The 71,003-nt window shown below is 40.4% G+C and overlaps 1 protein-coding gene and 1 pseudogene across 1 annotated transcript in view; one reads left to right on the top strand and one right to left on the bottom strand.

The window, feature by feature from the left end:
- Positions 1–26,490: 26,490 nt before the first annotated feature.
- On the top strand, positions 26,491–28,314 carry LOC141281491 (uncharacterized; annotated as a pseudogene).
- Positions 28,315–63,951: 35,637 nt separating this feature from the next.
- LOC135788148 (uncharacterized) overlaps positions 63,952–71,003 on the bottom strand; it is a 16,742-nt gene continuing 9,690 nt past the window's right edge. Inside the window, exons 11-12 of the mRNA XM_073813372.1 lie at positions 65,393–65,565; positions 63,952–65,225 (exon numbers count right to left, since the gene is read on the bottom strand). Coding sequence (XP_073669473.1) covers positions 65,177–65,225; positions 65,393–65,565 — 222 coding nt within the window. The 3' untranslated portion in view covers positions 63,952–65,176. The remainder of the gene's footprint in view (positions 65,226–65,392; positions 65,566–71,003) is intronic.

Genomic DNA, 71,003 nt, shown 5'->3' with positions numbered 1-71,003 from the left:
AGACCAATCTCAAATCTCCCTTTTCTTTCGAAAATATTAGAAAAGGTAGTGGCAAGCCAGTTACGCACATTCTTGACAAATAATAGTACATATGAAAAGTTCCAATCAGGATTCAGGCCCCACCATAGCACAGAGACAGCGTTGCTTAGAGTTACAAATGACCTCCTATTAACATCCGATCGTGGTGAAATCTCAATTCTTATATTACTAGACCTTAGTGCAGCATTTGACACAATAGACCACAGAATCCTACTCAATAGACTAGAAAACTATGTTGGTATCAGTGGTCAGGCGCTAGCCTGGTTTAGGTCATATCTAACCAATCGTTATCACTTTGTTTATGTAAATGAGGAAGAGTCATATCACTCCCTGGTTAAATACGGTGTACCGCAGGGATCAGTTTTAGGTCCTATCCTGTTCTCGTTATACATGTTACCCCTAGGAGACATTATCAGGAAACATAACATAAGTTTTCACTGCTATGCGGATGATACCCAGCTTTACATCTCCTCGCATCCCAGCGAAACACACATGTTTTCTAAGCTAAAAGACTGCATTAGCGATGTTAGTGACTGGATGGCACATAACTTTCTTAAGCTCAACTCCAATAAGACAGAGGTACTTATTATTGAACCAAATCGCTACAAACATAATATGTCAGATTACAAATTGCACATAGATGGCTGTACTGTGGTGCCATCTTCCACGGTTAGGAACTTAGGTGTGATGTTCGACAGCAACTTATCCTTTGATAGTCATATCGCCAACGTCTGCCGCACAGCATTCTTCCATCTTAGAAATATCTCAAAAATACGCCATATACTGTCTACATCTGACGCAGAGAAGCTTATTCATGCTTTTATGACCTCTAGAATAGACTATTGTAACTCGCTACTCGGGGGATGCCATTCAAATCAGGTCAACAAGCTTCAGCTAGTTCAAAACGCTTCTGCAAGGGTACTTACTCGATCTAAGAAGTATGACCACATAAGCCCAATTCTGGCATCTTTACACTGGCTACCAGTTAAATATCGCATCCAATTTAAAATATCACTAATCACCTACAAAGCTTTAAATGGCTTAGCACCCTCATATCTTAGAGAATTACTATCAGAATACAATCCATCACGCACACTACGGTCGCAAAATTCTGGCCTATTGATTATCCCTAGACTATCAAAAGTGTCTAAAAGTGGAAGATCCTTTTCCTACTTAGCCCCTAAGCTCTGGAATGATTTACCAACCGATGTCCGAGAATCAGACACAGTCGATCATTTTAAATCTAGACTTAAAACTTTTCTCTTCAACAAAGCATTCGCATAATTTGTCTAGTAAAGGTTCTTAACTCGCAATAGTTATTTTTACGGAACAAAGCACTCACGGTCATAACACAGACCAACCAAATAAATAAATAAAAACCTTTTCTGCATGAACACTTAAAATGAATTGCATTAAATAGTTTGCCACCGTTTGCCACTGAACCTGCATTAACGACGACAGTGGGGCTTCCGGCCTTAGTCAAACGGTTTGGCACGTATGGTCGGGTTGCGATTTTGGTGCTTTCGTGTGTCTTGTGAATAGTATGCCATACAGACCCGTTTGCCACTGAACCTGCATTAACGACGACAGTGGGGCCTCCTGCCTTAGTCAAACGGGTTGGTATGTATGGTCGGGTTGCGTTTTTCGCGCTTTCGTGTGTCTTGTGAATAGTATGCCATACAGACCCGTTTGCCACTGAACCTGCATTAACGACGACAGTGGGGCCTCCAGCCTTAGTCAAACGGGTTGGCACGTATGGTCGGGTTGCGATTTTGGCGCTATCGTAAGTCTTATGAATAGTATGCCATACAGACCCGTTTGCCACTGAACCTGCATTAACGACGACAGTGGGGCCTCCAGCCTTAGTCAAACGGGTTGGTATGTATGGTCGGGTTGCGTTTTTCACGCTTTCGTGTGTCTTATGAATAGTATGCCATACAGACCCGTTTGCCACTGAACCTGCATTAACGACGACAGTGGGGCTTCCGGCCTTAGTCAAACGGGTTAACACGTATGGTCGGGTTGCGATGTTTTTGGCGTTTTCTCCTGGTCCTGTAAATGGTATACAATACAGACCCGTTTGCCACTGAACCTGCATTAACGACGACAGTGGGGCCTCCAGCCTTAGTCAAACGGGTTGGTATGTATGGTCGGGTTGCGTTTTTCGCGCTTTCGTGTGTCTTGTGAATAGTATGCCATACAGACCCGTTTGCCACTGAACCTGCATTAACGACGACAGTGGGGCCTCCAGCCTTAGTCAAACGGGTTGGCACGTATGGTCGGGTTGCGATTTTGGCGCTATCGTAAGTCTTATGAATAGTATGCCATACAGACCCGTTTGCCACTGAACCTGCATTAACGACGACAGTGGGGCTTCCGGCCTTAGTCAAACGGGTTAACACGTATGGTCGGGTTGCGATGTTTTTGGCGTTTTCTCCTGGTCCTGTAAATGGTATACAATATAGACCCGTTTGCCACTGAACCTGCATTAACGACGACAGTGGGGCTTTAGGCCTTAGTCAAACGGGTCGTCAGGTTTCATTTTCTCTTAAAGATCGGAAGGTGACCCTTATTTACCATATATACCCTCGCATTGGGCCCGCCAATTTGCTAAATCCTCAACTGTGGATAACATAATTATGCCGCAATATTTAGTCTGTCTGGAACTAAGCTGAGTTAAACCACATCACTGTGTGACACTTCAATACATATGAACGGCCGCTACGCTAATACGATTTTGTTTTTCTCTCCCTGTCTCGTCCTCGACCCGAGGACGAGACAAACAGACCCAGTCCCGGTAGATGTGAAAGTCGGCACACCTCTGATCTACTGGCTGTCCTTCAACGTTATGCCCAGCTGTTACCTGACCAACGATCACCGGCAGAACCGCTTAATCTCCGCTAAATCTCCATTTCCGTTCTCCCAAGGGTTTTTCCCTCCTAGGACTTATTTTTCCTCGGATAAAAGCCCGGGGTTTTTTTTTTCCTAGGGGGTTTTTCACCCCGGGGAGGCAGCCTTTTTGGGCTTTACCTAGCTTCCTCTTCTATACGTTGCTTTAGTAATACGTGCAATTATAATATTGAGTCATAGCCGCAGCAAATTTAACTGCTCATGCTATCATGTATTTTGTTGTGCTATCTGTCGTTTGCTGTGCTTTCCACTGCTTCTATTTATGTAAAGCTGCTTTGAAACAATTGACTTTTGTGAAAAGCGCTATATAAATAAAATTGAATTGAATTGAATTGAATGGTACTGAGCTAAAAAGCAAATATATATGGCAGAGAACAGCTATGGCAGAAAGGAAATTAAAATAGATAAAAGAAATAAATTGAAAAAGAAAAAAAGAACACCATAGAACACTATATAAGGTAAACAAGAAAAGCTGTGAGAATAGAAAAATAACTGATTATTGTAACAAACTTTGTATTTAAGGAAATTGCCAGCCCAGACATCATATATGTGCATGAAGGTGTTCAAATGGCAGATCTAATCACTGAGGGTGAGCCACATGACTGCATACCATTGACTGATATAAAAATTGTTATTATTGTAATTAATTGTAATTGTTATACCATTGACTGAAAAAACAAACAAATTGAGAGATGGTTTGTTTGCGGTACCACTGACAACTCCCCCACCGGTAATCTCAATGTTTACAGATGGTTGTTGTTTTAGAGCATCAGATGGTTCGCTACAGGCAGGCTTTGCTGTGGTTGAGCAAGTTGAGGGTGATTTTGTGACTAGAGTGAGTGGTAAATTGGAGGGTAAGCAGTCAGCACAGAGAGCTGAAATGGTAGCTGTTATCAAAGCCTTGCACTACACTGGTGAAGAGAGGGTGATTGTTTATAGTGACTCTGCATATGTGATTGGTGCAGTATATATGGAACTGCCATATGGCAGATAGGTGGGTTTGAAACCAGGAAAGGCCGGCCTACAATAAATGCTAGCAAAGCCTGACACATACTACAGGCTGTGAAGATACCTAATGAAGTGGCTGTTGTCAACTGCCTAATACACCACTTATATCCCCAACCATGGTTTCCCAAGACAAAGTTAGATCTGACAAACTGACAAACACGCAATGGAATTGACATATAGTTTCGGGGCTGCTTATCACCCCAATGTTAGAGCAAAGATGAATGAACCTGACTTTGACATTAAAACTTGACTTGACAAAATCTGTGCACAGACAAAAATAACATGGCTTGAGGCATTACCAATTGCATTAATGTCTATTCGCTCTTCTGTTAACAGGATTTCTGGTTTCACAACCTTTGAATTGCTTACAGGTCGTCAGTTTCCGGGTCCGAGGAATGCCCTGGTGAAGGACCCTATCCTGCCACTAACTAATGATGTTTATTTCTACACACTAACTGCTCTGATTAAACATTTTTCTTGCCAGGCTACCACACAACGAAATTGTGAGAACGACCCAGCTGTTATAGATGATGTTTGGGTTTCTAACAGACGCAGGTGTGGACCTGAGGACTCAGGTTCAAGAGAGGGAGAGTGTTGAAAGTGAAAGTGAATCAGCTGGAATACAGAGAGAACAAACAGGAAGTGAAACATCAGTGGTAACACTCACACAACACTAACAACAAAGTCAACAAACACACTGTAAAATTGTGCATAAAAAAGGTGACATTTTTTCCAGCCCAGTAACAGAACCCCTAGCACACTGTGTGAGCACAGATTGTGCCTACGGAGCAGGTATAGCCGTACAGTTCAAAGCGAAGTACGGTACACAAAAGGTTGTAAGACAGAACAAACACACAGGTGAATGTGCAGTTACCCATGAGGACGACGGCAGATTGATTTTTCTTTTAATAACAAAACAAAATTGTACTGATTTACCAACATATGAGAATTTTACCTACAGCCTCAGATGTATGAGAGAGTGGTGTGAAAAAGAAAACATAACAAGTGTATCCACTCCCCGGCTGGGGTGTGGCCTGGATAAATTGGATTTCCACAAAGTGCTGGAAATCCTGACAGAAGTCCTTAGCTCTGCCAGAATGCTAAACGAAGACGAAAATGTGTTGCAAAGACATCCAAAAGGTAATTGTAACGTACTACATTACTTTGCAAACTATATGGAAACATCAAATGTAGCACATAGAAAGTATTTGTTGAAATGATTATAAAACGATTTCACTTGGTAATTTCTACATTATTTTACTATAGTAAACTTTATTATAAAAGACTGCTTACATACTATATTACTGTGCAAACTATATGGAAACACCAAATGTAGCACAAATAAAGTATTAATTGAAATGAATGTTAGTTATACATTATTTTACTATGGTAAACTTTATTATGAAAGACTGCTTACTTATAAGTGCTATGTTTTTACTTATTAGCTTTTAACTCTGCATTCACACCAGCCGCGGAAGAGGCGGCAAGCGCGAATGATTTACATGTTAAGTCAATGCAAACACGCGATTAGGCATCCTGCGGCGCGGTACACGCGGTAGCCGCGGCGCGGATGGCGCGGAACGCCCCGCGGCTTACGCGCGAATTGAGCGTTGCCTCGGGAAACGCGCGAGTTCAAAAATCTGAACTTTGGCGGAATTCCGCGCCGCGTTAACCAATCAGGAGCTTGCTGTAGTAGTGACGTGATTACAGGAAGCGAGCGGAGTGGTGTAGTCTCCGCGGAGTCGCAGAAGCCCCTTCCATGAATTTCTCGATGACTAGAATTTTACGCGCGGATTAAGCGAGTAAACTCAAAATGTTCAAGCGGCAAACTGGACGCGGTTCACGCGTTTTTGCCGCCTCTTCCACGGCTGGTGTGAACCCACAGTAAGGAGAATGCAACAGGTTCCAGGGCCTCTTACCTGCGTGATTCATCATCCAGGTTTTGCACAAATTGTCTAAATCCCTACACACAGAACATTTATTGTACCAACTATAAACCTTTGAGGCGCAGGACTAGAGTAAGTTTTATTACATTTTTAAACCAATAACACTAAAGTATCATTATAGTAACAAAGTACCCAAAAGAACAAAAGATGTAACTTTAAAGAAAATATAGTAGTCAGTCAAATTTTTATTTATTTATTACAAATATATATTTAAATGTTAAACAATATACAAATAAACATACTTTAGTAACCATATTGTGCTCTTCTTTCAAAAATTGTTCAATTCACTTCTTACAGCTATCTATTCAGATAAATGGCATATCAAAGCTTTGTCAGCTGGTGCTATTTAAGACGACACTATAAGGTTATCATCCTGTCATGTGTTGTTCTCCAGATATGCTTGGAGCTTCCTGATCAGATCGGTCACAATGTTGGCTTTCAACGACCCCTGCACTGAAGATGGCATGCAATCACGTCCTCCTTTGAAGGTGTCTCTAACTGTGATGCCAGGTCCATTGGAATCGGGGTTTCCTTTAGCTTATCTTCAAATACCTCATCAAACACAAGCCTGATCACGTCATCCACATAACTGTAAAAATATTGCAGTCAATAAATCTTTTGTTTTGATCATTTATTTCCCTGCTTCATACATTAAGTTTTTAATTATGAATGTATTTGAAATAAAACATTACTGCTTACGGTATGTCACTTGTGTGTTTTGGGAACATAGCCTTGTACTTTCCCTCTCCTGCTTTTGTTATGGCTTGGTGACATTGTAATGGATGGCTGCAAGGTACAACCTGTAAAAATATAAACAAGCAATACATTTATTGTAAAAGTAAATACTACTTTATTTAACACAGTTACTAAAATACTTAAATACCTGCACAGCATTCCAATAAAGGGGAAAATCAAGTTTTTTGCTGCAAATCTGAAATCTCAGGCTACGGACGGCAAAGGCATCCACTGATGATGGAAACATTGTGAAACGATGCTACTGCCTGGGTTCCTATGATTATGCAGAGAAAAAAACTTTGTCATCATCAGTTATACATTTAAGACTGGTAGTGGTATCACTAGCTAAATACATCATGGGCTCTATTTTAACGATCTGAAACGCAAGTGCGAAGCGCAACGCGCAAGTGAGTTTGTGGGCGGATCTTGGGCGCTGTTGCTATTTTCCCGGCGTGAGAAATAACTCTTGCGCCGGGCGCAAATCAATAAGAGGTTGGTCTGAAGTAGGTTCATTATTCATAGGTGTGGTTTGGGCGTAACGTCAAATAAACCAATCAGAACGCTATCCAACATTCCCTTTAAACGCAAGGGCGCAAGTTCCATGGCGGGTTGCTATTATTATGACGGATTTACCAGGGGTACGCCAGGAGCGGTTTACAGCTGAGGAGACCCACGTCAAAGACAGAGAAGTTGTTTTGTATGGGGATAGGAGAAACCCGACCAAATCAGCGTAGGTTAAACAGGCGTGAGAGGAAATATCCACAATTGTCTCATCAGCTGGCATCCCCATCGTTGCGACAGCATAAATCGGGCACGCCGTGTAACGGGAGGTGGATCTGCCTCTACACAGACGCCGGCAGAGGACATCGCTGCGTCCACCCTCACCACTGAAAGGGTTTGGGGGCTTTGAAATCGGACCCAAGAAACGCAAGCAAGGTCCAACCACAAAGTACTCTTACAAATCAAGTTCATATACATTAAGGTTTCTTATGAAAACATTTTAATTATTATTTACATAAAATAAACGTAATACAGCCACACAACAAACTTATGAAAATATTTTAATCGTTATTTGCATGAGAATAAATAAAAACTATCACCACAATGCTCACCACTATGATTCCCCTTATCTCGTGTATTAATATTTTTAAGTGTAACAATTTATGATTTGCAAAAATAACAGTTGCATCTGTGTAGATTAGATAAGCAAAGTGTATGCGCGTTGTGCACGCTATACATTATGGTCAAGCATGCGCCCTTAAAATAGCATAATGAACAACGCGCAACGCGCCACTGACTTTAAACTTTTTTTTTCTGGTCAGTGGCGCAATTGTTTTTTGAAACTGCAAAATAGCATCAGTGATGGTTTGCGCCGCAACACGCCTTTTTTTTGCGCTGAACCGCCCAGGGAGCGCAAGTTCATTCCCTAGTTTGCCGACGTGCTTCTGTGGAGGGAAAAACCCACTGTGCGCCGGCGCAAAATACGAATGATACATGCGTCACTGACAAAGTCAATTGCGCTGGGTGCAAGATAGGGCCCCATATGTGTTACATACCTTTGCTCCTCAAATGCCAGTCTGACTCCTTGTACTGTGTGTAATGATGCTGCATGTTTGCATACAGTGTAGAAGGATGTGTCCAGCTGCGAATCTAGGATATAGACAAATAAAACAAACATGTATTCAGTCAAAAAGACATATTATAATAATAGAGTACAACGACTATAAATCGTTAGACTATTCATGAAAACGTTAATGTATTATGGCCCAACATTAGCAGCACACATGACGTGTTTACTTCGTTTCAAAATCTAAGAAAGCTTTAAGTAAATACAACAGTAAAATACATATAACGTTAAACAAATCATCTGTACTTAGAGTTTCTTGAGTTTGATCATGAGAAACAAACTTTACCGGTAACAGTTTAGCTGGAACAGCTTAGCAAGTTTGTAAACACGTCTAAATAAACATCGATAAAAAACGATAGTCTGCATAATTCAACATACACGTCTGTAAATATGGTACGTTGTTTATGAAATACATTATTACAACACAAAACAATTAGCTTGCAAGCTTAGCTCTACACGCACATAATGTTAAGCTCCGGTTACCGGTAACGTAACTTACAGTAAAAGGCAAATAATAAACATGAATACTTACAGCCTGTGATCCAGAAGTGCACGATAATCCAACTTTCAGGAGGAGACGTTGCCCAAATCCAGCTTCGGTTCATGAGAAGCAGTTATTGTGAAAACTCCGTGAACAACTTCTGACTGGATTTTTCCGGAACCGTATTAAACATGATGTCCTCTGTGGAAGTCCATAAAGTGCTATTTTGCCCTCGCATCTAAAGAGACAGCGTCTACTCGAGAGATTTAATCGCTTAAACGATGAAACAAGAGTTTGCAAACAGAGTCAAAGCAGTGACTCCCAACCTCCGCCATTTTAGCTCTCTCCTGACTCAGCGCTCTCCACCCCCGTCTTTGAGGGCGTACCCAAGCAAAGCAGAGAGGGCTGAACTATGATAATGTTGGTCTTCTCTACGTCACTAATCCCAGGAAGTAAACTGTTGCCTACAATCCGAGTGTTTTTTGTAGTCCTCAAACGTTAGAGACGATAACTCACGTCATCCTTTTCTTTGAGGTATGTACTTTTTGAATATCGTTAGCATGTACTAATACACACTTACACACAAAAGGATGTTTAAAAACGTGTATCTCATAATAGGTGCTCTTTAATGTTTGTTACTATTGTTTTATTGTATGTTTCTTGTTTTATGTATAATGCTTTGGCAATATTGTAAGTGACACAATAATGCCAATAAAGTTCTTTAAATTGAAAATTGAAATTGAGATACAAGTAATAGTGACAGGGTCAGTCCTGAGGCTGGACAGTGCCACCACCCCTACACCTTATAGGTGTAGTTGTACTTTTCCTTTGTCAGCCTCTTCTGTGCCGGTTCCCCCTTGACACTATAGCTCCTCATCAGAAATTGCTATGAATTTATTAAATATGGCTTATAAACATATACAAATAGGATTGGTATGAATAATAATGCTTTGTTATGATAATTATGAGTGCGGGTACATCTAGTAATAATAATGAGCAAAGGCGAAAATGCAGATTAAATGATGTCATAAATTATTTTTTTATTAAATACTGATTGGGCCAACAGTTGCATACTCTTGCCAGGATTTGCACCTGGAGTCTCCCACCCAAAGGATGGACGTATTACTATTACACCACAAGAGTTGTGTTTTTTTTTATAGTTGCATCAGCCACTAATATATTTTTCCATAATTGTTTTTCCCATTTGCAACAGCAAATGATTTGAACAGTAAATGTGAAATATTTTCTTAAAATAAATAAAAATATTATTTATAAAAGTATAAATAAAGAAGAATGAATTTGGTATATTTATACTTACAAAGAGCTTCTCCACTCCTCAAGGGCAGAGGCGATTCTAGGGTTAGAGCTTTAGGGGTGCTGAGCACCCAATGAGCTCTGCTGCCATCATCCACTCTTTTTTCCAACAGAAACCAATAATATGTTTATTGTAAAATAACTATCATTTTAACATTGGTTCAACTAAATCCAAAATCCAGATTTTTTTGGAGACCTTTCAGGCATGAAAACGGGTCAGGGGTGAAAAAGATGAGAAGAAAATTACCCCTCTAGGGTCTGGGAGCATGCTCCCCCTTGGAACTTTTTTTAAAATTACATATTTTAAAGCATCAATCTGATGAGTTTTGAGATGCATTTTTTTGCCAACCTTTTTATTTCTAATTAGTGGCGAGCTAGCACTTTTTTGCCATTAATGCCATATTAAAGTATCAGGACAAAAGGTGGGCTACAGCAGCAGTGTGGGTATGGTTTTATGTGCATATACAGTGTGTCGTTTTAAGCCTTTGTCAAAATTACAAATCTCCTAATTTATAACTTTTATGCCTACAACATATGGTAGGTTTATTAATAGTTTGTTAACCCTAAGAGCCCTAAGGTCATTTTTACAATGTATTGTCCGTCTGGTTTTATTTTCTTAAAAAGCTTGTAAAACATCAACCCTGTAGTGCACAGACAATCTACAAACATCTTTTTTTTCAGGACAAGTTGGACTGTCAGAATATGTGTGTTGTATTGATGTCACATGAATGTAAAATAAGTTATGGGACCATAAAGACAAATAAAAAAATAAAACAGAAATTGAATCAATTATATATTTATTGTAATCACACACAAAATAATAAAAGCTAAGCATTTTTCCTCTGTAAAACAGTTGTCTCATGTCTTTGGAGTCCTTGAGCACAGAAATGAACATTATAAATTATACAGATCAAAAATTATTAAAATTTTTACAAAAAAAGTCCAGGCGCTTTCATTACATTTATTGATGCAAAGCCTCAAGCCACATGCGTGATGACGCACACATGCGTCATGGCGCACACATGCGTGATGACGTACACAAACAAAAAGCATCAGTGGACATTGTAGCATTTAGCTAGCGGTAAACCCGATAGAAAAATCGATAAATTATGGACATCAAGTGGATACATCTAGGATGTAAGAGTTTGGATGCATTGCTGAACAACTCCGAAAAGAGGGACAAGTTTCAGGCTGGATAAAAAACTTTCTGTAAAAGCTAGAAAGACACCAAATATATCCCCGTGATGGCTAACTCCTCAGCTATTAGCAGAAAAAACAGTAAGAAGCTACGTTTTACGGTTATTAAGTTATTTAAATATGAATCAGAGGTGCCGTTTTCAATCGTCGACGATTGATTAGGTTTCTGAGGGTTAATTTGCAGCTTTTCTTTTAACAGTCCTTTAATTGAACTAGGGATGGGCATAATTAATCGACGATCGATAATTGATTGTTAAGAATTTCGATGATCACGTTAATTTGTTATCAATTAATTGAATGCATTTTTTTATCTAACTCCTGTTTCACAAATACTGCGTATGCAGTGCGTTTGCGTATGTGTGCGGCGAATCCGTCAAGCACCCGTTGCAGTGCGCTGCTGACCGCTTATTCTGCATATAAAACGTTCATGTGATTGACACTTTCGGTGAACACTTTTCCGCATAAACAATAGAACAAAGCATCATTTTTTTTCACAAAAACAATATATGTTAGATATTATTTGACAGACTAGTAAATGAGGATTAAGGATGTTTAAAATCTCTAGCCTGGTGGTCAGTCCCGCCGCTCCCATAACGCGCATCACGCGCTGTGCGTAGGGCACCAGGTGCTGAGAGGGCACCAAAATTGTAGCCTAATGAAAAAAAATTATAATGCTGATAGAATTTCATTAGCCTATAGAAATATTATTAGGCAGTTTTTATCCATGTATATGTTACAAAAAAGGGGGAACTAGATAATTGAATTGCTCTAGTTTAGAAAGTATGCCCCCCAGCCTTTGATGGTCCGTGCAGGTTGATCGCGCGGGCACCTGACGAAATTTGACAGAGACCGTTTCTCAATCCGAAGGCTGCAGCCTCCAGAGGTCGCATTTCCGTCATCAAAACGTTCTTATTTCGTAATATTAACGATGATAAAATTGACAATTATTCTTAGTTCATCGTAAATTGTTGTAATATGCTTATGACTTGCTAATGTAATGTTCAGTTAACTGAAATAAACCAGGCTTGATGACGTATGCAGGCTGCATATGCGACCTCGCGTAGGCTGCAGGCAGCCTTCGGATTGAGAAACGGCCAGACAGTAAACTATTGGAAATTGCCCCGAAAAGACAGCAGAAGTCATGATCGGAAAAAAGAAAAAAGATGAAACTGCGGGATGATGCCCGTGCATCACTTGCAGGTAAGTCCATCATGTTTAATCATTCCTTAATAGAGGGTTTTCACCGACGTCACGATCTGGGCGGTAACCCGGATGCGCGGTCATTGTGGAGGCACTCGGTGTAAAGAACTGAACGGAGTACAATAGATTATTGTGCGCTTTGGAAACTTGAAGTGAATGTAGACATGTCTAAACAACAGAAAATGCGTCCAAGATACAAAGGCATATAGGGAAGGACTTGGGGCACAAGAAAAGGCACGATATTTCGAGAAATTACAATTTATAGGCGGTGCAGATACGAGTTAGCTCCCTCTTCTTGGATCCGTGACAACCCGGCGATTCTTTCTTCAGTTGTATATCCCGATATAAGTTAGTCAACTACCTGTTTTTCATGCCGAGCCCATATGTGATAAATATATCATATTTATTTATTTATATAAATATGTCAGCTTTATTTATATAGCAAATTTAAAATAGCCAGTGTCCTACCAAAGTGCTTTACAGTAAAATAAGGACACAGTAAAACAATAAAAGCATTGTTTTTACCATTTACTATTAAAAATATTATTTTCATTACAATAGAAAATGAGCAATTAAGCACACTGGCACTAAGGCATTGCAGCACAAATTTACGTTGTGTTTAAGTACATTTTGGGCAAACAGTAAAAGTACATATTAAATACTCTTTAAATAAGGCACAACAAGTAGAATACTTGTTTTATACTTTATGTACTTCAATCATATATCTAATACAATACTACTCTTTTTCTTGAGCTTTGCCAACCACAAGCGAGGCGCTTTTATAATTTTTTTGCATCCCTTTCCCTGGTTTTTAATAACTTTTAGAAGTCGATAATATTCCAAACGTTTTTCTCAAACTGTCCTAATGGTACAATCTCAAACACGGCAATAATTAGCCATTTTCCTTAACGACGTTCAGGATATACATCAGGGCCTGTGCTCTGTTGTAATGCGGAGTGCCTCCAACATGGCGACTACCGCTCTGATGACGCGTCGTGAAAACCCTCTATAAAGGGAAATGTGCATGGGCTGCAGCTGCTGCTAATCGTAATGCGCCTCGAACTTGCTGTGCTGGCATTAATGTTAGCAGACTATGTTGTTATAATTTATAACTTCAGTGCAAGCTAAATTGAGATTTTACTGTAAAACATTATCTATGCATATGCATTTTACAAATAACTGACGGCAGCTGTTACTTTCTTTACTACGTTTCTTTAGATATTGAGCAGTAGTTTATTTTGTGGTTTATTTTGACGTGACGGTGGTTAAGACTTTCTCAGTAAAAGTTAATGTTAGCAGTCAGTGCACATGGTAGGCTAACAATTCCTGACTGTTAAATATATAAAAATATAAAATGTCACCATGTATGATAGGAAGCAAACATTACTGTGACACTTAGTTCTCTAAATCTTCGTTTTATTTAAGAATATTGAGCATTCTTGTTTACTTATTGATGTTTATTTAATGTAATTTATTTAAATTGACATTGTACTTGGGAAAAACATGTCTGGATTATATTGATATTTTTTTTATTTTGCTATTCTATTTAAGTTTGGTAATTTTTTTCTATTTTGCTATTCTATAAAAGTTTCCACTTTCAAATGTGTAGTGTTTGTTGACTAAAGCTGTGAAGATTTTACTTTCTGCTATTAAGTTATATGTTTGGTAATAAAAAGTTAAACTGGGGGCATTTTAAAGGAATTATGCTTAGGGCACCAAAATGGCTAGCAGCGGCACTGCTGGTGGTCAGGATCTGAATGGATCAAATCAGCAGTTTTGTAATGCTTTATTTATCTCCACATATATCATAAATAAAAATAAGCAGAGTAACTTTGCAAGTCTAACCTTCCACATTATATATTTCCTATGTATATGATTTCCAAATAATAAACGAGAGTATTCAACGACAAAAAGCGTCTCAGATGGAAATAAATCCTCACAATATTATTATTTCTTAAAACTTTATGACAAAAATAAGCAACTGTATGAATTCAAAGACGCACACATTATTCCGCATATATTTGAATATTATACAAAAGTATTCATATAACGGCACGTTTCATATGGCAAATAAATATCCTCACATTAACATAACAGCATAATGAAATGAATAAACAGACAATGAAACAGGATTGAAATATAAATTGTATTATTATTACCGGAAAAAAGCAATATTGCTAAAATAATCTCTGAGGTAAATGCGTCAAAAACGCTGTTACCCGCACAATAAGTCTAAATGAGCGTTATTAGGCCATGTCTCAAAACTTTATATGACAAAATATATTTAAAAGAAATGTATACAGATGTGGCCTTTAAAAATGCGCGTCTCTGAGAGCAGAATGCCGCGGAGACTTCCGAAATTCTGCGAGATCCCGCAGAAGGGGGGTCGGTGGGGGACGCAGGAAATATAAAAACCTGTAGAGGGCAGGCGTGTTTCATGTAGGCCATACTGACGACAATGTGTGTGCTCGACTTCATGCTGAGCGTATACTGTATGATATTGAAGTAACATGACACGGATTATCGATGTATAGGCGATAGACTTTGATGTCTTACAAATGCATGCTTTTTGGCAAACATTTTGTTGGCGAAGTTTTCTTTTGCCAGTTACATAAACAGTCACATATTCTTCATAAAAATCCGACTCAAACGCGCATCATTTGTCTTATTTTTTCCGTGTACTTACAGTAGAAGAGACGTGATGTATGATAATCGAGTCTTATAACAAAATAATTCGCGAAGACCTTTTAAGAGACCGAGCGCATTTACGCAATATCATTAACTAGTTTATCTAATTTTACATTTAGTTCATTTTTGCATCTGAACGTTTTAATAGCTTTAACATGTTGCGCTTTTCTGCATTACTGAACAGTAGGCTACTTTTTATATTATCATGTTTCCCTTTACATGGTATGAAACACGATAAAAAGTATGCAATGGTGTTTAATACATTTCACTGAGAATTTTTATAATATGTTATACTTTTGTACTAAGGAAATAAAATCATATTGTGAGTGTAAATATTCATAAATTCGAGGAGTTCCTGAGGTGTTTGTCATCGGCAAAATGCGCAGTTTCTTCGTTGCTAATTAAAAACCGTTGGCTATGTGATTGTTTAAAATTGACATTTTTTCTACTTATTATTAATTTATTTTTTGCCTACATTTACTCAAATAATATCAATGTGAAAATATAAGTAAATCATACTTCAAGTTAGGCGTAAAACTTACACATTTTTGATGTCAAATAGAAATAATAATAATTTGAAATATGCAATTATTACAGTTTTAAAAACTTAAATATATTACTCTGACCTTTTTAAATATATTGACTAAAATAATCTGTAAATGTTATACTTATATACATCAAATAATATATGTACATTTTACACAAAATATCTGTTCTATTTTTAGTAATTTATTTTCCAACTAAAAAAATCGCATAACTGCATTAAGAGATTTCATTAAGTTACTTTAATCATTTATTTTAGAGATATTTACAAAGCCACTGAATAATTTTTAACAGTGTGTACATTATGACCTTACGGTAGACTATTATTAAATGCATATAAATAAAAATATGTAAAACTAAATAAAAAAGATATCATACACGGACTGTATGTAAGCATACGTTTTCTTGTTCGGTGCACGTGGGTTTAAACGCCATTTTTCTAAAGAAGAATTTTAAAACTTTATTGGTGGTAGTTGAGAAGAATTCCTTTTTCCATTTTTAAATAATTTTGAGCGCAATATAAATATATCATATTGTTATTCTTATTATATAAGAATACGCAATTTTTACAACATTTTTAACATATAGAAAATATACGTTAAGCATGTTGTGTGTATTTCTTAATTACAAGCTTTTGATGAAATTGCACCAAAACTAAACGTGCATAAAAACATAAAAAGTCATTTAAATAAGCGAAAAATCTTTTTAATGAGCTCAAAATTTTGAATATAATGTGCTATTGCTGAAAATTGCCCATCTCTAAAGGAGAATATTAATCTTTAAAGTTTAAGAAACAAAAAAGTACTGATAAGCATTCTCAAATATATATATATATTCTGCAAGCACTCATTTATCCATAATGATGTAATTTATTTTTTAATAACATATTGTCGCTGTCGGGCAAAGATACTCTCTGGACACCAAGACCATGTCTATGGGTTCAAGAATAACAAAATATTGGCCATTTGAAACTCGAAAGTCATCACTTTATTTTGTCCCATTGTTTTCCATTTTGCGGGTGATAAAACTCCTGTGCGCGTCGTTCAAATTCATTGAAATTACGTTCACTTGTAGTTTAGCAAGTATGTATAATACATTTTCAATAATGTTTTTACACTGCACATCGTCTGAGGAAATCCGAAGTTGCGTTCTGGACTGGTACGCTAACAGTACGTTCTGGGCGCAGGGAGAGATGGTGGTACGCTCAAGAGCTATATTTGGAAGTGGCGGTACTGAGTACTGGCGCCTACCGGCCCACATTAAAGCACTGGCGGTAGCAAAGGTAGACGGCCCTTTGAAAAGCAAAAGAAAGCTGATAAAAATGAAAAACGTACACTGAAATAAATTGGAGTAGGATTTAGGCTACTTGACAAAATCTAAACATTTTTCACTCAGAAAAGGCTAGTAAATATAAACAAAATTATCAGCAGCTTTAACTTTATTACTTTTTCAATTTTAATTCACTCTTTGTTTCAGCGATGTTTATAAATATACTATATTTCTGCATTTTGATTACAAACTGTTCACAGAAAAGAAACTAATGTAATCTTCCTGATTTAATCACGTAAAACACAAGTCTAAACACAAGCACCACTTTTCTGAATCATGATAATCACAAACATCCCAGAGTTTGTAAACCAATTGTTTGTAAAACATATTTAATGCTAACTTTACTTAAAAATATTTTTTACAGTGTATAAATAAAAAGACATGAAGGAAGTTAATTCCAAAATGTAATTAATTGTACATGGTTTAGCTGCTTGTTTTAGCAGCTACCAGTGACACAGAGTCAAGAAATTAAAAACCACCCACCCCTAGGTCTGCCAATTCTTTGCCAACCCCCAATGCTAATCGATCACCTCATCATCAGGGAATCAAAAGAAAACCGGTTAATCCAGTTTTCACCAGCGTGTTGGGTTTTAATTCCAACCCTTGCAGTTTCTTTGTTAAAATGCAATTTAAGCAAATAGGCCTAATACATACGCTGTATATTATTTTAAATGAATGTTTATAACTTATAAAATTAAGTGGATATCAGGTAACTTAATTTGACATATGTTGATATAACCTAGGCTCTCAAGTCCCACCATGAGACACACGCATTTCTGTCAGTTCACACGCTCACACACCAAACCTTGTAAGCTATTTATCACGCTGAGAAGTAAAATAGAACTTTTCCTGCTATACAAATTAATAAAGGAGGTGCTGGTATACAGAGCATTTCTGTCGAGTTTAGCAGTACATTTTTTAGGTGTGGTCAACTTTACGCAGCGCCACAAGAACCGACAAGCAGATGACATCAGAGTACCGCGAGAAATAAAGCGGAGGAGGTTGGTTTTAAATCGCTCTCGCTGTACTCTGATGTCATCTACTCATGTTTGAGTCTGTATCAGATGAAAATACAGATTTTGAGGAGCAACTTATTGTTTGGAGATTGTCAATGGACGTTTCTGAGTGGTATGTTTGTTTTTTCAGTGTGGACCTGCAAAACGCCAAATGCATAAAAATTAATTAATATTGTAATGTCTTAGCATGATATGTTTTCTAAAATGTTTAAAAATGAACAAATCAGTTGTGCGAAACTACACAGATTTTTTTTTTTTATGAAACATATTCAATGGTTACAGTGCCTCATGGTGGGGTTGAACCCCTGGTTCAGTTTACCCCATCTGGTTCACTTTGCCCCACAGCCACCGTTCTGGGAAACTGCCTAGCTTAGTAATTCAGGCTAATCTTTAGCTAAATCATTCACATGGTTTTATACATTAGCCTATCACCAATATTTATGGTATGAATATTTAGACCTGGATAAATCTACTTTAACATAACAGCCTTTATACCTGGTATGTATAAATTTTACAAACTGTTTTTTTTTTTTTTTTTTTTTATCATACTTTAATCATAACTCTTTTTATTTGTCCTTCTCTTTAACATAGCCAAATATAAATTATGGTTGCTACCTGTATTTGTGGTCACACGGCTACAAATCTGTATGGTTGCCTAGATAAAGGGGGTGGGTCAACTTACCCACTGGCTCACTTTGCCCCACTCTCCCCTACTTGGTATTGAGAAACGGGCATTGTTTATCGAAGCCAGAGCGCGAGCTACAAACTACAGAGCGAGTGCGCGGGTGCACAATGGTGAAAGAGCAACTCACGATGTAAATAACTAAACCAGTGCTCGCAGTACAGACACTTTATATTTTAGCGTACTGTGTACCTTCACTTTCTTTTGCGTGCCACCACTTCTCATGTTGCTGGTACTTTGCCTTAAAGAGTCAAAGGGCGTTTCTATGTGGCGCTGCGAAGACAGTTCGGCTACGAAGACATCAAAGTACCGCGAGAGCAAGTCGAAATGTTGCAAATGGTCCGACTTTACCTTTGCTCTCGCGGTACTCTGATGTCATACGCCGACCAGTCAGCGCCGCACCATTTAAAGTCGAACACACAAAGCGTCAAGGCAGGGCCGCTGGAAGTCATTTTGAACAGGGGGTGCTGTGAATTTTTTTAACCAAAAAACCTATGAGCCTATAGGCCTATTTAAAATACAATAATAAAAATAAATACATTGAGATTTACTACTTTATTGTCATATACACTTCAGGGCACACAGCCAGGGTCTGAAACACACAGACATCATCAGTTCTGAGATGAATATGCGCTATTAATCAGAAGCAAAAATACTTATACCAGGGGGAATAACTTTCGTTACAATTTACATACAACATATAATGTTATAACAACATATAATATTAATTAAACTTCACAATTTTCAATGTCCATGCGGACGAACATATTTTACTTTCGTTTTTAAGTTAGGATCACACGTCGATTAACAGTTGTAAAATATTCTCACATTAACATACCTAGTATATTTTTATATAGATCTTTTTTTACTAAATAGTACTATTACTGTCTTTTTTAAACTTATTAATAATTCATAATTTGAACAAAAATAATGATGGGTTTAGTTCTGATATTGTATACTTTTATAAAGAAATACATGGTGTATAATTACATTTTTAGAATAGGCTTTATATAAGGTTTGTACTGTAAAAATACTTTATTTGTTACAAACAAAAGATAAAGAATTTACAAACGTGTGGAGAGCCATTTCAGCACTTGGACAGCAAAATGTTTTTTTTTTAAAGCATTACTTAAAATGTTTTCTCATCTCACCATATCTACAGGTGCAGAGTCATTATATACAATAAATCCGTTGGGTAGCATTAAAAAAAAAAAACATTTAAAAGTAGATGCATTTGTTTAAAGCAAAGCATTTATTTACTTAGCTACAGATGAAGCAGCTCTTTAAGCCTTCTAACGTCTCATAATTGGTCATCATTTATGTCCAAGAGACTCAATAATAATCTGTTACATTTTAATCCTTTTTTCATATTAAAAAGCGTTTTTGTGCTGCTGCGCATCCATGTATGTAATAAACAAACCCGCGTTGTCATTCCGTTAATACGCATATTATCAACACGCTCTTTACTCGAGCAGAAAAAACTTGCGTCGCGCATTGCGCCGGTTGTATAATAGAGATTCCAAAGTCTCTCATGAGATAGGGGACGAATGTCCAGGGAGTTCAGAATTTCTGTGTGGGCATGCATCAGGGAAAGGTGTGTGAGTCTTTTCTGGGTCGTGGTGCTGCGTACCAATGTCTTCAAAAGACGCAAGGCAAAGAAAGTGCGCTCGGATGAGGCCACGGATAGGCACAGACAGTAATAAAAATTAAAATCCAAAATACACGTAATAACCTACGTGTGTCAAAAATAATTTCCTAAAATATTCATAAGTAATATATCAATTGTGCAAAATATTTTTACTTAAAAAAAATATATTTCTCGCCTTCCTGCGACCATGCGTCAAGGTCTGGAGGAAAAGGATACCTGCCCGGATCCCACGCACGCATCTGCAGTTATATACATTTTACAAAACCAGTATTCATTAGATTTTAAGAACTTTTTTGCCACTTTTAAAACTGTAAAACTAAATAAAAAAGGTATCATATGCCGAATGAGCATGTAAGCATATGTTTTCTTGTTCGCTCCACGCAATACGGGTTTAAACGCGGTTTTTTTTTCTAAAGAATAATGTTTAAACTTTATTGGTGGTGGTTGAAAATAATTTATATTGCAGAATAATTTTAAATTCTTAATATAAAAGAATACTAATATATTTTTACAACATTTTTAACTTTAAAACATACATATAAAGATGCTTTGTACAATAGCTTTGCTTCTGACAACAATTTTCTGTAATAAATCAGTAAATCAATCACAAAATGTGTTGAAAGTGGCGAATAAAATGCTTGTCAATTCAAACAAAGGTGTATAAAACCGCTTTAATTAACAATAACTAAACTGTGCTCTTTTGCATACCTCTACTTTTCTCATGTCTTTCTTTATACCACCTTTATTTTTTTTTAAATCTTGCCACTTTTAGAAATAATTTGTTTGCATTTTTTGTATATTGCACACTTTATTTGCATCAACTATACCCATAATAACATTTTCTACGTTTTTCTTTCAATAAAAATAAACATATTTATTATTTTCTTAACTTAAAACTTTGTTTCTTAATTTATAAATTAGATTTTATATAAATAAGTTTTAAAAGTGTTGACTGCGAACGTCTGAGATAAGATATCTGGAAGGACCTATAATATACGCCTATAATATATGTACATTTTAAATTAAAATGTCTGTTCTATTTCTAGCCATTTATTTTGTTTTGACCAACTAAAAAATACATAAGTGACATTAAGAGATTTTATAAAGTTACTTTAATCCATTATTTTAGTAGTATATTTACAAAGCCACTGAATATTTTTACTGTTATGAATAACGGCTGAAAGGATTAAAAAAAAATCATAACACTGACTGCCTATATGCGCAAGAAATGTATTATTAAAGTTTTAAATATGTAAAACTAAATAAAGATATCATATGCCCACTGTACAGTATGTAAGCATAGGCCCATGTTTTCTTGTTCGCTCTGCGTGGGTTTAAACGCCATTTTTCTAAAGAATATTTTTTAAACTTTATTGGTGGTGGTTGAGAAGAATTCCTCTTTCCATATGTAAAGCAATTTAGCGCAATATACATGTGTCATATTATTGTTCTTAATATATTAAGAACAATAATACTTATATATTTTTACAACATTTATAACTTTAAAACATGTATTTTTATACCACATGAATCTCTTTAAAATATTAATACTTTTAGAAAAACTGACATAATTTTTAATATTATGAACAAACAATGAAACGGTGTCAAAATTCGACAACACAAATAGTTAAGATATTCATTGTAAATAGAGTTAAGTGTATTAGGCTCACACTAAATTCTTTGTTGCACTTAGTATAAATGCCCATTGCACGTACAGTCATCTTAATATATGTATGCGCTGTTATGCTGGCAAGAAGGGGTTGACGTCACTTTGCTGTTTTAATAGAAATGTTAAATATTCAGCAATGCCCTTATTAACTTCTGGAAACAACCGCAATGACAACGCATATAAAAATTTAGTTTTTTATGCGCCACCTGGTGGATTTTCTGTGAAGCGAAACACATTAAGGGAAAAGGGAAAGTAGCCCCCCCGAAAACACTTGCAGAATTCTGCGTGACTCCGCGAGACGATTTGGCGAATGCCGCGGGAGAAAACGCACGTTTTTAAAGGCCACATCTGTACTTACAGTTATTCAAAGATGCACACATTATTCCATATTACTCCCGTTTATGAGCACGTTTGTCTCTGGCCTCGCTTTGTTATGTAATAGATTGACAGGTGCGCATCTCCGTCTTTCAAACATATATAATTTTGTAATTAATACCTTAGGAAAATTAGCCATGATTTTATCATTGTGAAAATGTTTTTTTTTTTGCAGATTAAAACGATTTGTATTTCCGCAATTTTACAACAAATACCATGGTTGTGGTATATTGTGGAGTTGGAGACCATAGTAAATTTGTGTCTACTGTTGTTTTACAACAAATAAAAACTAAAAGACTATGTTAGTATAATTAAACAATGGTGAATGGGGCTCACAAAACGCACGCTGTTTCACACATACTCTGTATGCGGAATAAGCCAAGTTATAGCGCTGATGTACCTGTGCATCCCGGTCAGTCTCCTCGGAGCGGGTGTTTTCGGTGGCGGCTGGACTGACGTCACCATGGGTTGCGGTCGCGTCTGACCCCAAAACATGCTTTTATTTCTCAAAAAAAATCAGTAGACTGGTGCAGAAGTTTTATGCCAGTTACTTAAGTTAGTTATTTTTCACGAGGCTTTAAGTAGCCTAATTTGTTATAGCCTAATGTTAGGAAGGCAAATATCTTGCACTTTCTTCTGGCTTGAATAATTTTGAGTTACATTTTGACAAAACCTTTCAGATCTAAGTATTATGTGTTTTGTTTAATTTAATGTTAAACATGAATCTGTTTTTTTTATTTATTTTGGAAATAATGAGGTCTCTGTTTAAGAACGCTGCCTCGCAGCTGCAGGTTCCGCTGCTTTAGAGCACCGCACATGCACGCAAATATATGTTTGAAACATAGTTTCACTGTCTGCCACAAATTGATCTTGTAATAAAGGTCTCATCGAGGAAAAACACGCTGTATATTTGTATTCATTGCATTTTTTAAGTATACAAGTTAAATAACAAATTTTATTATAAAAATATTAATGATTAATCGATAGTCGATCGTTAATTCTCCCGACGATCGACAAAGAAAACTTAATCGAATGCCCATCCCTAAATTGAACCATTACCTTTACTATATGTCTAAAACAAAACACTTGTGACTCCTGCACTAAGGGTTAAAAACGTTACCCCTTCATATTAATCTACATGTGACAAACTAAAAAAAATATTTATTGTCTAGTTTGATAGTCAGACAGTTAGTGATTTCACACATAACTTACCGGTACTGGTGGTATACAGTGATATGTAGTTTGTTTTCATTCTGTTCCAAACGCCATGATTTCATGACGACTGACCAGAAAAGACGCACGTGATGTGGGATTTTTATGTTGTTTTATTAATCAGTATGTTATGTTATAATCCATATGTGCCATAATGCTTTCTGTGCTGAGATATGTGAGTAAATGTCTGTGTGTAAAGTTGAAAGGCTGTTTCAGTTGGGGGTAGGAACAAAGCCCTGAAGAGAAAACACGCAGAACAGATGGTTTCAATAAACAAGTTGTTTGCTTTATAACTATGTTATATTTAGAGAAAGTGAAAATTAGTATGTTTAACTAATGAATGCATTTAACCAATTCATGAACAATGGAGTACTGTTGTGTTGTTGAATAATTATGTTTTACATATTTACTGCCTACATTTCATGCTGATTGCTAAAAGTGTTAAAGTTACAAAGATGTCCAAATAAGGACTGTGGAAATTGATTTTGTTCCATTTTTATATTTCTTTAATTGATCATTTTATTCTATAAACATTGTGTGTTTCAAATATGCACTGAGCTATTATGTAGAAATGAGGTGTTTATGTTTGAGAGTGGAGAGTTACCAGTTTTTGTGTGTGTGCTGCAAGGAGGAATTTAGGAATTTACGCCTGGCATCAATCAAGATAAGAGAGAGGCCTGAGGGGGAAAGCAAACAGGCGACTATGTCATTAACTAATGCTTTAATGTTCACAGGATAAAATATGCAATGTATTTCTTACTTAATCAGTATTAATCATTGAATAATTGATGTAATAAATATAAGATGTTGTCTTTGATAAATGTGTATTAACCAATGAAATGAAGGTTGCATACAGAAAAACCTAATGGGGCCAGGGCAGCTCAACCTTGAAGAACAGAATCTCCTGTGTGTCTGTTTTCTTTCCTAACAGATGGGTTTTAATAATGATTAAAGTGTTTCCTTAGAAGTAGTATTGCAGTAAAAGATTTAATATGTGTTTATCTATCTAAAGAAGTTAATGTGTGCCCTATTCATATAACCAATTTTACAAATAATGAAATGATGTCATGGTATTGAAATATGTTTTACATAATAATCACTTTCATCTTACAGCTTATGTTTTTTTATAAATGAATGTTTTATTAATGATTTGTTTTTAAGAAAGCATTATAAAATGCTATGTGAATTGGAGGAGTACTAGAGGGGAACTGCAGGGCTCCCAGGGGTGAGAGGAGAACAGTTTGTTTTTTCTTTGTCTATGTGTGTCCATCTTTGCCTACAGGCTGAAATTGGGTGTGGTAAAGGAGTCAGATTCACGAGGGAGAGCAGCCTTTGTGGGTGGAGACTTTAAGAAGAAAGACGACGTCATATACTCTTTAAATAAATGTTTTCTAAAATGCTGTGCATTCGTTGCTTGCCGCTTGTGGCCTTGAAACGATCCAGCGCGCTGTTAAACTTTTTCATATCTGATCAATAAATATTTGAACTTAGATATTCGTATCCTTTGCCTTTCCTCTAAATTATGAACATGCAAATGGACGCCTTAAAGTCCAACAATTGGTGACCGCCGACGTTTTGTGGAGGGAAAGGAGAGAGTGAGAGGAAGGAGGGTTTCACATTGAAGAAACCAGAGTAAGGGAGGGCTCCATTTCAACACAAAAGACCGGTCTTCTAAAATAAAGGTAAGCAGAAACCTGTTGTATCGAATTCTGCTATTTGGATATACCAAATTGATTGTGTTGATAAGGAGCTCCGAACTGAAATTAATTATTTAAACAATAAAAATTGATCAGAGTGAAAAACTTTTTGAAATCTTTGAATTTTTTTGTTAAATTTAAGGGTTGGGAGACCTTTAGGTGGAAGTCCTAGAAATTATCTAATTGAGTACAGTATTAAATTTAAGGGTTGGGAGACCTTTAGGTGGAAGTCCTAGAAATTATCTAATTGAGTACAGTATTAAATTTAAGGGTTGGGAGACCTTTAGGTGGAAGTCCTAGAAATTATCTAATTGAGTACAGTATTAAATTTAAGGGTTGGGAGACCTTTAGGTGGAAGTCCTAGAAATTATCTAATTGAGTACAGTATTAAATTAAGGGTGTGGGAACCTTTGGGTAAAGGCCCAGGAAATTCCATTGTGTACTTGATTCTGCAGTTGTATATGGGTATATTTCATTTTGACATTGTATAAATAGAGGAATTGTATTTACAGTTGTATAAAGCATGGCTGAATTTCAGAAAGAGTGTGATGAATATGTGTGTTCACCGGTGTATTTGCAGTGGCAAAAAATAATCAAATTAATGTTGGCCCAAACTGATCCTAAAGATGTTAAGAAAAGACAAAAAGAGGTTGCATTAGCGTGGAACACGTTGAGAGAAGAAAACTGTTGGGAGGCAGAGGAGAAAAAGAGAGTTCCTCTCACGCCTATTCTTTTTGCCATGGAACATAGACTGGTAAACAAAATTAAGATTGTAGAAGCAGAAGGAAAAAAGTGGTTTGGTAAAGGGCCAAATGTAACAAGCTTAGAGAAAGAGTTGAGAATTTGGACAAGATTGGCTCTGGTTGCTGCTGCCATGCAGGCTATTAAATCAAATAGAAAAGGGGAAGTTTACAGTGGTGCAGCTGCAAAGCAACAGGAAGTTGAACAAGGAAACAGTCAGCTAGACTCAAGTGTGACACCTACGGCTCCTCCTCCAGCTCCACCCCCAGTGAAATCGATCTACCCCTCTTTGCCCATACCTCCTCCTTATGAGACAGCCAAAGCCCCAATGCAACAGCCTGTTTTTCAAATTAATAGCGGTCATTTAGATGTAGAGGATAGTGAAGAACTAAAAGAAATAAAACATGAATTGTACAAACTAAGACAAACTGTTATGAAACAGGGAGAGTTTATGTCTTCTCCCAGAAAGTCTATGGTTGTTGAAAAACCTATTGATTTACTGCAACCATATTCACCAAAGACACCAGTGATACACCCGCCCAGTGGGGGTGATGTACATGTTACGCATGGAGTATGTGGGGGCCTTGAGGGTGACACACTTGTTAGTCTCAGCCAAGAGAATGAGGAAGAGTTGGATAACCGCTCTGAAGCCAGTGAACAGATTGAACACGGCACACATTCTAAAGCAGCGAGTGTTTGTAGTCACGCTTCAGAAACATCAACAGAATTAAGACATAGCAAAGAACATAAAAGGATGGAAGGGATGAAAAGAGAAGTTAAACAACTAAGGAAAATAGTGTTAGAGCATGACCGTAATAAGCACAGCCTGATACATTCAAAAGAACCTCTGAGAGTCTCAATGCAAGGTGAAATGTTCCTTGAGAGGTCAGGCACCAGATCAGGCATGAACTACCACCCACTTTCTGATCACGAGTCACAGGGCCAACTAAATGCAGAGAGACCAGACACAGGAAGCGAGCGGAAGCCTCAAGTTTATCAGTGGGTAGCATCTCAATCACTGAAGAGCAAGTTGTTAAACACAGAGCCAGCACCACTTCCAACGGCCACCTCACAACTTTTCGGAGAACCAGACCAAGATAGGGTAGATGGTACACAGTTTCCCATAGTGGTGCACAAAGGAACTAAAAAATATCAACCATGGACACATAGTGATCTCACTGCTATAATGAGTAAACTCCCACCGATCACTAGTGGTGGAGGGAGATGGTTGAATAAATTAATTACATTGAGTCATGGTGTAGTTTTGGCCGTGGGTGATATCAGATGTCTGTTAGGGCAAATTTTAAGTAAAGCTCAAGTACAGGATTTTGAAGAAAATGCCAATTTGACATTGACAGATAACGAAGCATTGTATAGTACGGTGAGTACAGACATCGGTAAGGCGCTTAGGGCCCAGTTTCCCACTCCACCAACAGTGTACCAAAACATTAAATTCAAAATTAAACCAGATGAGACAGGAGCGGCTTAGTATTTCAGATGCAATGCTGAATGGGAACAATTGACAGAAGAAAATGGGTTAAATAACCCAGTCACCAGGGACATATTCAGGTCAGCTGTAATGGCAGGTGCACCAGTTGGAGTCAAACAAACCATGGAAAATAGTCCAGACATCCCGTCAGCTTCTAATGAACTATGGGAGAGACATTTGATATTTTACATAGAAAAGGCCTTAGATAAATCTAATAAAGAGTTGGCTGAGGTTGATAAACTGAAAAATGAACTACTTAAATTACAATTGGAGCAAGCAAAACAGGCCACTAATAAAAAGAAACAGATGACACAACAAGCCCAACCACCCACCACTTCAGGTCCCCCGAATGGGCAAAGACCCAACCAGTATTCAAACCGGTATGCCCCACCAGATCCATATATAGGCCCACCATATTCAGGGAATCCCTGGGGAGGGTATCAACAGTATAGAGGGGCTCCCAGAGGTAGGGGTAGCGTAAACAGGGGAGGATACGGCGCACCTAGAGGTAGTACATGTTATGTGTGCGGACAGGACGGTCATTGGGCCCGTAGCTGCCCTCAAGCTGAGCCACAGTCCCAATATTCCGGTGTAAGGTATCCACTTAACGCACCAAATGCAAGGGGATGGGGTCCCAATAGAGGAGGTGGCGGGCGTGGAAATGGTGGTTTTGCCAGGGGACCACCAGCGCCACACAACTCATCATCACCTGATTTAATGGCGCCTGTGCACCCATCATGGGGTCATGGTGATGGTGCAGAGGAATGACGGGGCACACAGAGAACCACCATGAGGGGAATGGCTGAGCCCCTCATGGACATAGTGGTAAACGATACACCACTAAAAGCTCTAGTGGATACTGGAGCTACATACTCCACTGTAATAAGAGGCACCATACAGTCAAAAGATCTGAGTAATAAAACAGTGAGTGTGATGGGTTTCTCTGGTGAAATTGAAAAGTGGCCATTAACTAAACATTTACCAACAACAATTGCTAATCAATCTGTCACGCATTCATTTCTGTACTCCTCCAATGCACCCATTCCTTTACTGGGCAGAGACTTGCTAATTAAATTAGGGGCCAGTATACTATGTTCACCTGATGGTGTCATAGTTGGATTTCCAGATGGAAATACTATAAATTGTTCGTTGGGGTCAACAGAGACAGGAAATCAATGGATGTTGGTGGGGGGAAAGTATAAAGAGTTAGTTGACATTTATTGGGCAGAACTGGAGACAGATTGGGAAGATGAGATGTCCAGTAGCAGTGTAGTGACCCTTTACAACACATATAAGCCATGGATAAACGACATAGCCCTATTTCTACCACCCATAGATCCATTGCATTGTACTATGTTTTATGACAGATTTGATAACACAACCTATGAGGAACTTTTTCAGACCATTGAGGGAACCAAGTGGAGGTTGGTGGGTGATGGCATATTTGTGGGCCAACAGGGTGTGGCAGCCCCAATTGTCTTATCAGAAGAACAAAAAGAATGGTACAGAATGTCTGACACAGCTGCACCTCACATTTCACTGGCATTACATCCTAATCATGAAGCTAGAGAGTTAGGCAGCATGGTTAAAAAACTACTCACTGTAACCGATTGGCAGAATACAAATATAACTGGGGTGTTGTATTCACACAGTCATGATGTGTATTGGATCAAACAACAGACTGAGGATGTAGCCATCCTAAAACATGAGCAACTAGCCAGAAGTCATGGTAGGGAAAACACAGACGGCGAGGGAACTGAAAAAATGATTGAAAGCATGCCACGTGACCTATGGTCTCAGGGCCCAACTGATGTAGGCTTTTGTAACATCACTCCAGTTTCATTTAAATTGTCTACCACAGAACCAGTGTGGGTACCCCAATACAGAAATAAACCAGACGCAGAGGAGGGAGTGAGGCCAACAGTAGAGGGTTTATTGAGCAAACAAGTTTTAACTCCAACCAATTCTGAATGGAACACTCCAATTTTTCCTGTACCAAAACCCGGCTCAAACAAATATAGGTTAGTACATGATCTCAGAGCTATAAACACTTTGGTGGAGACAGGAACACTGAATGTACCAAACCCATATGTGGCCCTGTCCAATTTGTCGCCTGCACATCAATGGTTCACATGCATTGACTTGGCTAATGCCTTTTTCTGCATACCCATTGCTGATGAATGTAAACCATGTTTTGCTTTCACCTACAGGGGGCGCCAATACACCTATAACCGTTTACCTATGGGGTTCATTTTGTCACCAGGCATTTTCAATCAGGTGTTGCAACAGGAATTGACCAAATGTGAGCTACCTGAAGGATGTGTATTGATTATGTATGTTGATGACCTGTTATTGGCAACCACGTCCATGGAAACGTGCATGGAAGCTACCAAATTGGTTTTGAAACAGCTATACATATCGGGTTTCAAGGTGAGCAGGGACAAGCTGCAAGTTTACAGACCATGTGTAACCTTTATGGGCAGAATGGTAACAGCGCAGGGTTCAACATTAACCCCGCAACAGAGACAGAGCATCATTTCTCACCCAAGGCCAGAAACTGTTAAAGATATGTTATCATTTCTAGGCCTCACAGGTTTCAGTAGACAGTATATACCAATGTATGTGTCAGCTACTGCACCTTTAAGGGACTTAGTGAGAGAGCAGGGCATGAAAAACTTGAAAGCAGAGTTACTGTGGACCCCAGAGGCAGAGCTGGCCTTCATTTCATTGAAAGCACAACTGTCACAGGCAGCCCATCTGAATTGTGCAGACTACGCCAAGCCGTTCATCTTAGATGTATCTGAAACACAAAACAGTGCACACGGGGTGTTATACCAGAAGTCGCCAGGTGGTAGGAAGGTTTTGATGTACAGCAGTGTTTTATTGGACCCAATTGAACAGAGACAGCTAGCATGTGCACGCTATGCAGCAGGACTTGCGAAATTGATAACAAAAACATCACACATTGTCATGGGCCATGCACTAACAGTATTGACAACACACTCTGTAATGTCATTTGTAAATTCAACTGCTTTCACTTTCTCTCCCCTAAGGCAGCGGAAGTTGGCAAAGATTTTGGCAAGCCCCAATATTACGTATGTGCATGAGGGAGTTAATATGGCAGATTTAATCACTGAGGGTGAACCACATGATTGCATACCATTGACTGAAAAAGCAAATAAATTGAGAGATGGTTTGTTCGCGGTACCACTGACAACTCCCCCACCAGTAATCACACTGTTTACAGATGGTTGTTGTTTCAGAGCAGCAGATGGCACGTTGAAGGCAGGGTTTGCAGTCATTGAACAGGTTGAAAATGATTTTGTGACAAGAGTAAGTGGCAAATTGGAGGGTAAACAGTCAGCACAGAGAGCAGAAATGATAGCTGTGATTAAAGCCTTGCACTACGCTGGTGAACAAAGGGTGACCATTTTTAGTGATTCTGCATATGTGATTGGTGCTGTACATGTTGAGCTGCCAGTTTGGCTGAGATGTGGGTTTTTGACAACAACAGGCCGGCCTATAACTCACGCTAGCGAGGCCAGAGACCTATTGCAGGCTCTGTTGCTGCCAGAAGAGGTGGCTGTGGTAAAATGCCAGGGTCATGCAAAAGCAAATTCAGTTATTGCTCGTGGTAACGATGCTGCTGACTGCGCTGCCAAAAATGCTGCCGGGTACACAGCCGCACAATTTCTTGTAACATCGGATAGAACAAAATCAGACATTTTACCGCGTTTCACTCGCGAATATCTAATAAAAGAGCAGGCTGCTTCTGCACCTAATGAGAAAAATACGTGGAGGGACCATGGTGCTGTCAGATCTGCTGACGGCCTATGGCAGGCCCCAGACGGTAGACCTGCCATGCCAATGTCACTTTGTGAATCATTGCTGAAACAAGTTCACTCACCTGGCCATGTGTCTGACAAGCAGATGCTCCGCGATCTGCAACATTGGTGGCATCCTTTTTTAACATCTATGGTAACAAACTACACCAGATCGTGTGAGGTTTGCTGTGAACATAATATTAAGCCAACCGTTAAGCCGCAGAGAGGGTCATTTCCAATATCTACCGGGCCTGGTGATGAAATTGTGATTGACTTTACTGACATGGGCTCGAAGGTGAGAGGCAAACAGTATGTCTTAGTCATTGTTGACTATTTTACTTCCTGGCCGGAGGCTTATCCGGTGGGGAGAGAGGATAGCACAGCTGTGATTAAATGTCTCATTAATCATTACATTCCGAACCATGGTTTCCCCAGACGTGTCAGATCTGACAATGGTAGTCATTTCAAAAATGAACATCTCAGACAGGTGGAGCAGGCCCTCGGTTTGACACATAGCTTTGGTGCGGTTTACCACCCACAAAGCCAGGGCAAAGTGGAAAGAATGAACCTGACATTGAAACTAAAATTGGCCAAGGTTTGCGCGCAAACAAAACTAACCTGGTTGGATGCATTACCAATTGCATTAATGTCTATCCGCTCTTCTGTTAACAGGATTACTGGTTTCACCCCATTTGAATTGCTTACAGGTCGTCAGTTTCCAGGTCCAAGGAATGCCCTGGTGCAGGATCCAATCCTGCCTCTAACACATGCCGCTTACTTTGACAAACTAACTGCTCTGATTAAACATTTTTCCTGCCAGGCTACCAACACTGCTGCTGATGCTAGTGACCAAACTGTAAGCACAGCTGACTGGGTGAGAGTCAAGGTGTTCAGGAGAAAGTGGAACGAGCCAAGGTGGTCCAAACCGCTGAGAGTCACCGCTAGGACGTCACATTGTGTAAAGCTGCAAGGGAAAGGCGACACCTGGTTCCATCTCTCTGCTTGTGTTCCATGTGATTCTCCCAGCAGGTCTCTCACGGAAACTGGTGTGGACCTGAGGACTCAGGTCCAAGAGAGGGAGAGTGTTGAAAGTGAAAGTGAATTAGCTGGAATACAGAGAGAGCAAACAGGAAGTGAAACATCAGTGGTAACACTCGCACAACACAAACAACAAAGTCAACAAACACTCTGTAAAATTGTGCATAAAAAAGGTGACATTTTTTCCAGCCCAGCAACAGAACCCCTAGCACACTGTGTGAGTGCAGATTGTGCCTATGGAGCAGGTATAGCCGTACAATTCAAAGCGAAGTACGGTACACAAAAGGTTGTAAGACAGAACAAACACACAGGTGAATGTGCAGTTACCCACGAGGACGACGGCAGATTGATTTTTCATTTAATAACAAAACAAAATTGTACTGATTTACCAACATACGAGAATTTTACCCACAGCCTCAGACGTATGAGAGAGTGGTGTGAGAAAGAAAACATAACAAGTGTATCCACTCCCCGGCTGGGGTGTGGCTTGGATAAATTGGATTTCCACAAAGTGCTGGGAATCCTGACAGAAGTGTTCAGGGACCTGAACATCACAATTACGGTTTATTCATTGTGAATGTCATCTAAGTTTTAGTTTTTGCTATTATTATCGTGTTACTTCCTTTTAATTTTGTATTAGTATTATCGTTTTACTTCTTTCACTATACTTCTACCTTTCATCAAGTATTAAGTTTAAGAGTTTTTTTTTATTTTTTTTTATTTTAGCCAATAGGCATAAGTGTATTTTTCCACAGAGATGAAGCTGTGTGGAAATTGGAAGGTTCTGTGGGCCCTAGGGGTTATAACTGCAATTATAATTATCATGATATTTGGCATAAATAGTGGAGGTAATCTGAAAAATGACAAAAGGTTCAAAACAACATCACAAGATCAATGTATAAAGAGATATGGGGGAATTGAATTAGATTATATAAAAAATTCAACGACGTCATACACCTTTGATTTATGCAGTGTGATAGACTGTGGAGGGAAGAATAGCTCATGGAGGGGATATGATATATACTTGTGTTTGGATATTATGACCACACTATGGTGTCGGGAGCGAGGCTATGATGACAGATCATGGTGCCCAAGATGGAGTGATGTAGTGGCTTATACAGGAACATGGGATCTCCTAAAAAGGACGGGTACAGATGGGGAAATGTGGGAAAACTTAAAAATACAAAGAGATTACAGTCCAGTTCAAAATCCTGTCACCATGTCAATAGGAGAGTGGAGCAGGTTACCCCGGGGAGGCACAGCTATGAGGTATGGGGGAAAGGAGGAGACCACTATGTGGTTGGTAATAGGTGCAGATGTGGATGGAACAGACCCTAAGGGTCTCATAAAAATAAACATTATAGACTCAGCAGAACCCAATACAATCGCGACCGCAGAACTGCCTGACCCGGTGGAAAAGAAACAAGTTAATGAAATCATTGAAATAGATTATACTAAACTAAAACCAGAAGATATAATAGAGATGGCCACAGGCTATGGGGAAACCAATTTATGGCTGGAATGGATCATTTCCACAGCCAGGGAACAGAAACTAGAAGATTGTGTAGGATGTGCTAGAGGTAGACCGGTACTATATACAGAACCAGCTCCCCTATACCCGGAAGACCCGTGGGGTTATGAGTGCATGCTAGCATTAACTAAAGAGGCCTCTCCAAAAAACTGCACGACCTTATCCTCAGTTTTTCCACCAATAGGTAATAACTCGAGAGCGGGACCATTTAGGCCCAATATAGCCAATTACACCTGTTTTAATTTCACCAGGACCAACCCAAAAATTAATCTGGGAACCATTGACCCCGGGTGGTGTAATATCACCTACCAAGACAATGGGTCCATGATTGGAGGATGGGCCAGGTCAGGAATATATTATTATTGTGGGAGTCAAAGGTTAGTAACTAAAATCGAACAAGCATCTAAAGGAACATGTGCCATGGTAAGGTTGGGGGCACCAATAGTCTTAATAGGAGAAAAAGCTGTGAAGCTCCAATCGCAACCCAATGCCATTACTGCCAGACGACGTAGGCATGTTCTAGCTAAAAGAGCAGTAAAAAGAAATGTAGATTTGTCATTAAATAGTCCCACATACATCGATGCAATAGGTGTGCCCAGGGGTGTACCTGACGAATATAAATTAGCTGACCAGATAGCTGCCGGATTTGAAAATATCCCAATATTATCGGCCTTTTTTCCTGTTACCCCGAATAAAAACGTGGATAGGATCAATTATGTGCATTATAATGTTATGAGACTGGCGAACATGACCAGAGATGCGGTGGACGGCCTAGCAGAACAATTGGCACCCACTTCTCTTATGGCAGTTCAAAATAGAATGGCCCTAGACATGTTGTTGGCCGAAAAGAATGGTGTATGTCATTTATTTTCTGATTTTTGTTGTACGTACATTCCTAATAATACAGCACCGGACGGGTCAGTGACCAGGGCACTGGAAGGACTAAAAACTCTGTCCATAGAAATGCGAGAACACTCAGGTGTTGACAACCCCATATCTGACTGGCTGGATAAAGTATTGGGCAAATGGAAGGCAATAGTGACCTCAGTAGTAGTGTCCATTGGTGTATTCGTGGCCATCCTGGTGACCTGTGGATGTTGTTGTATTCCCTGTTTTAGATCCCTGTGCAATAGATTAATAGTGTCAGCAATAGAGAAAAAAGAGAACAATCCGCCCCCGTACAGCATGCCCCTATTAGGCCTACAGAACCTCGAGGATGATGAAGAAGAAAATGTGTGACCTCTTTCAGAGGTCAAGAGAGGGAATTGTGGGATTTTTATGTTGTTTTATTAATCAGTATGTTATGTTATAATCCATATGTGCCATAATGCTTTCTGTGCTGAGATATGTGAGTAAATGTCTGTGTGTAAAGTTGAAAGGCTGTTTCAGTTGGGGGTAGGAACAAAGCCCTGAAGAGAAAACACGCAGAACAGATGGTTTCAATAAACAAGTTGTTTGCTTTATAACTATGTTATATTTAGAGAAAGTGAAAATTAGTATGTTTAACTAATGAATGCATTTAACCAATTCATGAACAATGGAGTACTGTTGTGTTGTTGAATAATTATGTTTTACATATTTACTGCCTACATTTCATGCTGATTGCTAAAAGTGTTAAAGTTACAAAGATGTCCAAATAAGGACTGTGGAAATTGATTTTGTTCCATTTTTATATTTCTTTAATTGATCATTTTATTCTATAAACATTGTGTGTTTCAAATATGCACTGAGCTATTATGTAGAAATGAGGTGTTTATGTTTGAGAGTGGAGAGTTACCAGTTTTTGTGTGTGTGCTGCAAGGAGGAATTTAGGAATTTACGCCTGGCATCAATCAAGATAAGAGAGAGGCCTGAGGGGGAAAGCAAACAGGCGACTATGTCATTAACTAATGCTTTAATGTTCACAGGATAAAATATGCAATGTATTTCTTACTTAATCAGTATTAATCATTGAATAATTGATGTAATAAATATAAGATGTTGTCTTTGATAAATGTGTATTAACCAATGAAATGAAGGTTGCATACAGAAAAACCTAATGGGGCCAGGGCAGCTCAACCTTGAAGAACAGAATCTCCTGTGTGTCTGTTTTCTTTCCTAACAGATGGGTTTTAATAATGATTAAAGTGTTTCCTTAGAAGTAGTATTGCAGTAAAAGATTTAATATGTGTTTATCTATCTAAAGAAGTTAATGTGTGCCCTATTCATATAACCAATTTTACAAATAATGAAATGATGTCATGGTATTGAAATATGTTTTACATAATAATCACTTTCATCTTACAGCTTATGTTTTTTTATAAATGAATGTTTTATTAATGATTTGTTTTTAAGAAAGCATTATAACATGCTATGTGAAGTGGAGGAGTACTGGGGAGAAAGTGACGGACTGCATGGCTCTCAGGGATGAGAGGAGAACAGTTTGTTTCTTCTTTGTCTGTGTGTGATAGGCAACGCCCTCAGGAATGTGGTGATGGAATCTGATAAGGAGAATAGCCAGCTGGGGGAGGAGGATTCTGAAGAAAGAACGGCGATAAATACTCATGTTTTTGTTCTGAGCTGGGAGTTTGTCAAATCCTGCTGTAGGATTTGGGACACTCCGGCATGCTGTAACTTTTTCATATCTGATCAATAAATATTCAATTTAGATATTTGTGTCTTTCTCCATTGATGAACATGCTTTGGACGCCTTAAAGTCCAACATAACCGATGACCGTTTGACCGATGGTTGACCGTATCAACGTTAACCGGTCAAAGTTGTCGGTTGTCGGTTAAAAAAAGGGATCTGTAAATTAGGCTATTATAGACAGTGGACTAAACGCTACTACAGTTAGTCATCTCTTTCTTTCCAAGATCTTTTTGTGTGAAGTGAACAAATCCCTCACACTCAGTTTTTCATAACTGGTCTGTTTGTACTTTATAAACAAATAAAAAACATTTGGCGCGAGGTCACTGCGTTTGGTTTCGCATGCTCACAAGGTTTGCGAAAAGTAAATGCTACAGGTTATTTTTTGATAAATTCCTTTATTCGAATAGTAAATAAAATACAGCAATAAAATAATTAAAATTAAAGTCTCTCCTGGTTGTTTTCCAAATTATTAACATTAACATAAACTGCAGAGTAAGTTTTGTTTCTGTAAATCCTTAGCCATGATTTTTACCACTTTATTAAGTTTTGCTTTGTAGAAAGTAAAAGTGAATTTCGTTTTGTATAAATTGTATCTTAATTTTAATAAATGTTTCATCAACCAAATGCATGTATTTAATAAATACAAAGCAAATATAGCAGAGTATATAATTACCGGTCCGTGCATGAAGGCGCCGGCACGGCGCGTTCACTTGCATTGCATTGTTAATTAGAACGCACCTCATCATAAATAAATAAAACTCAGCGTAGGCCTATATGCGTCATACATAAGCATTAAATATCTTTGCTGCATTTGTTCTAGAACAAACACAGTGCAAGACCTGCTTTGGCCGGTGCGTCTTTTACACATTCTGAAGGTGCCTGTTTAATCCATTGGTTTTATCGTGTTGCAGTCTATTAGGCAACATTCCGCATAAGATGGGTTTAGATTTGGAAATACATTACATCTATATTTCAGTGGTAACAGAAAAGGTGATGATGATCATCCTGTGTCTTTATTATTACTACCCCAAACTAAAGCGCAGTCTCTTCTGAGCTGTCATTTTCTTAAATGAGCCACGGCAATTTTCAAAGGAGCTTCACAAACGCCTTTATTTTCAAGTTCAACGCGATCACCTAGTACCTAAACTATTTCGAAACTAAGCACGCGCCGCATTTGCAGGACTTATGTTTCACGCTGTAGGGGATTTAAAAAGTGTTGTGAGGTCTGTGTGTGTGTGTGTGAGCCGGAGGCAGAGCGCAGAGAGATGCGAGTTGCGAAATTGCAGGCGCGGCTCGAAATGGCTGTTATTTTAAATAGCATAGCATATTTTAAACTAATAGGCCTATCGGTTAACCGGTTTCAACCGGCTAATGAGGCTCGGTGGCCGGTCAAGAAAATTTTTCGTTTTCGCCATCCCTACCTGTGAGTGTCCAGTTTGCTTAGATTTATGCTGACCACACAGCTTACACTCATAGTGATAGCTCTCTTTTGCCTTTCTGATCTTTGGGGGCTCACCTTTCCTCACTCTCTCCTGGTTCTCAAGTTCTGCCTTGCGTCTGTAAGCTGCCTTGACATGATCACATATATCCCAGCACCTAGAGCCTTTTTTACCAGAGTACCAATACATCTCGACTGTGTCTGTTCCTCGAACAAATAAATACAGAGCACCGTTTACCTCGTCTCGTACAAATCTTATAAACATAAAATTAGAACACAATACATTAACAGATGAAACTCAAATGTTAAAATTCGGCCTTCTTAACATTAGATCGCTTACCAATAAAGAACCTATTATCAATGAAATAATTACTGACCAAAACTTAGATGCACTCTGTTTAACAGAGACCTGGCTTAAAGCAGACGATAACATCAGTTTAAACGAATCCACCCCAGAAGACTATTTTTATAAACACGTTCCTCGTCTAAAAGGGAGTAGCTACAATATACAACAAAGGGCCAGATTTACTAAACAGGGCAAATTAGCGCATGAGCGCAATTCCAAAAATGCGCTGATGGGAGTGGTGATATCTGCGGGTTATTTACTAAAAAAGCGCTTTTTAAATAACACAGGCGCAACAGCTGATTTCCATAATGACCAACCAATCTACTAAGAGCAGCGCAAATTAGCGCATGGTTGCAAATAAGCAGAGATGATGCTCCTGCAGGTGCATGTGATATACAGGCCGATAAATAAAGGCAGAGAGACGCGTGAACTTATCTGGTAAAATGATCCTGGAAATCCTCTCCCTTCTACCATGCAGTCTCTGATTTCTGCGATGTCTCCTCCTAGCAACAACAATTGCAGCCATTTCGAGCGCAAAATGATTTAAGACATGCTTTTTTTCGGCGTTAAATAGTCGCGCAAATGCCATACATAACACATGCGCAAACATTAGTAAATCGCGTTGCGTGAATCATTTAAATAGTCTCCTCCCAAAATGTTTGCGTCTGAAAGGGAAACTCCTAGAAATGCATATGCAATCAGGTCAGTCGCAAAAAGAACTAGACCACACCTTTTCAGCGCTAATGATCCACTGCGCGTCTTTAGTAAATTCCGACATCGCTATTTACCGCCAAAATGATGGTTTACGCTGGCGCAAGCGCTTAGTAAATCTGGCCCAAAATGTTCAAAGTAAACCATAAATCAGAACTAAAATTTAATTCGTTTGAAACAATACTGTTAAACATGGAAATAACTGATCGTAACAACCAGGGTGCGATTTGCTGGGGGGGATGCGTGGGATTTCCCCCTTTCTGGTCAATGTATCCCTGCCTCTGCTTAATAATTTTTATCCCCGGTGGGGATAAATTTATCCCCCCCTCAAAGTGATCAGTGCTACTACACTAGTGGCGAGACGGATCACAAAACTTATCACGGATCCGTGGTTTGAATAAAGTCAATTTTGTTTTAAAATGCGCTGCTTTGGCTGGCTCTGATACAGCTGCCGCGCAGCCTCTCTGTATTCACCACTCTGAAGACTTGCTCAATGTCCCGCCCACGGCGCTACCTGATTGGTTACAGAACCGGTTACACCTCACGAGTAAAAGCCTATCAACACATGCGAGATGGTTATGGAGCTGTGTGTCGAAACGATGGAAGGCAGCATATTCATCCGCATATTAATAAAGCGAGAATAAACATCACAATCTGATAATCTGTTTATGATGACAAGCAGAGTAAGTGTCCCAGTCACACCACTGAGAATGGCAGAAGTGACACATGATAAATGCAGATGAGGCGTTTAGCGAGGCGCGGGCGCGTCCAGTTTGCGCAAATGAGGCTAATTGACATAATGCATCTGTCTTTTCTATCATTTCACTGTAGCTCAGCATTGCGGTGTAAAGTTAATGTTATTACTTTAAAAGCAGCAGTAAAGCTGTTTCTACTGTTATGGTTTAACTTTGCAATCAATACATTGTTCATATATGTTTAAGTTGACACTACGTTGTGCCATACAGTTTTGCCATTCAAGATTTAATTCTTGCGTGTTTTTTCGTTGTGCATGATCACAGTTCATATGTGTGGGGAAAGATAAACTATTAGTGTAAAAATATTGCGTTAGGCTGCTTCATGAGTTAAGAATTTTTTTACAATTCCTGCAAATGCAGTGATGAAGTTAATGTTCTCATGATTTATTTTTATGAATTAAAATGTTTTGAAATGTGCTGTGAACAGACGCATTATGTCAAGAATGATAAAAAATCGTCAATAAGCTCATAATTTGCGCTAAAATAGTCTAAATGTTTAGTTTAAAACCATTTTAAAAAGCTGGTTATTTTGATGTTTCTGCGCAAGTTCAGCAGACAGTGAGGTTCGGGTTTGTTCCGATCAGAGCTCGTGAGCGGAGAGCGCATTTCTGAATATTAGAAATATTTTAATTAGAAATATATATATAAAAAAAATATATTATAATGGATTTTTGTTAGGTCGGACAATGATTACCAAATTTCTCTCTCATATTGCTCTTCATAACCACTGAAAACAGTCAAAAAAGTAAAAACTAGTGGTGGGTTCAAAATAACTCATGACGAAATATGGTGAGTACCCACCGTCGCCGAAATCGACGCCTCTGAAAACATCCCCCCCTCTGTTTTTTTCACAAATCGCACCCTGGTTATTCATATATGTTGTTCACACTAAAAACTGTTCATATGACAACACAACAGTTTGGAATATTCTGAAATTAATTTTGTACAAAAACAGAACATTTAATATTGTGGACTGACTAGTACAGTAGCATTACATTGACATAAGAGGCATTTGGCATTTTTTCTTGGAATCGGTCTGTTTTACCTTTGCTTTCTAAAAAAGGACCACCAACTCTCAATTCGCTGGTTTGCAGTCGAGGTGCCATACATATGACTGAGTACTCCAGCAAAATCATCTGTATGATGTGATCTTAATGCACAGTGAATGGCTACCATAGTGCCATTTTCTGTTCCACAGTCTGTGCGAAGGCGTGCAGGAAGCCCAAATTCAAATACACACTGCATATAATTATAAGCAATTATTCCTGGATCGTTATTAGAGCTGGCACTGCAGAGCCACATCACTTTCCTTGAAAATCCATCAATGCATCCACTGATGCCAATACCAAATGGTTTGAGCTTATCATACCCATCAACATGCCACGCTTGGTTTGGTCCTTCTGTAAAGTATCCTCTTCGGACAAACCTGCGTGTATGGCGAAGATGAACTCCAGATGGATCCAGTCTGCGAAGAGCATTCATTACATCATCCCATTTAACTGTCAGGCCATGCTTTCGTCTTAATGTCTGCCACATAGCTCTGTAACCTAAAAGCCGTCCTGAACCCGTCAACTCATGACTAATAGCTGCATGCACAGAGGCAATGGGAGTAAAGTCAGTCCTCCTTGTTAAACCTGCACTCTTTAGCCTTCTCTTTAAGGTCTTTAGACTAAAGATAATGTTGTGTCTTGTTTCAAGAAAGTCACAGATCACTTGGTATGTGTGGCCCTCTAAGAAGTATTTACGGATAAGGCCTGCCTCTGAGAGTTCATCTGAGACCGTTCCTGGGCTTGAAGAGAAAATAGCACAAGATCATCAGGAATACAGGAATCCACAAACACACACATCTTAAAAAAAACATTAAAATCAGTTTAAGTAGTAAAAACAAACATTTGATGCCCTTTAAAAAGTGAAAGTATTTCACAAATTCAAGTAATAAAAGATGAACAAAAGTCAAACCTCCAGCTGGCATTAATGTGACATTATGTGCCTACTTTCATGCATGCATCAAATTCCTAAACACCTTTTAAACACATTCAATAGGAACTGTTATCCTACATGCACAGTTTGGTCTGTATTTGGTGGAGTTTGTGTATTTGCACCAATAAGAGTGATTAATGTGCAATGAGTCTACAATGACCAGTCCTAAACACAAAGCTAACAAAAGTGTCAGGAAAACACTTTGAAATGGAGAGGAATCAAAGTCAGGGCCTTGTAGACCAGTAAAATAAAGCTAAACCAGAACAGAAAGTTAATTTTTGTTCTAGTTAACTAGCTATTAAAATACAATTGACAGTAACTGTATGTCATTAATAATCACGAAATTAAATCATTAAGTGCCAGAGAAATACTTGCCTTGTAGGGCAAAACTTACCGTCATGTAGAAAGGGTGCCAAAAATTGAATGTTGCTGCCACAGGAACTACAATAACATCCAATATGGCCTGCCAATTCACGTCCACAATATGGACAATACATGACCTGAGGAACAGCAACAATGTAATTCCTAAGTGTAACTAAAAGACATTAACATTTTAACTAAGCAGATGAATTTCTGTGACCTTTTTTCAGGAGACATTTTTGCTTAAATATGTACATGTAAGAGAGGCCCCTTATGATTACCTTAAGATACTTGGTACACAAACCTACGAAGTTATTCTCACTAACTTTACAGTGAAAATACATCAGAAGCAAACTGGACAATGAGATTGGCCATCTAAACAAATGTAAGAATCCTCTAACTGGAAATTACGTTTACACTGCCAGTTAATGTTGTGTAATTGTAAACAAACGAAAAGCAAGTAATGTAAAACTTACCGTTAGTTTATCTTAACTTTAACCCTCTTACAACGTGTTTACGCTGTGTAAACATTTCCGGAAACATTTCCCAGACCGGTGCATCACTTTTTGCGTCCCCCCTGAAACACTTCCATTGTCGTTTGATCCGCTTGCAGCGCGTTTCTGTTATTGGTCGTGTTTTTTTTTTTTTAGAACTTGCAGCGCTTTTATTTATTGTTCGTTTGTGAGATTTGGAACGCGTTTCTGTTTTTGTTTGTGTTTTAAGAATTTGCAGCGCGTGTTGTGAGATTTGGAATGCGTTTCTGTTTGTGTTTTAAGAATTTGCAACGTGTTTTCTGTATTTTGATGTGTTGCGAGTTTTTGCAACGCTTGTGTTGTCAAACTGATGAAGATGTTTTCTTTATTTGCTGGTGTTTTTTCTATTTGCATGTGTTTTCTGTATTTGGATGTGTTGCGAGTTTTTGCAGCGCATGTGTTGTCAAACTGATGAAGATGTTTTCTCTATTTGCTGGTGTTTTATCTATTTGCATGTGTTTTCTTTCGTTGCAGTGCAGCGACCCCTGTCGGCCACGTACATCTGCATCTTTTACATTTTGTTGAATTTGTGCGTCAAGTCCTGGGTATGGCTCTGAGTCTTTGGCTGGGTGCAGAGTGCAGAGCGGTGAACTTTTGGAGTTTAGGTCTGAGACGAAGTTCCCGCGGCTGGCTGGGGGGTCGTCCATGACCTGTGTGACCTGGCAGTTTACCTCAGATGATCTGGCTGATTGAAAGGGTAAAGGTTCTCGCACTTGAGCCCAAATTTTTAACTGTTTAAAGTCCATTAAGGGTTCAAAGCGGTCTAGCAGGTCTTTGCCAATGAGGAGTGGGTATGAATCCATTGGTGAGATGTACACAGGGTGTATGATGCTCATAGGACCGATTGTCAGGTGGATGGGAATCACCTGTTGCAGTTGAACTTCAGTCTGGCTGTAAGACTGCACATTCAGCATACACCTTTGGGGTTTAAGGGTCAGATTTTGGGCCTTAGCTCTGTTCTGGAGTCTGGTGAAAAGCTGAGATGACATCAGCGTTAGGTCAGCCCCGGTGTCGACGAGGGCTTCTAGTTCGACCTCATTTTCCAAGGTTATGGATAGATATAGCTTTTTGGCTTCTCCTCTTTCGATCAGGTTTCCCAGGAGGCTTGGTATTGGGGCTGTTGTATTAACGGGAAGGCAGTTAAGGCTGGTTTCCTGTGACTCTGTAGGGAAGGAGACAGTTAACACAGCACTCTCTGGTACTTGCAGGCTTTGGTTGGTTGGTGTCTGAGATATTGTTTGTATGCCAAAGTCTTTGGTTTGTGGGATGAATAAGGAGTCGGGTTTGTCTTCGTGGTCCTGCTTGTGGGGCCTCTTTTGGATTAACTCCTTCAATATTCTCAGAATCTCTGCTGATTTAGACGTGTCTGTGTCACTCTGTTTCTGGGGTAGTTCAGACTTAGCCTTGCTCTTTGTGTATCGAGACTGATCTCTCTGTTGACTGTTTGGACTGTTACCCGTATTTGATCTGCCAGGTGCAGGACGGTTACCTCTAGGTCGTCGGCCAGGTTCCCACGAGCCGCCACCCTTCTGGTTGTCTGATGAGTTTGGCCGGCTCCATGACCTCTCGACGCATCCCATTTGGTGCTTGGGACGAGCCCCTTCATGGCCGTACCATTCCTGGCTGGCTATAAAGTCTCTTGACCCTCTGTTGAAAGGTCTTTCACTGTGGCGCTGTCGTGCGCCCTCCAGTGGTAGTTCAGGGTACCGTTCAGAGACAGGGAGAATGACAGGGTTTTTAACAGTCTTTTCAGAGGCCGCTCTTTGTTTACCATAAGCTTTATGGGCCAAGTCCCGCAACTGCCTGGTTGTCATCGTGCGAGGGCAGGCCATAACCCCTAAGTGTTGGCTTACTGTGAAATGAAGATTTCGCAGGAAAAGGGTCCTGAAGTTAAAGTCCTCCTCCATTCCTGGCTCATTCCGTGAGCCAAAGTAAGCTCGCCTGAGTCTGTTGTAGTAGGCCTGTGGAGTTTCGTTTCTGCTCTGTTTGAGGTCCATTGCTGTAACTAGTCCTTGTTCTGACTCTGGATCCGAAAACTCTTCTATTAAAGCCTTTTTCAGCTGCTCGTAATCCATCTTGACGTTTTCTGGCTGCCAGTCAAGGAAACTCCTCACCTCACGACTGGAAGTAACCCGTAGCAGATACAGTTTTTCTCTTGTGGTTACATTTGGCAGTGTTTGCACATAAAAGTCAATGTCCTGCAGGTAAGAGTGGATATCATGGCCACCTGCAGGCTCTGGGGTAAATGTTGGGATATTTCTAGCCAGCTTGTCGAGGTCTTTGGGTGCCACGCCGGGCATGTCTGCAGGCGACCTCTGGAAATTTGTTTGTCCCCACCCCTCTGTGGTAGTGAGAGGTTCTGGGATGCTGGCTGATGTCTTTAACAGTGGGCTCCCGCCCCCCTTTTCAACAGAAAAGCTTTGGTGGGGGGGTGCAGGCTCACTGGTTGAATGAAAGGGAAAGGTTGCTTTTTCCCTTACTTGTTCAGCTTGCAGTTTATACGCATAAATGAGTTCTCTTTGGGCGGAGTCAAGGTCGTCCCTAGCCTGGTCTCGTTGCTGAGCCAGAGCTCGAACTTCATCTCGAGCCGCTCGCAGGTGATTCTCACAGGCCTTCAGCTTGGCATCACGTTCCTTCAGTTCTGCCTTTGCTCTCACCAGAAGATGTTCAGCCTGCTGGAGCTTTCCAGACAGCTCTTTTCTGGCTGTCTTTTCCTGTTGCTCCTTGTGCTCTGTGTCTGTGCGGAGTTTTGACAAGGCCTCTTGGAGTTGTCCAATCTCGTCCTTTAGCCTCTAGTGTTCCTCCTCCGTCGATGGGTGTTGATCCTCTAATCCCTGTGTCAGCTGATCTAGACGATTCTGCGCGTCCTCCTGATTCCTCCGTGCCTCTGCCGCTTGGAGCTGTAGAGCTGCTGCATCCTGTTCCAGTTGGGCGATGTTCCTTTCGCCCAGTTTAAGCTGGATGATGAGGTTGTGAGCGATGGCACCTGTGATCTTGGCTATATCCTTGTGACTGTAGCTCCTCGTTGGGTCGAGGGCTATGAACTTGTTCAGGGTGCCGTCGAGTTGCTCTCTTTCCAAGTGTTGCAGTTCATTGGTGAGGTTGGGCAGGAGTTCAGATGTCACAGTGCTGAGCCAGGCCTCTAGCTGGTCCCAGTGGTTGACAGGGCTTGGTGATCTGGACATGTTGACACACTGATAGAAGAGAAAACACAAAGAGCCAATGCGAGTCCGCACAGTTCAACGAGCTACGGCAATAAAAAAAAAATATATATATATATATGTGTGGGCTATGAGCTTATTATCAGGGCCTTTCTCCAGCGGCACAGATAATCAGTGTGGGGGAAAAAAAAAGGGAAAAAGTTTAGTAATTTGTCGCTTTGTTAAAACCTATAGGTCGCCTTGGACATTTGGTAAATCGAGCGTATTACTAATGAATTCTCCTAATGGTTTGTGCAGTTTTGCTCTTTCAGCCCAAAATAAAGTGAATCAAAATAATTAAAATTAATTAATTATAATGATTAAAATAAAATAAAACAAAATAAAAATAAAGAATGAGGAGGATAGGTTGCTGGAAATGAAATAGGTACGGAAAAGAGAGGAAAGATAAACAAATAAATAAAAAAACAAACAAATAAAATGAAAATAATACTAATAAAATAAAATGAAAATGGGAATTGAGACAGCCAACAGACAAAGTCCTAAGGCTGGGAAAATTAAGAGGATAGGAGGTGGAAAAGGGGTTTCCTGTTTCAGCTTAGCAGGTTCTCTACCCTAGATTTGATGACAGGGCCTTACAGGGAGAGGGCACTATGGAGTCATGCGAGCTAGGGGAGTGGCTTAGCTAGAGTGGCTGGGCTAGACCCAATGTGAGAGGGATCTGGTGCCTCTAGTGGCTACAGAGGGGAGAAAAGTGCATCTCTTTTACACCAACACTCGTTGACTATTTAAGACAACCCAGGGTGGAACACAGAGACAAGGCGCTTCCCTGAGCATGCAGCCAAGAGTGCCGGGCCTTCTGCCCTCCCCACCTCGACCGCTCAACAGTCACGCCCTTCACACCGCCAGCCGCACTCAAAGGTGTCACCCACCAACTGGCACTGCCGCTAGGGCTTTTGTGTGTCAGCTGGCAAGGTTAGCGATTGGAGTGCCCGGTGGCAGAGGTTGCACTGTGTCTTGCTGCCTAAGGTGCTAAAAGGAGGGAGCTACCTCAGCACCCCGACTGTACACACTCGAGTCAGTTCAGCGGGACCGGTCTCTTGTAGAACTCACTGCTGGCGAAGTCCTGATTCATCTATCAAGTGTTAGCTTTAAAGAGATGCACAGGTGCTTATCCTATTGCACCAGTTAAAAACATAAATTAATTCACTGAGAATGGGACTTATAGGGCTGAATTCTATTCACAGTAAAGAATTGATTCAATTAAAATTTAAAATAAATCAAACTGCATTAAATTTAAATTTAAACTTAATTAAAATACAATCTCTACAATAGAAAAGAGAACAGGAAAGTAAGGGGCGAGAGAGAACAGCAAAAAAAAAATAAAAATAAAAAATAAGATAAATTAAATAAATAATAAAAATTAAATAAAGAAATAATAAATTAATAAAGCCACAGCAATATTAATTATGATTTATCATTTAAGACCATAACCTTCAATATGTAGGAAATAAAACTACAAAGTAGTAGAATAACCTAGTTATTGAAGTAATGTCAAAATTCCAAGTTTGACTCCTGTCATACACTTCCCAAAAGAGTTTATGAGAGGGCCAACTGAACTTTCCCCACCAGATGGCGATATTTCGCCCAACAAACAAACAAAGCGGAAGTCAGGCGTAAAGTAAAGGAGAAGTGTTAGACACTCAAGACTGACATCTAGTGTTAGAACTAGGTAGTACGCTTTAAACTGACAAAGATTCGCTTCTATTCAACAATTACATCGGCGGCCGCTGCGTTGCTAAGACGACGGATGTAATTTGCTCGTGTTCGCGTTGCCTATTTTAATTTTGGCTTAGTTACTGGGACACGCAATAAACAAAGAGTCCAACGTGCTTTATCGTACGTTGTGACTATAAATACTTGATCAAGTTTTCATTTCCTTAAAAAAAAATTGAAGTCTTACCCTCGGTGCTTACAATTTAAGAAAAATCCACGTACGTGAATAAAATGGAAAAATACAATAGACAGCTTCTCTAATTGTAAATAATTTCCTGGAGATTAAACAAAAAGGCCTTATCAGATGGGAGTACTCACTCGACCACCGCTTCGCTCTAAATAAAGGAATTCTACTCTTTATTAGGCGGAATCAGACTGTAATGCAGCGTATCAAAGGGTTTTTAATACGGTTACCTTAAAGACTGCAGTTAACTATACATAACAGGGGCGCGAGTCTGTTACGTCCTGAAAATGATACAGGAAAATACATTTTCATTCATACAAATAAAGAACGAAATCAGTTATAGCTGGTAGTTCTTTTTCATTCACACAATGCAAAAACACATTTGACTTGTAACTGGTTTGCTCAGAAAATAATGTTTAAATCTGCCCGCGCGTTCTCCACCATTAATATGTAGCGATTCAGCGGGAGGAGGGGAATAAGGTTATTTGAAACACTATAAACCTCCGACCGAAATACTACGGGGATTCCCAAGGGAATCTTAGATTTTAGCTCAAAAGGGAATATTATGTATAATTAACTGTAATTAACTATACAAGTTTATCAGGTTTTACCTGGCGTAGCAGAATTAATAATAACAATTAATTAATACGTTCGTCCACCGAAGACATATATCCATAATCGTATATTAACGTCTAAGAAATGTTAATTTCATGGCCTTTAAAATTAACCTTCTCACTGATATACAGTGCTACTCGCAGCTTGTAGCTTGATCAAAAGGCAGAAATAGTGACTTTAATTTTGTGAGCATTGAACACAGAAACAATTAAATTGTGAAAATGCAAAACCGGTTTATTAACTACAAAACGAAGTACACACAATGACTAACTAAACATACACATATACAATAACATAAAACATAGATGAGAAAGAAAAGACTGAAAAGCTAGAGAGAGAGTAAAAGATTGGCAAAAACACTATTGCTTAACATCTGCACAAACCATCGGAAAATCTCTAAGGATCGCCTTAATTTTCATAAGGGGTAAAGCTTAAACATCAGCGAGTAGAACAAGGTTAATACTTGCATTTGGCTCTTTGTGATGTAGTAGAAGTTTCTGGTGCGCGCGGGTGCGAGCAGAGAGAGAGAGAGAGAATCCAGGTGTGTTCGTAAGTCCGTTTGGTTGTTCCGTATGGCGGATTGTTCCGCGTAAATTGTCAGAACTCGAAGTGCAAAGTGCAAGCCAGGAAATTACTGTCCCGAAGAGTAGGACAGGGCTCAGAGAAAAGATGATGAATCCGAGGGACTCTGGGTGAGTCTCAGCGAGTTTCCAAACTGCGCTGACAGGTTACCTGAGTAACCGAGCGACTGAGCGCTCCTGAGTGATTGAGCGATTGAGCTACTGAGCAATGATGGCTTGGACGATAGGCCGTTTTGACCTTTCACGCGCCCAGCCCATTTTAGGTGAATGACCAATGTGCGAAGTGTTCGATCGCGCGGGAAACAAGCCTTTGTTCTTTCAGACATCACATTTGCGTAATTGCCAAATGATAAAAGTTTGTTTCCATAACTCTTCAAATCGATATTAAATGACATTGATGCAGCTTATGGTAATATGATACATAGAAATGATTAGGAAATAAAGAGTGGATTAATTTGATATTAGACAAGACATGGGTTTAAGATCACGTTGAATAATAATTTCATACCTAAGATATGAACCATGCTACAGTGAACAAAATCTAACTAAAGTGTTAACACACAGTTATATCACACATACAAGATCATGCAGTAAAGGGATATAAAATATATATACATTTAAACAGCTCATTGTGATCTTTAAACGTGGTTTCATCAGAGACATATCGTCTGTGCCCCCTGCTGTGTCTCTGGCAAGTGTCGTTCGATCGGTTCTCAGGTTTCTCTGGTGGGATTCCTTTGAACCTCCTTTGAAGGCTGCATTTGTTTTAATTGTTTTAATATCTGGGGGATTGTGTTATCAGGACACAGGGTTATCTAAAGTCACAATTTTAGGGCTGTTTACGATCCAGATGCCAAAGGGCCTCAATCTGACTCCGAGCCCTTTGCTACATGTATTTTATGGCTTTTAGACAGCGGCTGTCCGGACTGTGCTCGTTTTACGATGTCAATCAACGCGTTGTTTTTTCCTGTGTGTGTGTTTTTTGTCACGCGTATGTTTGTCATTTTTATGGATGTGTAAAAAAGTTTGTAGTTTTAGACTGTCCAGTTTCTGGACTGTCATGTTTTACGAGCGGTCTCTCTCCCCCTCCGTTCTCATCAGCCCCCAGCACGACTCACAGCGGGGTGCCCTTGTAAACAAGTAAAGATTTCTAAAACTCTATGTTGGTAAAATAAAATGTAATTCACCCCACGTTGACAAAAAGTAAAGGTTTATTTTAGATTTAGGGAATTCTTGAACCAAGTCTCTGATTAAAACTTTTGATTGTAACTTCACAAGTTATTTAATTAAATATTCCGTATACGTGTATAGTTAAAGCAATGCCCTATGCCATAACCTTCGGCGCTGTCAATACTACAATCTTTAGACTAAAGTCTAAACTAAATAAAATTTTAACCGGTTCACGAGATCCGTGAGTCTTTTCACGACCCCGCTCTCTATGTTCATGCGCATTAAAGCTCGCTCACCGGCGGTGACAGAGAATGCGCCGGGTGCACGTTCATATATCTCATTAAGAAACTTTTAAGCGATTAAAGACATTTTCATCTCATCTTCTGGGATTGTTTTTATTAATGTCTACTTAAAACCATCTATGAATATGTGTATATTATACAACAAATCGTCTCGGTTACGGATGTAACCCTCGTTCCCTGAAGGAAGGGAACGGAGACGTCACGTCGTGACCGACGAATTGGGAACTCGCTTAGAGAGACCAATCTGCTTCGTAAACTACTAAAACGCCAATGAACTTGGCATTGAGATATTTGCATAATGCTAGCGCCGCCCCGCCAGGTGCGTATATGAGCCGCAGGTGCAAATATGGAAATTAGCTTCGTTTCGCTTAGAAAGCCGGAAAGTGTGACCGGCCGATAAACAGCAGGGAGCAGCCCTGTGGCGACGGGACGTGACGTCTCGGTTCCCTTACTCAGAAAGCAGCACCGTTGATAAATATCCAAGCAACAAGGCCACTTGAACTTGTCTGTATGGATTTTCTATCTCTCGAGCCAGATAAAAGCAACACCCGGGATATCCTTGTGATTACAGATTACTTCACCAAATACGCGGTTGCTATACCAACGGCCAACCAAAAAGCTAAAACAGTTGCTAAAAGCTTATGGGAACAGTTTATTGTGCACTATGGTTTCCCAGAACGCTTACACTCCGATCAGGGACCAGATTTTGAATCGCATACGATTAAAGAGCTTTGTGCGATAGCTGGCATCCAGAAAGTCCGTACTATACCCTACCATCCCCGGGGAAACCCAGTGGAGCGATTTAATCGCACACTGCTAAGTATGCTGGGAACCCTGGAGGAAAAAGATAAAAGTTGTTGGAGAGAGTTTGTTAGGCCCTTGGTTCATGCATATAACTCTACAAAGCATGAAAGTACAGGATTTTCCCCATATGAGCTGATGTTTGGCCGTCAACCCCGACTGCCACTTGATTTAGCATTCGGTTTGCCTACAGAGAGTAATTTGCAGATCTCACACTCACAGTATGTGCAACAATTGAAGTCTCACCTAAAAGAGAGTTATGATGTTGCTATGCGTAATGCACAGAAACTTGCAGAGAGAAACAAAGCCCGCTTTGATAAGTGTGTGAGTGCGTCTGTGTTAGAGGTTGGAGATCGTGTGTTGGTGCGAAATGTCAGAATACGTGGGAAACATAAACTTGCTGATAAGTGGGAGTCTAAGGTCTATGTTGTGGTGAACCGAGTAGACAACTTGCCTGTTTATATTGTTCGTCCAGAGACTAAGGACGGTCCACTTCGTACTCTTCATAGAGCCCTGTTACTTCCTTGCGGTTTTTTGCCAGTATCTGAAGCTGAAAGTTCAATCGAACCAAAAACCGTTTCTAAATCTAAGACTAGGTCAAGAATTGAGATGCAAGAGTCAGAAGAACTGACCCTTAACCCAGAAATTGATGATGAAACCTCTGATCCTGTGTTCAGAATTTGTCCAGGTAGGAAAACGAGGTTTATAACTTATCATGACTTGCCTAGACCAGACAGTATCTTACCTGATGTAACTTTAGAAAGACCCTTACTGTGAGTAATCCAGAGGAAGTACTTTCACCTGAAAAGACTAAAGAATACTTACCGGTTGAAGTTTCTGTTGAAAAATTACCTGATGTTGCAGAATCTGATGAGTTGACTTGTTCTCCTGAAATTTCAGTGAGTGGTAATGAAGTAGACAGTCCTGGAAAAGAGTGTAATGAAGTTAGTAATGCTTCAGATGAAGATGATAATGTTGTCGCTGAAACTCAGAAGTGTAGACGTTCTACTAGGGAAGAAACTAAACCTAAGATACTTACCTATCCAAGTTTTGGAAATCCCTTAATTCAAGTTGCGCAATCTTTGTTTCAAGGATTAAATTATGCTTTTGTTACTGCCTTGAGTGGTATTGAAGATCCTAGTGAGTTAATTGAAGAGTCTCAAATAAAAGTTGTGTAAGGATTTACATATCTTAACTTAGGTTACGAGGACGTATACCTAGTTAGTAGGGGAGAGTGTAACCCTGACCTAATTTAGCTCAAGTTAAATAATTATTTTTCATATGATTGTTATATTTTTATGTTCATGTTTTATAAATGTTTGTTGCATTTAATAAGTTGTAAATAAATTTGTAAAGTGGGAAAAATTGTATAAAAAGAAAAAAATGTTTAATATGACGTAGTCGAGAATTGACCAATGAGTTCAGACGCTCTGTGTCGCGTGAGTCAGCAGAATCCGGGTCATACATAGCGAAGAGCGCTGAACTTGAGTGTGTGTTTATAACTTGAGAAAATAAGACTTAAAATGTTAAATATAATTAAAATCCTTTTGTAATCTTTGAGGGGAGACCTAATATGAACACATCCGTGTATATTTTTTTTGGAGTGGATTTTATTTTCGTTTTTTACCGTGTTGAAACATTGGATGTGGTGAGTAAATGCTTAATTGCTGTTTATTGAAAATAATCACAAAACAATCGTTTAAATGTCAAATGTTTATTTAAATTGTTGTGTGTATGTAATATTTGTTGTGTATTTTGTACCATGTGTGTTATTTGACGAAGCGATTTGATGCACGTGAGCCTGTATCTCACGTGGCTATATGGTCTTATACACGTGAGCCTGTAATGAACAGAAATTAACATTTAGCAGTTAAAGGATGATAATGATTTACATTTTGGTTATAATAAGGTTATTGTGATGGAAAAAAACAATACTTATTCAGAAGTTTTGTTAATATTGAGGTGGTTTTGTTAATGAATAGTTTAAGATAAAATTTGTATTGAATCTTCTGGCTTATTTTAAATCAACCAGATCTCACGAATTTCCGTGGCACAGTCACGGAATTTTTTGCTAATTTTTCCGTGGCATTCTCACGGATCTCCTCATATTTCCGTGGCCCTGCCACGGACTTTCTTTTCCGTGGCATTCTCACGGATTGGTTACTCAACTGTTTTGTCCTATTTTCTTACCATTGTCGCTTCGGTTTAGGGTTAGATTTACATAAAATGACATCCCTACCCAAACCCAACTCTAACCCCAACACCAGGCGACAATTGATTAAAGTTTAGAAAATATAAAAGAATACATCAGAAAAAATAGTATAAACCAATACTTAAAGTGACATACTAACGCAAACACCAAATCTAACCCTAAACCGAAGCGACAATGGTTTGAAAATAGGAAAAAGCAGTTGAGTAACCAATCCGTGAGAATGCCACGGAAAAGAAAGTCCGTGGCAGGGCCACGGAAATATGCGGAGATCCGTGAGAATGCCACGGAAAAATGAGCAAAAAATTCTGTGACTATCCCACAGAACTTTGTGAGATCATGTTGTTTAAATAGGTCAGGGTTTTTTTGTGGATTCCATTGGATGTTTCTTTGATGGCGAGCTACCCAGGTGAATTCTGTAAAGGAGAAGAGGACAACAGTTAATGCAAGGATTCATATGGACTGAGACTTTGCCTTTTTCTAAAATATAGAAGAGGATTTCAGTAAGGACTGTGGCTAACAGCTCATTTGCATCGTTGGACTTGAGATAAGTAACGAATATCTGATATCAGAACTGAACTGATTTGAACTGGACATTGATTCCTGAGTTATGATTCTTGAACTGTGATTCATATCCTAATGTGAACGTTTGAATATCGTCTCGGTTACATATGTAACCCTCGTTCCCTGAAGGAAGGGAACGGAGACGTCACGTCGTGACCGACGAATTGGGAACCGCTTCGCGGGTGACCTATCTGCTTCGAGAAACCTTTAAAACGCCAATGAACTTGGCATGCAGATAATTGCATCTGCCGGCGCCGCCCCGCCGCACAGGTATTTAATGAGCGGCAGGTGCAGTTATCAAATCAGCTATTTTTTGCTGAGAAAGCTGGACAGAAGAAAAGGGTCCGGCCGATATCAGCAGTGGAACAGCAAACTGTGGCGACGGGACGTGACGTCTCCGTTCCCTTCCTTCAGGGAACGAGGGTTACATATGTAACCGAGACGTTCCCTTTCAGTCGGTCACTACGACGTCACGTCGTGACCGACGAATTGGGAATCCCTACCAAAGCGCCACTGAAGCTGACCCTTCCAGTGCCTGCATAAGCCCTCCGACTCACCTCTTTAAGGGAACGGAAATGGGGTTGAAGCAGAGGCCGGTCACTACTTGTTCCTTAACCCACGATAGTGACTAGGCGAACTGGGAAGCGAACTCGTCAGGCGGGACTAAGATCGCTGCGGAAAGAAAACCCTCTAGGGGTCTACCACTAAGGTGATGGATAAAAAGACACAAGGTCTATAAAAAAATACACTCTCTTAGCAACACTAGAGAGGCGCGGAACGAACTCCGCTAAGGGAAACATGGTAAATCAGAAACTTTCCACGGAAATACTCACAAAGAAACCACTAGGGGGCGCAATGTGGGCGCTAGCCTCACCCAGATAGTCAAGGATACATCTAGTGAGAGGCTGGCAGCCGATGCTCCGCAACATCGGCCACCAAGCGGTGGAGAAGACAAAAAACATTTTTTGTAACGTTTTTGCCTTGATGGCCTTCCATAATGGTGCGGTTTTTGCGCAGCACCAAAAAGAAGGGCTCCAAGCCGACACAGGAGCCGTTCCTCGATGTTCTCACTGATCTGACGAGAGAACTCGAGAGGATACCGGCTCAACACGAACACTATAGAATCTAGTGAACGTATTAGGTGTCGCCCAGCCAACAGCTCTACAAATATCTGAAAGCGAGGAACCACGAGCCAAAGCCCAAGATGAAGCCACGCTTCTGGTTGAATGGGCTCTCAACCCAAAAGGGCAAGGAATGCCCTGTTTCTCATAAGCCAGGGCGATTGTGTCTACAATCCAATGAGACATCCTCTGTTTAGTGACAGCTTTCCCTTTCTGCTGACCACCGTAACAGACAGAGAGCCGTTCTGAGGTCCGAAAGCTTTGAATGCGATCCACATACACACGTAGTGCACGCACAGAACATAACAAAGCCATGGCTGGGTCTGCCCGAAAGCAGCGCTTGTAAGCTCACCACCTGATCTCTGAAGGGAGTGGTGAGAACTTTAGGCACGTAGCCCGGCCGGGGTCTCAGTGTAACGCTGGATTCAGCCGGCCCGAACTGAAGGCACGAATCGTTGACCGAAAATGCATGAAGATCCCCTATCCTTTCAATAGAAGCCAATGCGAGGAGCGTCAAAGGTTTCATAGTGAGAAACCTGACGCTCACCGTCCGCAGAGGCTCGAAAGGGCAGCCCTGAAGGGCTTTCAGCACCATGGACAAGTCCCAAGGAGGAATAGAGGGAGGGCGCGAAGGATTCAGCCTCCGTGCACCTCTTAAAAACCTAATGACCAGATCGTGCTGACCCACAGATCTACCGTCTATGGGTACGTGATGCGCGGATATTGCCGCGATATCTACTTTAATGATAAGTGGTGACAGCCTCTTCTCCAAGCGGTGCTGGAGATATAAAAGCACAATACTGATCGAGCATTCCCGGGGGTCCTCTCGTTGAGAAGTACACCATACAACAAACAGGTTCCATTTCAGCGTACACGCCTGCCTCGTAGACGGCGCTCGCGCTACAGTGATGGTGTTAGATACCGCCTGGGGTAAATCACCTAAAACCTCCGCGCCCCGTCCAGAGACCACACATGGAGGTTCCACAGATCGGGGCGAGGGTGCCATAATGTGCCAGGGAATCAGCCAGGGAGGGACTGTCGCGAGGAGAGTGAATTCTGTAAAACCAATTCCTAGTTGTCCGGTACGGCGCAACTAATAGAATGCGCTCCTCGTCCTCCCTGACTTGCACAGTGTCTGCGCAATAAAGCTTACTGGGGGGAAACCCCGCGGCCAGCTGTGTGCCAGTGCATTCACGCCGAGTGCTCCCTCGGATAATGAATAAAGCAGGCGACAATGGGTTGTCTCTGAAGAAGCAAACAGATCTAACTGCTCTGCCGAAACATTTCCAAATCAGCTGAACCGACCGGGGGTGGAGCCGCCACTCGCAGGGGCGCGCTGCTCATGAGAGCGCGTCTGCCGCTGTGTTCAGCGACCCCGATATGTGAATGGCACGAAGAGACCTCAGATACTTCTGACTCCAGAAGAGGAGAGACGGGCGAGATGCGACAGGTGACGAGAGCGCAGACCGCCTTGGCGATAGATATACGCTACAGCCGCAGTTTTGTCGGTGTGCACTAATACATCTTAAGCATCGAATCACGTTGATGAAACGGACGAGCGCAAGATATACAGTGCACAGCTCGAGGCAATTTATGCCAATGTCGCTGGAATGTCGACCAGACCCCCGAAGCGACGAGCCCGCCGTACGTAGCTCCCCACCCCGTTGTAGAGACATTTTTGCCAACAATAGCATGCCTGGAGACCTATCTCAGTGGCATCCACACCCTGAGAAACGCTGGGTCTGACCACGGGGTGAAAGTGTGACGGCATCTCGATGTAATTATAATACTGTGAAAGCCGGTGAGCCACGCTCTCCTCGGGACTCGGTCATAAAGCCAACACTGAAGCGGTCTCATATGGAGCAGCCCGAGCGGTGTCACAGCCGCAGCTACTGCCATATGCCCCAGAAGTTTTTTAAATTATTTTAGTGGAACCGCAACCCTGCCTTTAAATGTTTAGGCAAGTCAGAATTGACTGAACACGCGCTTCTATGAGACGTGTTGATAAATCGACCAAATCCCGTTATATTCCGAGAAAAGAGATCCTCTGCACGGGGCAAAGTTTACTCTTTCCCCAGTTGACCTGAAGACCGAGACGAGCGAGGTGTTAAAGTACACGATTTATGTGTGTGCGCAGCATCTGACGAAACTGAGCTATTATGAGCCAATACGCCAAAACGCAAACACCGCTCTCTCTCTCAGGGGCTGCAGTGCGCCCTCCGCAACTTTCGTGAAGACACAGGGAGAGAGAGAGAAAGCCCGAACGGTGAGACTTTGTACTGATATGCCCACCCCTCGAACACAAAGCGGAGAAACGGCCTGTGTCGGGGAAGTATGGAGACATGAAAGTACGCGTCCTTCAGGTTGAAGGCTGCAAACCAATCCTGTGGGCGGATGCATTAAAATATGCTCCTCTGCGTAAACATTTTGAACAGCATTCTGTGAATTCTGTGAATTCTCGACTCAGTATGCAGATCTAGGATCGGACGCAACCCGCCACTCTTCTTGGGTACAATGAAGTAAGGGCTGTAAAGCCCCGACTTTATCTCGGCTGGAGGGACCGGCTCGATCGCGTCCTTCGCCAATAGGACAGCAATCTTCCGCACGCAGTACGTGCGCATCGGCAGCCTACACCGTGGTGAAGCCTGAATATTTGAGAGGTAGCCGGGCAAATTGAATGTATAACCGAGACGGATCGTGCGTAAAAGCCAACGCGACGGGCTGGGAAGCTCTTCCCAGGCCCCCAGATACCGAGCGAGAGGAAATTAACGGCACGATGTGTACCCGTGGCGTGCGGAGACGGGGAACTCAACGACGCGTGCTCTTTGGCCGCATTGTGAGATGTGGTGTGTAATGAAACACTCACCCGAAACCGCTGATGGATGCTGAGCAAAGGGGGCTCCCTTGTAGATGTCCCGCTCGATACATCCGCTGGCGAATGAGGAAGAGGAGAACGTAGGGTTTTGAGCCCTTCCGAAACTCCTATATGCCTCCGGGGACCTGGAGAAAGAAGAGGAATTCGCTCTTTGAGGTTAGTGGGTGCCGATTGAAGTCGGCGGAACACAAACGAAACCAAGGATTCCCCACCCGGCCCTCCTACGGGGTGGGGGGGAGAGTGATGTTTTCACAATCTCCTGACGAGCGATCCTCTCCATCTTCAGGTCGCCCGACTCAGAGCCGCTAAGTTTCATTTTCCACCTTTGTAGCGGGCTGAGTGGGCGGGTGAACAGCTTACGACAGGTTCCTTAGAGCTGCCGGGATGAAGGAACGAAAAAGCCGTAGCAGGACACCCTCGGCGAAAAGCAGACCAATATACTGACGTAACGGAGGGGGCAGCTAGGCTCCGACGTGGCATGAAGCCTCAGTCTGCTCTAAAGCGGCCGATCATTGTTGAACACTCTCAGCCGCGTCGCCGAAATGGCTGGTCTAAAAAGGAACATTAGGGCGATTATTAATGACCTACTTAATGCCCGCAAGACACAACCAGAGATGGCGTCCCTGGACCACCGGGGGATGGGCATAGCACGTCCGGCGGCCTGTGGGGTGAACCCAGTCGCTCGTAGCGCCAGGTCAGAGCCACACAGGATTCTTTAGTTGCCGGACCGTGACCTCGCCTGTGCAGATCCTTCAGTGCCGTAGCCTGCGGACCTGCATCACGCCATGGCGCGCACGGCAGAGGACGCCTCTCACAAGCCCGTGGGTCTGTGAGGGGAGGGAGGCTGGTCTCTTGGAGCAGCATAACCCTTAGCGGCCCCGCCGTCAGGAGAGGTGAGAGGTGATGGCTGAACGGTCGGTTCCGGGAGGAAAACGAGTTTTCCACGACCGTGTCAACCAACATGCACCCCGGGAAGAAAAGGCACAGAAGGTTGGGGCTGTTCTTGCAGTCCTGAAGTGCCAATCATCTAGGCGGGACGGTGCGGGTGGGGGAGGAGCTCTCCGCTCCACACAGACCGTCTCCGCGCTCCCGAGCGTACATGGCCGCCACTCGGGGTCGAGCACGGGAGCCCCTACCCAACCCGAAGGCGGGAGTGGGTCCGAGTCGGCGACCGAATAGACGACCCCCTCTCCGATGCTGTGACAGAGATAGAATCCTCGTGAGGGCTGAAAGAGGACGAGAGCACGTAGAACACGCGCCACCCGTCTCTTACGGCACCTCTGGCTGTGGATGGGGGTGCTGAGAGTCACTGGACGAACCAGCTAACCGATTCAGCACCGTTTATATGGAGATAAGATTTCCGGAGTTTTGCCACCGCACCTTTAACGGGGCTCCGCAACGGAAAAAAGGGGGTGACGTTCCCGGAGGTACGAAACCCGTCTCCGCCATCCAAGAGGTTCACGCTCTCTTAGGAGTATGAACCCTCCACGAACGCCGCCTCAGCATGCACTCTTGCGCACGAGAGAGGACGATCGTGGCCACCCGGGGACCCATACATTTGCCGCATCCAGAAACACGGACAGAAAGACATCTTTAAAAAGACGCTCCTGCCTCAGTGCAAGTGAAATGCTGTCTTTAAAAAGACGCAGAACACCGCAATACTCTTTTAGAGGAAACACTCTTTTAATGTGCTGATGTTGATGAAGCACACAGGGGAACGGCTACGCACACACTCAACTAAGAGTGAGAAAAAAAATTAAAAAGAGAGGTGGAACACCCGCGAGCCTCCGCTGAAATGCCTTTGCCCAACCAAATCAAACACGCAGAGTTCTCCAAAGAGCAGAGCTTCTCGTGAGCAGTCAGTCTGCCAGCTTTCGAAGCTAAAAAGCTGATTTGATAACTGCACCTGCCGCTCATTAAATACCTGTGCGGCGGGGCGGCGCCGGCAGATGCAATTATCTGCATGCCAAGTTCATTGGCGTTTTAAAGGTTTCTCGAAGCAGATAGGTCACCCGCGAAGCGGTTCCCAATTCGTCGGTCACGACGTGACGTCGTAGTGACCGACTGAAAGGGAACCTTGTTCAATTTGTACTTTGAATTTGAGTCAGTGCATAAGGGTTATAGCTCACTGTGACGGTGTATACCAGTGAGGATTGAGTACTCTAAAAACATCTTTTATTCATTTTCTTTTATTCATTGATTTATTTTATTGGGTTATTTGGTATTTTTGCTTTATTTTTTTAACCAAGGCCTTTTTCTTAAACTGGGGAAATTTTATTAAAAGTGTTTTCTTACCATATTCCTGTGACAGCGTTTCCAGTGATTACCCATCTCCAGAGAGCCGTTCCTATAGTTTTCTGAGGTGCAATTGGCCTGTAGAGTCCAAAGGAGTTATAATTGATGCCTTGTAAATAGAGTTTTACTCACCTGATATAAATATACATGTCACGGCCGGGGCGGACCCAAGCTAGCTACCAGGCCACGCCCCTCTCTACTTTCCACCTCGAGGAGGTTCCCAAGACCACCCCAATGACCAGACAGACGAGTATACTACAATTAAAAGGAATCTTTATTAAATATTTAAAAGGAAGGGGAAAAAGGGAAGGGCAGTTTAAAAACAATCTGCTTCTCGCCTCCAGGGCGAGTTGGACCAAGGGATGGGGGCCAAGGGTCTTCCTCCTTGTTTCTCTTGAGCTCGTGGCGCCCTCCGCTTCCTCCTGGAGGCAAAACAAGGAAAGTACAGTTAATGTCGGTACAGCACCGAGTCACAACTTATCTGACTGTTGTTTCTGTCTCTCTCTTGCCCTCAGGTCACTCCGTCTCGACCTCACTGGACGCAGGGGATCCACCACAAGGCGTGGCTGCAGACACAGGTAAGTTACCCTCTGTACAGGCAGGTTACTCACAACACTTGGGCCTTTGGTTCGTTCCAAAGCATACGTGGAGACAGAGATAAAGGGTTTCTCACCACTGACACTGCTTGGTTTCCTTCAAGGCGTTGCTGCAAACACAGGTAAGTAATACACTGCACAGGTAGGTTACTCACAACACTGGGGCCTTTTGTTCACTCCGAAGCATTCGTGGAGACAGAGGTGAAGGGTTTCTCACTACGGACACTGTTTGGTCTTCTTCAAGGCGTTGCTGCAAACACAGGTAAGTGATACACTGCACAGGTAGGTTACTCACAACACGGGGCCTTTTGTTCACTCCGAAGCATTCGTGGAGACAGAGGTGAAGGGTTTCTCACTACGGACACTGTTTGGTCTTCTTCAAGGCGTTGCTGCAAACATAGGTAAGTGATACACTGCTCAGGGGCCTATTGCACAAAACTAGGATAAGGGATTAAGCCGGGATATCTTGGTGATCCTGGCTCAATTGATACGTGATCCGGTTGCACTAAAGCTGGATAGGGGGCAGGAGGATATGTTATGGTATAAATTACCATGGAGATCTATTCTGTGGAGCTAGCCTGCTCCGGACCAGGCTAAATTCCAGGATCTATCTAATCTCATCCCTTTTGTCAGTCAGCAGTCACCACAAACGGAAACCAATAGTTATTTCACTGCCCAATATACATTGTTATCACATATAACTAGACCCACTGTAATTTTATTAAATGTTTGTGATAATTAATTTTAATAATTTTGGATAAATTATGATTTTAGATGATGTTGCTATTATTAGATAATTTACAGTTTCCTAAAGACTATAAGGCTATATATGAAATGATAGACCATTAGGGCCACAGAGGAAAAAAAAACAGAATGAAGTCGTAATATTGTAACTTGTTGTTTTAGAGGAGGACAGTTGTTACAATAACAGTTGTGGGGCATTTCGTGGAGTTTTACTTCAGTATGGTTTCAGAAACAAGGACATACTTAATCTTTTGGCACATTAGCATCAAATTGTTATAAGTATCAGGACTGTAAAAACAATATGCAGCTTTCCACAGAAAGAACCAGCCTCAAATGTATGACTTTCTCCTTTCCTCAGAGTGGCCCTTATACTATAAAATACACATTCCATATAAATATAAAAGCACAAAGTGTAACATTATGTTTCTTTATTGAATAAGGACAAAACAAAGCAGGTAAACCATCAGCTCCTTTCGAAACTGAAGTCACACAGTGACTCTACAAGATGGAAAGCACAGAATCAAAGCATATTATACAACCAAAGGAGAAATACACATTCAAAGGTCTGTATATAACACACCCTGCATGTCTGCAAACTGAAATAAATGCAGGACAAATCCATACACGTCAACTGAACAGGCAAATTAACGGATGCAGTAGTATCCCTGCAAACTTGTCTTACAAACATTATACACAGTATACAGCACAAATATCAAGAGGCCAAATCAATAAAAAAAAAAACAAAAAAAAAAACATTTTTCCTCTGCCACCACAGGACATAACCAAAATTGAAAGCACACATACTAACTAAAATAATTTAACACATATTGATCCCTCAGCAGCCGACCACTGTCGTCATCAGGGAAGATTGCCGGATTGTCCCAGTCCATGGCTGGCGGCACTCTGGGGGCCCTCTCCTTCCTCAGGCAGGCCACATTATGAAGGACAGCACAAGCCACAGTGATTTCACATGCCCTTACAGGACTGACCCTTAATTTGTGAAGGCAGTGAAAGCGTGCCTTCAGGAGGCCAAAGGTCATTTCAACTCTGGCCCTGGTCCTGGCATGGGCATAGTTGTAAGCCTGCTGTGCTTCCTGTGGGTCTGTAAAAGGTGTCAGGAGAAAAGGCTGGCAGCCATACATCCTGTCTCCCAGCAACACACCAGAGAATTCACCTGTCAACACAAAATCTCATCATTACTACCTCATAAACACAGTGATATTCTTGACACAGCCATTATGTAAAAAGTGGTTATTAAAAGGGGTTGTGTGGCTCACCTTGTGATAGGCACTGATAGATTTCAGAGGCCCGAAAGATTCTGGAGTCATGGACTGAGCCAGGCCATTTTGCCACAACATTGCTGATCACACAGTCAGCATTGCAGACCATCTGAAATTATAAGGTGAGGAATGTTAAACCAATCAATGCACATCACTTTCAATGCAGAGTGTTCAAATGGACAAGTTTAAAAAGTTATGTTCACCTGAACATTAATGCTGTGAAAGGATTTCCTATTCACAAAATCTGCCTCATGGGCACCTGAGGGGGCCTTTATTCTTATATGTGTGCAGTCCACTGCACCAATGACATTGGGGAAACCTGTCACACAAAGTAATGAGTATCCTACTATGAGGGTTAACAGTTGCCCTGTAATTTGTAGATCATCTTACCTGCAATCCTATAGAACTCCTCTTTGATGTCACAGAGTCTTCTGTGGCCAGGGCATTGATAAAGCATTGATAGCCAGACACACACTCCTTATTGTGCGGCAAATTGTGGCCTTGTTCAGCTGTTCTGCATCCCCCACTGAGTACAGGAAGGCTCCACTTGCAAAAAAGCGCAAGGCCACACAAACCATTTGCTCCACACTCAGTGCATGGCTCCGTGCTGTGCGGTGCTTAATCCTGGGACCCAGCAGTCTGCACAGATACCTGATGCCATCTGCAGAAAACCTGTATCTTTCATATAGATGGTCATCAGGGAAGACCAGTGGGTCCAACCGGTCCCTGAAGACCCTTTCTCGCCTGAAGGCTCTCCTGAGCACAAGTGCTTCTTCATCCACCACATCTCTCAAGAATGGGCACGCCATTGTCAGAGCAGAAAGGAACACACCATTTTGGGCCTTTATATAGGCCAGTGGCCACACCTGGCACTGGGGGGTGGACAAAAGGGGGTGGTGCCTTATAACGATGCTAATTTGTACTGATTGCTGGGGAAAATAAAAAAATAATCTATCTACTAAAGATCTAGTAGATAGATAGATCGGCTGGTGCTTCCGGGTTCACTAAGCTGAACGTGGAAGAGGTTCTCTACAGCATTAGCCGTCAGCTTGCTCTCAGTGTAGCACATAAATGAGAAGAAGAGTGAAGGATGCTGCTCCAAGGCATTAAAAACATTGAGTGTTGCTAGTAGTGATGAGCGAGTCACCCGAAACTCAGATCATTTAACCCGATCCCTAAAATGACTCGAGAACCATGAGTCCTTAGTGACCATTAACCCGAGTCAGTTGAGTCCTCTCAGATTTTGCATTGAAAATGAGAAATTGTATCAAACACAAAGCTCTTCAAATGTTTACAACAGAATTACAACAAATAACTCTACATAAGCTGCCATAGGTTCTATAACTTGCAACAACGAGTTAATTTACATCACCAAATGTCGACTGGGGGTACCGAGTGAACCAAAAGCTGCTATTCCGGATCATTTTTTCTTGCAGCTCCGAGTCCGAGTACAAAGGGATGCGTGTGCGTGACAATGAGTTGGTCGGCGGCTCGGGGATTCACACAGAGAGTGACTCAACTCATGGAGCTTGAATCCTGGGCTAGGAGAAACAAGCCTTGCTCGTGTTGTTAACCCACTGACTCATGTAGGCTAATCTGTTGAAATATTTGACTGGCACAATGTTTTGGGTAGAAGCTGCAAATGTTTAACATTTTTAAATACGAGGACTGCTGCAGCAGTGCTGCTGGAAAGATCCGCCACCGACGGACGTACACGGCTCCTCTTGTTGACTGAGTCACTCAGAGTGACGTGAGTGGTTCACTCACAGGACCCGTGCAGGAGCGGGCGAGCGGCTCTGTCTGGGACTCACTCACAAGATTAACCGAAGCCTATCGTGGATCTTTTAAGTCAATCTGAAACAGGACACGTTCCTCTCACGTCCAAGTCAACCAAGCCTGACATCTTCTAAATGTGGTGTTGATATATTTGTCGTTATGAAATGAAACCAAACACACCAAACTTTTACAATTATGTTATTGATAATGTTACCACGGGCATGCATGTTTTTTACGAGTTCCTCAGGTCACATAAGCCCTTTTTTGTGAGCAGAGGAGTCATAAACTCGTAGCTGCACGCGTGATCCGAGTTGCTTGGTTGGCATTAGTATGACTTAGCGATTGGAATTGGGAGATTTTGACCAAGTGACTCAAGTGACTCGAGTGACTCGCACAACCCGGATCATATTAGTGAGTGACTCAGAATAACCCGAATCCTTAAAAAGATCCGGGTTGACCATCACTAGTTGCTAGTCCCTCTTTGAACCTACAAAATACATACCAATTGACAATAGCTGTAATTTAATAATTACTTTTTCAAGTCAAAATGTGCATTATGTGACTAAACACATACAGTGTTTGTAAAGTAGGAATAAAATATTTGTGACTTTGTATTAAAGATTTTTTACAAGCCAACAGAAAAGAATATTATACCTCTGGATTGAAAGATGATTTTGGTAGATAAAATACCACTGAATATAATCATCAACTACTTTCATCTTATCCTCTAGAGTCCTCAAAAATCGATAGCAGCCTGCGGTCTGAAGCATGCTGGAGTGTTGTTCACAGATTCCCTGGAGTTCACTCAGTGATGTAGCATTTTTTATCTAGAGTAAAATAAAAAAAGATGTATTTATTTTACTTAACCAGTTATTGGAACAAATTACATGTATGCAAGCAAAAGACAACTATAAATAGAAGAGTAATATTAGAATTAAAAAATGAAATACTCTGGATATATGCTGCATAGTTATCATTTATGGTGTAGAGTTCAGCACCTGTTCACACTAAATTTAATCTAATAAGAACATCAGGTTTTAAGCACACATGCAGGCACGTGCACACATAGACATCAAAGGGGGCTTGAGCACCTGCCCTTTTTATTCCTGGAGAGAAAGTGCCCTTTTTTTCTGGGGTGCTTTTTAAAAAAAAAAATAATAATAATATAATCTTTATTCATATAACAACTGATGTCTGTCTGTTTCTTGTGTTTTTTACTTGTTGCTTATTTAATTTAACATGAATTTATTCAGGAATCATTGCAAGCAAAAGACAACTATAAATAGAAGAGTAATATTAGAATTAAAAAATGAAATACTCTGGATATATGCTGCATAGTTATCATTTATGGTGTAGAGTTCAGCACCTGTTCACACTAAATTTAATCTAATAAGAACATCAGGTTTTAAGCACACATGCAGGCACGTGCACACATAGACATCAAAGGGGGCTTGAGCACCTGCCCTTTTTATTCCTGGAGAGAAAGTGCCCTTTTTTTCTGGGGTGCTTTTTAAAAAAAAAAATAATAATAATATAATCTTTATTCATATAACAACTGATGTCTGTCTGTTTCTTGTGTTTTTTACTTGTTGCTTATTTAATTTAACATGAATTTATTCAGGAATCATTTAAATAAGATTTAAACTCTTATATAAAGAAAAATAGCGCTATTTGTGGCACACAAACGGTTAACAGATGAGTCCCGAATCCAAAATTCACATCGCTAATATGATTGGCTTTACCTTTCCATAGTCCCGCCTCTCTAATTTACATCGCTTTATGAATGGTTTGTCTACACTCATGCTGCATCATTCGCGCTTCAAGCGCCAAAGCTCAGCCTGAACGAGACGCGATCATGTGCATGATTATGCAGGCAGTCTACCGGTAAGTGTGTGAGGAAGAAAGCATTCTTATATTAACAGTTTTATGCACAAAACATGGGACACTACACATATTGATTCAGGGACATTGTTTTCCACGGCAATCCCATATACCTGAAGAGTTGCAAACTTGTAACAATGTAGTGTCGGTAGTTTAAATAGACTGCTCATAAAATAATAAAGCACAAACAATAATACAATTGCTAACTACAGTAGTAAGCTTTTTTGTTTGCGTTTTTTGTAATGGCTGTTAAATAAGTATAATGTGTTATACTGGAGTGCTGTAGTAGATTGGGAAGAAATCTGATGGTTCAGTATTTTACTTGCACAGTCTGAATTTTCACTGACATCACAAAAAAGTAAAATATAAAATACAAATAAAATAGGCCTAATCTATATTTGTTGTTTCTGACATGTGTAACCCTAATAAATATGAAACCTAAGATTAAAGGTGCCATAGGATGTGTTGTCATAATATGTTAAATTGTTTTTTGACAATAACATAGAAGGTATGTTGCTTTATTAAGTGCAAAAATTATCCAGAAACGTTTTTACATGTCCATTTACAACCCTAGAATTTGTCATTTGAATAAAATGGTCTATTTTTGCCCTATTTGAAAGAGTCATGAATAATAATGTTGAGCTCTGCTCTGAGGCTCATGCCAGAAGCTCACATTAGTAAACAGACCTTATATTTTGAGCCCTTATCAGACAAAAATACATTTTGAGTAACAACTAACAAATAATTAGCTAAACGCTAGCATATGATATAGCATTTATTGTCATGTAGCGCTAACTCAGCAGTCACAACTTTGTTTTTAGCATTTTAACACATTTGTAATTAATGTGTAATTTAATGTTTTCAAAACATGCACATTGTGTAATGGCTTCCATTGCTGCTCTATAAACCTAGACTACTAAGGAGACCATGGTGTCTGTGTGAACTGATTATTTTGTAGACATCTTTTGAAAATTAAACAATTGTGTGAGTTTGAGGAAGATAAAATTAATTAACTTTTTTAATATTTTTTTTAAAAAGGAAGTCAGAATTGCGTTAATATATATACTTTTTGTTTAAAAAAAAGAAAAAAATATACATAATTATGAGAAGTGCCCTTTATTTCACTTGAGCCCCTGCCCCTCAAAATGTCTGTGCACGTCCCTGCACACATGTATTCATTATGCTGAAATAAATGACATTTTGATAAATGACAAATCAAATTAAAATGTTTACCTATTTAATAGCTGATAATAATTTTGATAAAGTAATAAAAAGATAAGTTAAAATGGACAATAATAACATTAGGAAACATTTGACTGAAAGATGAGTTTAGACTGCTTATGTCCGTTTTGGATTTGCACTTATTGCCCATATGGACAGTGCATACGACTCACATACCCTCCATAACAGTAGTGTTAAAGGGATAGTTCACCCAAAAATGAAAATTCTGCCATCATTTTCTCACTTTCATGTTGATACAAACCTGTATAAATTTCGTTTTGATGAACACGAAGATATTTTGAGAAATGTTTGTAACCAAATCGTTCATGGACCCCATTAACTTCCATAGTATGAAAAAAGTATACTATGGAACAGGCACGTGCACACATAGACATCAAAGGGGGCTTGAGCACCTGCCCTTTTTATTCCTGGAGAGAAAGTGCCCTTTTTTTCTGGGGTGCTTTTAAAAAAAAAATAATAATATGATCTTTATTCATATAACAACTGATGTCTGTCTGTTTCCTGTGTTTTTTACTTGTTGCTTATTTAATTTATCATGAATTTATTCAGAAATCATTTAAATGAGATTTAAACTCTTATATAAAGAAAAATAGCGCTATTTGTGGCACACAAACGGTTAACAGATGAGTCCCGCCTCCAAAATTCACATTGCTAATATGATTGGCTTTACCTTTCCTTAGTCCCGCCTCTCCAACTTACTTCGCTTTATGATTGGTTTGTCTACACTCGTGCTGCATCATTCGCGCTTCAAGCGCCAAAGCTCAGCCCGAAGAACGAGAAGCGATCATGTGCATGATTATGCAGGCAGCTACTGGTAAGTGTGTGAGGAAGAAAGCATTCTTGTATTAACAGTTTTATGCACAAAATATGGGACACGTTGTTACACATAACAATTCAGGGACATTGTTTTCCATGGCAATCCCATATTAACCTGAAGAGTTCCAAACTTGTAACAGTGTAGTGTATGTAGTTTAAACAGACTGCTCAGAAAATAATAAAGCACAAACAAAAAAATAATGGCTGTTAAACTAGATATGCAATTCCCAAGGAATTACCAGTGCATGAAAATGCAAAAAGTTGATTGACAGAAATGTAAAAGAAATTTAATCTAGTAGTTTACCTGGCTGTTGACATGTTTTAGTGTGAAGCTAGCATGATTTAAAAAAGTTATCATGATGAAATATGGTATTAGCATGATTCAGCATGACGTTAGCATGATGCTAGCATGATTAGCATGAAGCTAGCATGAAGTTAGCATGATTAGCATGAAGCTAGCATGATGTTAGCATGATTAGCATGAAGCTAGCATGAAGCTAGCATGATTAGCATGAAGCTAGCATGATTAGCATGAAGCTAGCATGATTAGCATGAAGCTAGCATGATGCTAGCATGATTAGCATGAAGCTAGCATGATGCTAGCATGATTAGCATGATGTTAGCATGATGTTAGCATGAAGTTAGCACGATGCTAGCATGATTAGCATGAAGCTAGCACGATGCTAGCATGATTACCATGAAGCTAGAACGATGCTAGCATGATTAGCATGAAGCTAGCACGATGCTAGCATGATTAGCATGAAGCTAGCACGATGCTAGCATGATTAGCATGAAACTAGCATGATGCTAGCATGATTAGCATGAAGCTAGCATGATGTTAGCATGATTAGCATGAAGAAAACATGAAGCTAGCATGATTAGCATAAAGCTAGCATGATGCTAGCATGATTAGCACGAAGCTAGCATGATTAGCATGTTGCTAGCATGATTAGCACGAAGTTAGCATGAAGCTAGCATGATTAGCATGAAGCTAACATGATGCAATCATGATTAGCATGAAGCTAGCATGATGCTAGCATAATTAGCACGAAGCTAGCATGATTAGCACGAAGGTAGCATGAAGCTAGCATGATTAGCACGAAGCTAGCATGATTAGCATGAAGCTAGCATGATGCTAGCATAATTAGCACGAAGCTAGCATGAAGCTAGCATGATTAGCACGAAGCTAGCATGATTAGCACGAAGGTAGCATGAAGCTAGCATGATTAGCACGAAGCTAGCATGATTAGCACGAAGGTAGCATGAAGCTAGCATGATTAGCACGAAGCTAGCATGATTAGCATGAAGCTAGCATGATGCTAGCATGATTAGCACAAAGCTAGCATAAAGCTAGCATGATTAGCACGAAGCTAGCATGAAGCTAGCATGATTAGCACGAAGCTAGCATGATGCTAGCATGATTAGCACGAAGCTAGCATGATGTTAGCATGATTAGCACGAAGCTAGCATGATGCTAGCATGATAAGCACGAAGCTAGCATGATGCTAGCATGATAAGCACGAAGCTAGCATGATGCTAGCATGATTAGCACGAAGCTAGCATGATGCTAGCATGATTAGCACGAAGCTAGCATGATGCTAGCATGATTAGCACGAAGCTAGCATGATGATAGCATGATTAGCACGAAGCTAGCATGATGCTAGCATGATTAGCATGAAGCTAGTATGATTAACATGATGTTAGCATGATTAGCATGAAGTTAGCATGATGTTAGCATGATTAACATGAAGCTAGCATGATGTTAGCATGAAGCTAGCATGATGTTAGTATGATTAGCATGAAGCTAGCATAATTGCATGAAGCTAGCATGATGTTAGCATGATTACCATGAAGTTAGCATGAATTTAGCATGAAATTAACATGATGCTAGCATGATTAAGATGATGCTAGCATGATTAGCATGAAGCTAACATGATTTAGCGTGAAGTTAACAAGATTTAACATGAAGTTAGCATGATTTAGCATCAAGTTAGCAAGATTTATTATGAAATTAGCATAAAGCTAGCATGAAACTAGCATGAAGCTAGTATGACTTAGCATGAAGCTAGCATGAAGCTAATATTACCCAAAGACCCAACCCCCATGTCTCTATGATGTTCGGATCCAGAGATATAAGGCTTTGTTTATTATGTTGCTAGGCTGCTCATATTTGGTTGCTAGGGGCGTGGCTTAATACCTCAATAAGGATGGTGAGAGACTGATTGGATGCCTGAGTAAAATGAGCCCACCCCCATGTCTCTGTGACACTGTGCTGCAAAGATATCCATCTGGGCATTTTATAATGGCAGTCTATGGGAAATGTTGC

Source organism: Paramisgurnus dabryanus, chromosome 23 (assembly GCF_030506205.2).
Source record: "Paramisgurnus dabryanus chromosome 23, PD_genome_1.1, whole genome shotgun sequence".
NCBI classification, from domain to species: domain Eukaryota; kingdom Metazoa; phylum Chordata; class Actinopteri; order Cypriniformes; family Cobitidae; genus Paramisgurnus; species Paramisgurnus dabryanus.
This window is presented reverse-complemented; position numbering and strand designations above follow the sequence as displayed.